This window comes from Gekko japonicus, unplaced genomic scaffold, assembly GCF_001447785.1.
Source record: "Gekko japonicus isolate JY-2015 unplaced genomic scaffold, Gekko_japonicus_V1.1 scaffold339, whole genome shotgun sequence".
Taxonomy (NCBI): domain Eukaryota; kingdom Metazoa; phylum Chordata; class Lepidosauria; order Squamata; family Gekkonidae; genus Gekko; species Gekko japonicus.
In genome coordinates this window covers 92,817-164,905 of record NW_015169182.1, presented here as the reverse complement: position 1 = coordinate 164,905, position 72,089 = coordinate 92,817, and the positions used below count along the sequence as shown (strand labels likewise).

Here is a 72,089-nt window from a genome sequence, read left to right as displayed (position 1 = left end):
TAGACCCTATGACATTATACCTGCTGAGTCCTTCCGCCCCCCCCGCCCAATGCTGCCCTCTACAGAATCCACCCCCCAAATCTCCAGGAGGAACTTTACCTCCTTCCAGCCTATGCATTCATTACAAATCACATCTTTCTAGATCTCGTTGTATTGCTTTCACAACGGGCTTTACTGCTAGTTCAATAATAAAGGCAACTTCCTGCTAGGGATGCCAGCCTCCAGGTGGGACCTGGGGATCCCCTGGAATTACAGCTCATCTCCAGACTACACAGATCAGTTCCCCTGGAGGAAATGACTGGTTTGGAGAGTGGACCGTATGGCATTGTACTCAGCTGAGGTCCCCTGTCCTTCCCGGGCTCCTTCCCCAAATCTCTAGCCGTTTCCCAGCCTGGATCCCACAACCTGACCCCCACATCTCCTGCCCGTGGCCAGGGGGGACCTGGCAACCCTAGACTGGACTGTTCCATTCCGCTACATAAAAATCCCTCCTGAACATGACTGTTCTGCATCTTTTAACTGCAGCTAGGTTGGTATTCACTAAGATGTGAAAAAGGATGCCTTTTCAAAGAAACAAGACTAGCTTAATTAGGCTAAAGATGTACATATATTTGAACCAACTGCTTTTCAAAAACTTAGGATACATAAAGAATAGACAAGCTATGATCTGTCGCTCTTCGTTGGATTGAGTCAATTAAGACAGACAACAAAACAGGTTACTTCAGAGTATCAGTCTTTGGAGGTGAAATTGCTTGTCTTATCTGTGAGACTTCATACCATATTCAGTAATATTTTGATTGACTTAATGATTCAAATATGTGATGAAAATGTATGTATATTTGAGTGTTGGTTGAGATCTATATATGTAAGCATTAAGTTATTTTTTCTTGATTTCTGTAGCTATTTAAAGAACAATAATAATTTAAAACAGTTAAAAAGTAAACCTAGCCCTTTTCTTTGCAGATATACAACTCTCCCCTTATATTTCTGAAGCTTAATCATGACAAGATGGAAGCGCTACTGGTGGGCGAAAGGCCTGACCTGGGATTTAAGGTGTCACCCATTCTGGGGGGTTGAAGTCACCTGGAAGGGACAGGTCAGTAATCTGGGGGTGCTCTTGGACCCAGGCTTACTGCTGAGTAAGCAGGTGGCAGCTGTGGCCAGGAGTGCCAACTTTGACTGGTTAGCCAGCTACAGCCTTTCCAGGGTAGAAAAGATCTGGCCAGTGTGGGCCATGCCCTTATTACATCTAGATTAGATTACTGCAATGCACTCTATAAAGAGCTGCCCTTGAAAAGTGTTCAGAAACTTGAACTGGTCCAGAATGCTGCAACCAATGAGTGCTGAAAGATGGTCATATACAGCTCATCCTTGCCATCTGGTGGGCAAAGAAAAAAATCCCATTCTATATCAAAGCAAACAACGGTGTATTTTCCTACTTCCATCTAGCTCATTGCAACTCTATCCTAATCCTTGTATATCTAACCCTTGTGCCTGATCCTGTGGGCAGCAACAGAATATCAGGCTCAAAGGTTCTGGTAGTTACAAGGCAGTCAGCCATTCCTTGTTCACAAGCCTGAACTACAATTTACAAACAAGGCTTTTAGTGAAATACAGGAAAGAGGACAATAACGGATTTAGATTGGGGTGGGGACAAAGACTATGACACACAAGGGTAACAGTTATCCCAATACCCATTTCCCAAAGTCACAGGGAGAGATACTTCCCAAGGTTAAAGTATGAGGAAGAAAAAGGTATCTCCAATCCTACTCCCAATTTCATGAGGGGTCAGAATACATTGGGGTGCCTCAGTGGCTCAGAGGTTAAGACGCTGAACTGCAGGCTGGAAGGTCGCTAGTTCAGCAGTTCGAGACCCTAGTGCTGCATGACAGCGTGAGCTTCCGTCTCTGGCCCTCAGCCTCTTGCTTCATAATGGAACACTTCCTGGAAGCTTGCCTGGTGGCAGCCTGTATAGAGACGGCAGCATCAGCTGTGTTTGCCTCTGCAGATGCTGGTTTGAATCCCTGCTAGGCTCCCCCTGCACAATGGGCAGCTGTGCCACTAACTTTTGGGAACAGAAATGTGCATTGATCTTCCTTGTTTCTTAATGCCTGGTATGGCTTTATTTATCTATTAATATATTATCCCCACCTTTCCCCCTGGCTTAAGATAGCATAGAAATCACAGTTTAAAATATTTGCTTTGCAATACCACCTTTTTGCAGACTGAAGAACCAGGTGAACAAAAAAGTCCAACAAGACCTATTTACAGTTTCATGGGGCTCATGAACTCCCCCAAAAGATAGGAAGGTTACCTAGCAGAGGATGGTTTCAATCCATCGACCTTTGGGTTATGGCCCCACCACACTCCCATTGCGCCACTCTGCTGCCTGTATAGCTTTCTGACGACTTCTCTCATTCTCTTCATTGTTCTGCTCTTTGCCCAACTTTTTTCTAATGTGTCTTTGTAGGTGGCAAAAGACAGCAGATGACAGAAGGCAGCCCATGGTTCATCTGGTCTCTGTGGCGCAACTGGCCAGCGCATTCGGCTGTTAACCGAAAGGTAGGTGGTTCAAGCCCACCCAGGGATGTAAGGAGTGTGTCTAGATGTCTCTCACCTTTGATTTTTGAAATCAATAAGCCATACTGCCCTGATAGTGTTGTCTGACACCTCAGGGAAAAACTTCCGCTCCTACCCTTCAGCATAAGCTATGCGCCAGCCAGGACTCAAAGCCGGCTCACGAGAATGGGAATCTTCTATGATACCTCTACACCACTGGCACAGATGCTAGTCATGTGGCAAGAAATCCCATTGAATGTCAGATCCTGATTTCTGGGTTCAAAGTCTGGCACAATTGGCTGCTGTTTCAGAATGGGCATGGAGCTTAGGGGGAAAGGCCTTTGGGCCTCTGAGATATTAAATATCCCTGCAGAGTTTAAAACATTTTATTAAAATTTTCCATGCATACCAGAAAGGGATAGGTGTGATAGTCGCTGTTGATTTGTAGAAAAGTAGTTCAATAGCAATAGAAAGTTTGTATAAAAGATCAGGGCAAAAATGATTGGAGCTTGCCCAAAAGTTAGTGCAAGGCAATGGGAAGTTCTGTTTCAGAGCAGGGCACAGAGTTGATGATTGGCCTCTACATTAACCAGCTGTTCCTGGGCTTAAATTTAAAATGTGCATGTGCTTAGCCAAAGAAAAACAATAGGGTTGGCTGAGCCAAAACATGTGAAAGGACTAGTATAAGGTGAAATAAACAGAATTCCCTAAATCTGGGGTAGGAAGGAAGAAAAGGATTAATATCTCTTCAAGAAGAGGCAGAGGAGAGGAGATTGGATTTATACCCCGCCTTGTCGTGGCGAGGGGGCTTGCGTGGTTCAATGAGGCTGCAGGCTATGCTGTGGAGGGCCACCGAGGACGGACAGGCCACAGCAGAGAACTCAGACCAAGTGTGATCCACTGGAGAAGGAAATAGCAACTCACTCCAGTATCTTTGCCATGGACAGTAACAAAAGGCTAAAAGATATGACACCGGAAGATGAGCCCCTCAGGTCGGAAGGTGTCCAATACGCTACTGGGGAAGAGCAGAGGGCAAGTACAAGTAACCCCAGAAAGAGTGAAGCGGCTGGGTCAAAGCCAAAAGCACGCCCAGCTGTGGATGTGTCTGATGGTGAAAGGAAAGTCCAATGCTGCAAAGAACAATACTGCATAGGAACCTGGAATGTAAGATCTATGAATCAAGGTAAGTTGGATATGGTAAAAAATGAGATGGCAAGACTGAATATCGACATCTTGGGAATCAGTGAACTAAAGTGGACAGGAATGGGTGAATTTAACTCAGAAGACCATTATATCTACTACTGTGGCCAGGAATCTCGTAGAAAAAATGGTGTGGCCTTTATAGTCAACAAGAGAGTGCAAAAGGCAGTACTGGGATACAATCTCAAAAATGACAGAATGATTTCTGTCCGATTCCAAGGCAAACCATTCAACATCACAGTAATCCAAGTCTATGCCCCAACCACTGATGCAGAAGAGGCTGAAGTGGACCGGTTCTATGAAGACCTACAACACCTCCTAGAACTAACACCAAAAAATGATGTCCTCATCATCATAGGGGACTGGAATGCTAAAGTAGGAAGTCAAAAGGTAACTGGAATAACAGACAAGTTTGGCCTTGGAAAGCAAAATGAAGCAGGGCAAAGGTTAACAGAGTTTTGTCAAGAGAACACACTGGTCATAGCGAACACCCTTTTCCAACAACCTAAGAGGCGACTCTACACATGGACATCACCAGATGGGCAACACCGAAATCAGATTGACTATATAATTTGCAGTCAAAGATGGAGAAGCTCTATCCAGTCAGTAAAAACAAGACCTGGAGCTGACTGTGGTTCAGATCATGAGCTACTCATTGCAAAATTCAGACTTAAACTGAAGAAAATTGGGAAAACCACGAGGCCATTCAGGTTTGACCTAGATCGCATCCCTGATGAATATACAGTAGAGGTGAAGAATAGATTCAAGGGTCTGGATTTGATAGATAGAGTGCCTGAAGAACTATGGACAGAGGTTCGTGACATCGTACAGGAGGCAGCAATCACCACCATCCCAAAGAAAAAGAAATGTAAGAAAGCAAAGTGGCTTTCTGATGAGGCTTTACAAATAGCAGAGGAAAGAAGGAAAGCGAAAGGCAAAGGCGAAAAGGAAAGATTTACCCAACTGAACGCAGATTTCCAGAGAACAGCAAGGAGAGATAAGGAGGCCTTCCTGAATGAACAGTGCAAAGTAATAGAGGAAAACAATAGAATGGGAAGGACTAGAGATCTCTTCAAGAAAGTTGGAGAAATCAAGGGAGCGTTCCATGCAAAGCTGGCCATGATAAAGGACAAAAACGGTAGGGACCTAACAGAAGCAGAAGAGATTAGGAAAAGATGGCAAGAATACACAGAAGAACTATACAAGAAAGACCTCAATGTCCTTGACAAACACGACGGTATAATCACTGACCTTGAGCCAGACATCCTGGAATGTGAAGTTAAATGGGCCTTAGAAAGCATTGCTAACAACAAAGCTAGTGGAGGTGATGGTATTCCAGTTGAGCTATTCAAAGTCTTAGAAGATGATGCTGTTAAAGTTCTGCACTCCATTTGCCAGCAAATTTGGATAACGCAACAGTGGCCACAGGATTGGAAAAGGTCAGTATACATTCCAATCCCAAAGAAGGGCAATGCCAAGGAATGTTCAAACTATCGCACAATTGCACTCATATCACACGCTAGCAAGGTCATGCTCAAGATCCTACAAGCTAGGCTTCAACAGTACGTGGATAGAGAACTGCCAGAAGTACAAGCTGGGTTTCGAAGAGGTAGAGGAACTAGAGATCAAATTGCCAACATTCGCTGGATTATGGAGAAAGCAAGAGAGTACAAGAAAAACATCTACTTTTGCTTCATTGACTATGCTAACGCCTTTGACTGTGTGGATCACAACAAACTATGGCAGGGCCTTAAAGAGATGGGAGGACCAGACCACCTCACATGTCGGAAGACAGGAAGGCCTGGCGTGATCTGGTCCATGGGGTCGCGAAGGGTCGGACTCGACTGTGTGACTGAACAACTTCACTCAGAGCGGCTTACAAACTCCTTTCCCTTCCCCTCCCCACAACGGGCACCCTGTGAGGTAGGTGGGACAGAGAGCTCTGAGAGAACAGTTATTTCAAGAACAGCTCTTGTCAGAACTGTCGCTTGCCCAAGGTCATCCAGCAGTTACAAGTGGAGGAGTGGGGAATCAAACCCAGTTCTCTCAGATTAGAGTCCACGCACTTAACCACTACACCAAGAGTAAGAGAAATTTTCTATTAATTACACAGCTCATTTGGCCATGAACTGGATGTCAGCACAGATGTTCTGATTCTATAGGAAGCTGAGTTCCAGAAGGGAAAGGCATAGGAAGTGGGGGGATGCACCAAAAAATAGGAGAAATCACAATGAATTAAAATGGGATTCATAACATTGCAAGATTCATTACAAAGGCTTTGGTTGTCATGCCCTGCTTGTTCACAGCTCTGTGAACTGTTAAAAAAGAATACTGGACTAGATATACCCTTCTTATGTTGTTAGAGCACTTGTGGGGGGGGGGAGGCTGCAGATACTTTCACAAAGTGGACGAACTTAACAGTGTCCAACATGTGCTATTCATTTAAGCACACACACTTTAAAGTACAGGACCATAGACAAATGATCTCGGGCAAAGTTTAGACAGCACTTGCTTCAGTTGGAAAGCCCCTGCAGTGATGTCATCAGCCGATACAGTAAGAGACACTTGGCAAGAGCAGATTGTCGTCATTGTAATCTAATCTGATGACATAATGCCTTTTGACCGCTTTTGGCCCCAGCACAGCAGGCAGTTCATTCAGGTGGAGAGGACTTGACTGGATGCCAGTTTGGTGTAGTGGTTAAGTGCGCGGACTCTAATCTGGGAGAACCGGGTTTGATTCCCCACTCCTCCACTTGCACCTGGCTGGATGACCTTGGGCAAGCCATAACTCTGGCACAGCTGTTCTTGAAAAAAAGAGCAGTTTCTGTCAAGAGTTCTCTCAGCCCCACCTACCTCACAGGGTGTCTGTTGTGGGGAGGAGAAGGGAAAGGAGTGTGTAAGCCGCTCTGAGACACCTTTGGGTAGTGAAGGGCAGGGTATAAATCCAATCTCTTCTCTTCTCTATGTCATAAAGGCTCTCGCATTCAACATCTGTGTACTTGACACAGAATGGCTTAGACCCATGTACAGGGGTGGCCCTGACAGGCGTTGCTAAGTCAAGGGGAGAGTGTGACAGCCCAGGCAAGCTTGATCTCTTCAGATCTCAGAAGCTAAGCGGGGCCGACCCTGGCAAATATTTGGATAGGAGACCTCCAAAGAAGGTCTCCAGGAGGCAGAGGCAAGCTATCAAACCACTTCTTGAATTTCCTCCATGGCCCAGTAGGAGTCACCAGAGGTCGCCATGACTTCCAGACACATGCATGTGCACAAATGCAAAAATACAAAAAAAAAAACCCAATCCAAACACTTAGACAATGACATGGTGACCACAAATCATGCCATTTGTGGTACAGACTGTGACCATTGACTGGGTGCAATGGGATACATTTGTAGACCAGTCCAGAGAGGCAGCACATTTCCATCTATGTTACAGGTTCCTGCCGGCTGGGGGGACCTGTATCACAGCAAGGTCATAAAAGGGCCATACGATACTCCTAAAACAATTCAAAAAAAGACAGACATGTGACACCATTCCCATCAGTACCACAGGCCCGCAACCTATGCTTACTGGTCAGCAGCATAGAGCCAGTTTGGTGTAGTGGTTAAGTGCGTGGACTCTAATCTGGGAGAACCGGGTTTGATTCCCCACTCCTCCACTTGCACCTGCTGATGTGACCTTGGGTCAGTCACAAGCTCTGGCACAGCTGTCCTTGAAAAAGAGCAGTTTGTGTTAGAGTTCTCTCAGCCCCACCCACCTCACAGGGTGTCTGTTGTGGGGAGGGGAAGGGAAAGGAGTTTGTAAGCCGCTCTGAGACTCTGAGTGAAGGGCGGGGTATAAATCCAATCTCCTTCTCCTCCTCCTCCTCCAGCCTCAGGGTGAATTCTTAAAGGGGTCACATGACTTCCCTAAATGAGTAGACATGAAACCCATTTCCAGTCACATTGTAGGTGCCAATTGCTCAGGACATCCTGGGGCATGTGCCTCATCCACATAACTTTCTTCAAGATGGATGCAAAGTAATGCAGTCATAAATCATTTGTGTCTCCCTAAGCGCAGGGATAGATATGCAGATGATACCACTCTAATAGCAGAAAGTGAAGAGGACCTAAAGAGCCTCTTGCTCAGGGTAAAAGAGGAGAGTGCAAAAGTGGGCTTGAAGCTCAACATCAAAAAAACTAAGATCATGGCATCCGGCCCCATCACTCCTTGGCAAATAGAAGGGGAAGTCGTCGAAGTAGTGACAGACTTCACGTTCCTGGGATCCCAGATCACCGCAGACTTTGACTGCAGCCATGAAATTATAAGACGCCTGCTCCTTGGGAGGAAAGGGATGGTGAACCTAAACAGCATGATAAAAAGTAGAGACAGCACCCTGCCAACAAAAGTCTGCATGGTCAAAGCCATGGTATTCCCAGTAGTCATGTATGGCTGCGAGAGTTGGACTATAAGGAAGGCCGAGCGCCGAAGAATAGATTCTTTTGAACTATGGTGCTGGAGAAGACTCTTGAGAGTCCCTTGGACTGCAAGAAGATCAAATCAGTCAATCCTAAAAGAAATCAACCCTGACTGTTCCCTGGAAGGTCAGATAATGAAACTGAAGCTCAAATACTTTGGCCACCAAATGAGAAGGGAGCACTCACTGGAGAAGACCCTGATGCTGGGAAAGATTGAAGGTCAAAGAAGACGGGGACGGCAAAGGATTAGATGGTTAGACAGTGTCATCAATGCAACAAACATGAAGTTGAGCCAACTTCAGAGGACGGCGGAAGACAGGAGGGCCTGGCGGGAGCTGGTCCATGGGGTCGCGAAGAGTCGGACTCGACTGTGCGACTGAACAACGACAACAAAGCGCAGGGACAGGAAAGAAGCAGAATACCAGTCACATTTGCTTACCCCACTTTGCAAGGGTCATCCCCCTTATCTCACAGGACTCCCTGAGTGCAAGGTTATCCTCTGGTAAAGTTTTAAAAAATGTTTTTCACTTAAAAGTCCAACTGCCAGATCTGGCCCTTTCTGCCTGGCCTCTGACATTGTTCATCTATTGTTGCGCTTGATGCAAAAAACCCTCTGGGGTGTATTAGTTTGTTCTAATGTTTCGGCTGCCATCGGATATTGATATTAGACACTGTTCTTAATGTTAATTTATATTTATTGTTTTAAATGTTTTTATTGTTATCGTCCTTTTTGTTACCCGCCCTGAGCCTGCTTGCAGGGGTGGGCAGGCTATAAATCAAATCAAATCCATCTCCTGTATTCAGCTGGATGCCTCCTTGGGGTTACTTTTGTTGCATTTCATTTTTGTTGCTCTAGCCATGCCCTTTGAAATAGTAATCTCAGCTGCTAGGTGGGGCTGTGGCAAATATGTACTTTCCCCCAAGTAAATCCTTTCCAGTTGTATTGCATGTGGTTTATTTGCGTCAAAAATACCTGTTATCTACTGTCTATAACATTCCCGAATAGCATAATAGCTTCTGCTTTGGCACCATTTTGTGCACTATTAAATGTAATTTTAGATGTATTATATTTTAAGAACCTCAGTGATTTCCTGCTTGCCTACTAAACTATAAAGATACTTCCGTCAGGGAACTGAACCCTCTTTTCAGTGCTCTATTATCTCTACATATGTCAGAGGTCAGCTAGTAGTGATGGGGGGAAAGCAAGATGTGTGGCGAAGTCTATAGAGGATTTCTTCATTGTGGTCCCCTTTATCATAACCTTCCAAGGTGTTTGGGATTATTCAAATTCTATCCTTTCATCAACCTCTTGAGGTCAGATGGGGATAGCAGGTGCAGCTTACTCAAGGCGACACAGTAAGGTTGATGGCTGAGCAGGGATTTGAACCCAGCTATCACTCCAACCAGCGCATCCCACCAGATCTGCACAGAAATTAAATAAACATTTGCATTGGAGCTGCTGCTCCTTAATTTCTAAACAAAACAAATCAGTATGCCAGCTGTTCCTTACCCCCCTGAATCAGTCCTTTCATTCAGGTTGAGCTTCACATAGGGTTGCTAACTGACCAGAGAAATAAGGGTCCTGTCTCCTTTACTGGAGGTTTATTGGGGTGTTAATGAAAAGCTTCAGCTGTCTATTGCCACATATTAAACCGCTGTTAACAAGACAGGACAATTTCGTCCAGGATGGTTGGCACCCATTGTTCTACATGCCCTAGCCAGTGGACTGGAATCAACTGCAAGGGACCCTTCAGTCCAATTTGGCCCATTTCATATTGGTTACTCAAACAATAGGATTTAACAAAAAATGTAAGTGAATCAGGGTGTAAAAAGAGTGACAGTGTGGCTAAGATAGATGCAGGTGGGTAGCCATGTTGGTCTGAAGCAACAGAACAAAGTTTGAGTCCAGCGGCACCTTTATGACTGACAAAGTTTAATTCTGGGTATAAGCTTCTGTGTGAATGCAAACTTCATCAGATCTGATGAATTGTGCATGCACACAAAAGCTTATACCCAAAATTAAACAGCATAGCTAAGACTTATTAATAACTGCTGCAAGTTTTCAGAATGCAAAGGCCAGCTTCCTTGAAATCATGTCTTCTCCTTATAGGGCTACAGAACCTCACCATGGCTTTCCCCTTCAGGAAGGGGGGGTGGGGTTTCCTCACAGGGTTATTTATATAAATGTTGAAAGTGAAAAGTAGTAGATACACATGAGAAATGTACTTAAGTATCTCCCAAAGTTCCAGTCTGTGTTTTGTTAGAGCCGCAGCCTCCTTTAAAAACATTGTTTTGGAAATGTTTCCCTAATTATATTTTATAGATATTCTTATGCCCAGGTAACTTGTACCGCATGGGGGGTTGTAAGTTAGTTTGATGTCAGTCCCTGTCCCATTTTCAGTAGGTTGACTGAGTTTCACTTAGAATCACTGCATTGAAAAGGGACCTCCAGGGTCATCTAGTCCAACCCGCTGCACAAAGCAGGAAATTCACAAATACCTCCCCTCCACACACACCCGTTGACCCCTGTTCTATGCCCAGATGACAAAAAACCTCCAGGATCCTGAAGAAAAATCGGCGATCCGCATTTCCCTGGGTATGTAAGAAAGGGCCACAAGAACTAAGCAGTGATGCAGCCGTCCCTGCTCTCCCTGCCTAAATTCACAGAATCAGCATTGCAGTCAGATGGCCATCTAGCGTCTGCTTAAAAACCTCCAAAGAAGGATGGCCCACCACCTCCCAAGGAAGCCTGTTCCACTGAGGAACTGGTCTAACAGAAGGTTCTTCCTAATGTTTACCCGAAAACTCTTCTGATTTAATTTAAACTCTTGGTTCTGGTCCGATCTTCTGCTTGAACCGCTGCCAGAGATTAAAGCAAATGGAGACTATACAAAACAAAAAAGATCCTTGATTTTCCGTCTGTTGTTGTTCAGTCGCACAGTCGAGTCCGACTCTTCGCGTCTTCTTTACAAGACAAGACACCCCTGCGGCCCTCCCACCACCTTTAGGCTTCTCTAAGGGAGAAAGAGGTACTGCCTCTTACGTCATTTTTTGCTTTAAAAAAAATCGAGGAAGAGCACACGCGTCTGTTAGAATGTGCAGATTGGCAAGAAGCGCGTCCAATAGCCGCCCTCTCCCCAATCTCAATTCTTGCGATGCGGACCAATGAGGGGAAGGTTAAGGTTGCGGGCTGCGAACAGCTCGGCAAGAAGAGCGCGCTCTCAACGCCGTCTCGGTCACGGCGACCCGGGAGGCGCCAGAGAGAAGTTGCTCTCCTTCTTGCTCTGCGCTTGTGTGCGACGCCAGCCCGCCGCCATTTTGTGAGCGTGTTCGGCCCCTCCTCCCCCACCCACCCCAGTCCTCCATCCCGCGCGCCATTTCTGTCTTTCTGTATCGGGCGCCATGTTTGTAAGGAAGAAATAACCAGAGCAGCGCCTCATCCGCGGCCACCAACAACTCCCGTTCCCCCCGCCCCGCCTGTGTTCGCCCTTCCTTATTTTATTTTATTTTTTAAACTGTGCGTGTGCATTGGCTGTTGTAACTCCCCGGGCCGGGATTCTTCCTCCGAAGCCGCCTTCAACTCTCACTCTTCTTATTTTGCTGAGGCTCTGGCGCAGCCTCATGCCTAGGGCGACCGTTAAAGTGTCCCTCTGTGTTCCCCACTCAGTAAACCGTGAGTGAAACCGTCGTTCGTCGCCTGAGGGGGATCCTACCGCCTTCTTCCCTCAGCAGAAACAGCGGCGTCGCCGTGCGTGTCTTTTGAGTGTATGGTGTGTGTGTGCGCGCCTCCTCCCTCTTCTCCCAACGCCCCACCACGGGCAGCAGCGGCAGCAGCAGTGTCCTGCCTTCCTCCTCCTCCTCCTCCTCCTCCCTGCACACACAGCCAGAACCAGCACAATGGCCTTTGAAAGCCTGTTCTCCAAGCCCCCAAACCCAGTTCTTGACCAAAACATGCCCGACTCTGACAGGCAACATGCAGGGGATGAAAGGTCGAGTAACGTTCTTCTCTCTCTCTCTATCTCTCTCTCTCTTTCCTCTTCTCAATGGCGATAATTAACAGTGATAACTAAGAATGACGGTATAATGTGGGATGATGATGGTAGTGATAATGATGTGTGTTAAAAATGTGCCTGGTTGGGTTAAAAGAAAAGAAAATGGGAAAATATTTCTGTAGCATTGTATGGGTAAAGTCACCTTCAGGCTGGTGGGAGAGCATTTTTAGCTATGTTGGGGGGGTGATCTCTTAGAGGCGCATTTTGCATGCATTTTTACATCTCATTTTTTACAAATCCATCTCTTCATAAAATGCACTTTCCTTCAGGTATCTATGTTACATCACCGTTGTTCTTATCCTCCCTGACCCCACTCCCATTTGAAATCAAATAGTGTTTTCCCCTATATATACATAGAAGTACTTGTTATTTTTACACCTTACACATTTAACAGAATCTTTTTTTGTGCAGGTGAAGTTCTCTCTGATATTTTTGTCACTTTCCCATCCCATTGAGCTAACAAACCAGAGGCATTTTTTCTGGTTGGAGGTCCTAAGTCTTGCTCTCTTTCCTGCAGATACTTCTTTTTATGCAGATTTTTCTTATTTTTTTTTTTAAAAAACCTTTGAAATTATTTACCTGTCATTCAATAACATGTATGCAAATATTACTCTTTAGGTCAAGGGTTACAGTGGTGTTCCCAATAACAGACAAGTCTGCTTGTGCTTCCCCCAGCTTCCATCACCATAAACAACACTGTTTATCAAAGTGGTACAAAACATTACATAGTCCCTTTTCATGCAGCAACACTGTACGTTATGTTCTGTTTCCTTGCTTGCTTTTAGAAAGAAGAATATAGAGGTACATTAAAATCATTTGCTTAAAGTTACAGTGAATCAGATCTGGGCCTTGTAACTGATCTACATATTAGCAGTCCTTCAATGACTGCTTTGTAGCATGTCAAAATGTGAATACAACCTGAACTTCAAAATGATACTAAGTGCAATATTATTACTTTTAGCATAATTTGTCATGAAATGTAACTTTAGTAGATCAGCAAACACTGCTTAAAGAAAAAATTGTTTAATTAAGTTGCAACCTGCCAAGTTGTTAATAGACATATAGTTTCTTATTCCTTTGTAGCTGTGGGTCTTGGAGACCATCAGCCAAAATGGGAAAGAGTCCAAGATATCACTACTATGCTAGCACAGAATTTTTTTCTTTCCAGACAGACAGCTAACAACAGTTTTCTGTAGTGTAAACAGAACTTTTTAAAAGTTACTATAATAATGTTGAGCAGATGACCCTCAAAGTATAAGGTCAGTTGAAATATTTTGGACTTGCACAGAATGGTTAGAGGAGCACAGCCAACGTTTTTCAATGTATATTGCTTTGCAACTTCTTAATGGACAAATTCCACTGGTAGCATCATATCTTGGAACATTTCCTTACACTGTTATTTTACTCCAAAGTGTCCCGATAGTTCAATGAATGCTTTTATAGGCAGATAACTTTAAAACTGGACCCCCTGAATTAATAGGATTTAGCAAAATGTGTTCCTCATCTACTAACAGCAATAAAAAGAAAGACCAGAGGTGTACTTCCTTCTTTCTTTTGCAGTGGTTAGCAGAGGTTTGTTTTTATTTTTTTATTTTCCTGCCAAGGTTTCAATCACAAAATGAGAAAAGGTTCACATCGAGCCCTTTCTAGTGCAGCACAAGCTTAGTTTTCCTTCACTCCCCTGTGTTATATTTTGGAGTGAATACAAATGGGCTGTCATTTTTTTACTTGGAGAGTTCTCCTGTTTTGTTGGGATGTAAAGATATGCAAGTATATACAGATCCTAATAATCAATATTCTTGCTGTCCATCCTGTCCTACTTACTGCAGTGGGTAGAACTAAGTATCTTCACAAAAGGTAGATGAGTATTGTTAATAACAAAGAAAAGTTTTCATTTATTAATTACAGTGTTGAAAAGGAACAATGAAGAAATTTGAATCTTATTTTCAAAAACTGCATCCCAGTCTTCAGAGAGTGAGAGTAAGGCACTTTTCCACTGTTCATTAAATCATTAATGCTGCTTGGGAAACAGACATAATGCTGCCTGTGTTACAAAAATAGAACCTTCAGATTTCAGTTCAGCTCTTACAAAGTGTGTATATGGCAAAAATGCACTTGTCCTTTATATATATATACACATTTCCTTCATTCCTAAGATGACTGAATGTTATAGTTACAGTACCAAAATTACACCATCTAAATTCCAGAACTGAGTCCTCTGATAAACATTTGACTATTACATTACAGGTATATTTATAGTCTTGGGTATATATGTGTGTGCCTGTGCATGTGAATGGCAGGTGCTATCGTGTAGACCTTAGACCATATTCCATGAAATATCTATTGAAGTAAAGGTGGAATGCTCCAAAAGTTAATGCTTGGAGCCATGCTTGGAGCCATGCAGCCAGAATTCATTTGGCCTGTTTAGCATAATTTCTTTATAGTCTTCACTTCTTTTAAAAATGAATAATGAAATGACTTGAATGCATCTGCATAGGCCTATTAAATTATTAAAGATTCACTTTTCCATTGCATAATTATAGGAAGATGTTCCACTGGTCATCTATTCTAATTCTTTGTACTGAGTCAGAATATTAAGTACCCCTTACTCTGAAAATTTCCAAATAGAGATTTCATCTATAGGCAGTTTGACTGATGTAGATCAACTTTCTAGCCACTTTTTTGACCATTTCTCTTTTATACCTAAATATTTAGGACTATTTCCCAATATGTAAAATCTTTTATACTGAATTTCATTTTTTCCCTGTCAACCTTGTTTTTCTATTTAACAAGTTCCTTTTCTCCTCTGAAAGTACATTAAACCCCTCCCAGCTGTGTATGTTTGCTTTAGACAAATGTTTAATAACAAAAAGAAAACTTGAGTACAAAGTTAAGACGTGCAGCATTGAACAATTGCAACTCTGAGAGACCAGCACATTAGCCTTAACTGGTTAGAACAGTGCAAGATGCCTTGGGGAACAGTAGAAGGATCATATTGCATTGCACATTTGTATTGAGCATCATGTTGGCTTTTGCTAAAGCCTACCCAGCATTTGCCCGTTGAGACATAGTCTTTGTATGTGGCAGTAGCAAGTGAGGTAGTGAACCTGTCTGTGGACGTTGTACCACTTGAGATTGCGAGGTTCAAGATTATTTGATAGAATGCTTTAACATGGAAAATCAAATCCCTGCATGTAGGCAGTATCAGAGAGAAGGACAGGCTACAGCTCTTCTCCCTGATATCTAGTTGTCTATGTGCATGGAATTTCTTTGGAAGGAATTCCACCATGATCACTATCTCATTTGATGTGAGCCAGACCTCACCTAACCCCTTGGTTAATATTCTGAGGCTTGGGGAAGCTCAGTCCCAGCTAACAGTTGGAACAAGTGGCCTCCCTCTTTAAGTTATATTGTCATCGTTTACCTATTGTTTTTATTATATGTGTACAATAAGTACATGTATATAACTGATCTTGGTTGCTGTCCACAGAACTGTAAATCTTGTCCTTTGAGATTTCACTAGAGCTCAAGCGAAAAATTTTTTGTCAGTGTTATAATATCTCTTTATCAATTGCTGACAGTCTTGCACACAAGCAAATGTCAGACAGGGAAAGCAGAGTCAGGCAATCATTAAATCTAGGTTAAATCCACCCACACCCACCCTGTATTTCTCTCACTGAACTGTCTGTTGGGATGCAAGATTCTTACCAGAAGGGGGAGCAACAGCCTTTCTCTTTAAGGATAGTACCCTTTTAAAAAACTTAAATAGCATATACAATTTGTGAAATCAGTTTGTTTTAGTTATATTGGGCCTCCAAAAAGAACTACATTAAAAATAGCTTCTAACTAGTCATTAATGAAAGTTACTCTAAATATATGTGTGCCGTTCTTAGACATGTAGGTTCTATGATACAATTGTCACAGAGTAAATTTTCCCTTTCTTAATTACTAGTGTTTTTTTTTGGGGGGGGGGTTGGTTTCTAGTAGAGGCATTCTTGAGAAAACCCTTTAACTGATGCCCCATACCGTATACAAAAGATCCATTTTTATTATTATTTAACAATTTATCAAATTTATACCCCACCCGCCCTGCCAAAGCAGGCTCAGAGCAGCCTGCTTTTGTATGGTTGTTGCAATTTCTATTATATAGTATATAAAGTGCTTTTTAATATCATCCTGACATAACCCCTATGGCATAAATTAACCAGAGAAATAATTATTTCTGCAAAGCCATAGGTTCAGAGATGCATACCTGTACTAAGTTAGTAAAGAGGATAGTTACTATATGCCTAGCTTGTCTTAGGCACATTTGAGATGTATTCTTCTCTACCAATTATATTTTTCACAATAAAAAATGACTTTTTATATGGTTAGTAGTATAATCTATATATTTTCATATCATAAATATTTCTGGTTTTTTCCTCTATGTTCTTGCCTGTGGAATTGCTATATTTGTTTATTATTTTGATATTATCAATTACATATATTAATAGTACTTACAATTTTGAGATAGTACTCTTCACTGAAATGCAAATAAAAACTATATTATACCCCACCCTGTATTTCTCTCACTGAACTGTCTGTTGGGATGCAAGATTCTTACCAGAAGGGGGAGCAACAGCCTTTCTCTTTAAGGATAGTACCCTTTTAAAAAACTTAAATAGCATATACAATTTGTGAAATCAGTTTGTTTTAGTTATATTGGGCCTCCAAAAAGAACTACATTAAAAATAGCTTCTAACTAGTCATTAATGAAAGTTACTCTAAATATATGTGTGCCGTTCTTAGACATGTAGGTTCTATGATACAATTGTCACAGAGTAAATTTTCCCTTTCTTAATTACTAGTGTTTTTTTTTGGGGGGGGGTTTTCTAGTTCAGGCATTCTTTAGAAAACCCTTCTCTTTAACTGATGCCCCATACCGTATACAAAAGATCCATTTTTATTATTATTTAACAATTTATCAAATTTATACCCCACCCGCCCTGCCAAAGCAGGCTCAGAGCGGCCTGCTTTTGTATGGTTGTTGCCATTTCTATTATATAGTATATAAAGTGCTTTTTAATATCATCCTGACATAACCCCTATGGCATAAATTAACCAGAGAAATAATTATTTCTGCAAAGCCATAGGTTCAGAGATGCATACCTGTACTAAGTTAGTAAAGAGGATAGTTACTATATGCCTAGCTTGTCTTAGGCACATTTGAGATGTATTCTTCTCTACCAATTATATTTTTCACAATAAAAAATGACTTTTTATATGGTTAGTAGTATAATCTATATATTTTCATATCATAAATATTTCTGTTTTTTTCCTCTATGTTCTTGCCAGTGGAATTGCCATATTTGTTTATTATTTTGATAATATCAATAAAATGTATTAATAGTACTTGCAATTTTAAGATAGTACTCTTCACTGAAATGCAGATAAAAACTATATTATGTGACTGCATAAATATGTATAGTTTTGATTGAAACAAATGTGAAACAATTTTTTTGCATTACATTTCCTACATTCTTATAGAAAAGCATTGCCCTTTCAAAAATTATATTTATATTAAATCTAGACTTTATGTTTCTGAAACAGAGAAGATGGTGAACTTGAGGATGGTGAAATAGACGATGCTGGTTTTGAAGAAGATAAGGAAGAACAAGATGCAAAAGTGGAAGATAAACAGAAAAATGAAAAAGCACACAGAAAATCTCGGAAAAAACGCAAAAAAGAAAAAGAAAAGAAAAAATCAAAAAGGAGAAGACGAGATAAACACAAGGTTAGAATTGTTAATCAAAATTCTTTGTAGTTTATGCAAGGAATAGCACTACTAACGTTTCCCCTAACTTCAGGAAATTTGGGCAATACTTATATTGACTGAGGAGGTAAATTAGGCTATCTCCAATTGTGTGATTTTGTATGGTTAGGGCCATATCAATACAGTTACAGTGAGTGGTTATCGAAATCACTTTAGTTTGCTTAAAGTTAAACCTTAATACGTTTAGATTTTTTCAAGTGGTCTTAGTCTGAGAAATGTGAACAAAGCAGATATATTGGTTTTTTGAAGTTTAACATTTGAAGTCTTGACTGTATCAACCTAGTTGAATTTTGTTTTGCTGAAATACTGCCTTTTGAACATGGTCACAAATTTACTTCCACCTAAGTTCTTAATGATGTTCCATACTGTTCACATTGAGAGAGGACAGGAAACAAAAATGGAACAGAAGGACAGACCCTTTAAACAGGATTAATACCTTCATTTCTTAACTGTTAGTGTGGACACTTCAAAGTTAGGGCTTATTCTTCACTTCCCCAGATTTCCGTCCTATAACACAGAACAGAATGGTAGAGCCAGGAGGAACTCTGGGGTAACTGCATAACTTCATTGAACAGAATCTTTCTGGGGTGGAATTTACCAAGGACTGCAAAGTGGCCAAGAGGATCAGTCTCCAGGGTAGTCACATGCTGCTTTCAGCATTGCTGGCACCACATGTGAGCTGAGAAGTGTACTCAAAATGCACTGTGATATCTTAGGAGACACTGTAGTTTGCTACTGGATTCATTTGGCGTTACAGTATAACATAATATTTGTGAATAAGGTGATGTACAGTACAATAAAATGGTATTTAAAATAGCCCAGTGATCGAGTCCCATAAAAAGTCAGCAACGATATAAAATCAAACAAAAAACAGCAACAGCCAACAATGATATAACACCAAGCTATCTGTAGTCCATCCTATGTAGGAGTTTTGCTGCTAAATTCTAGATGAATTGAAATTTCTAAACTATTTTTGAGGACAATGCTACATGAAGATAATTTCCGTAATCTTATCTGGAGGTAACATGAGCATAGATCACTGCAGGGCTTTTGTTGTGGTGATACTTACTGGCACCTTTTCTCAGGCTCACCCAGGTCTTTATCCTCATGCATTGGCCTGCCCCGCTGAGCCAGTGAATGAGAGAGTATACGCTCTGAAACAGGCTGTCTCCCTGTTCCATGATTAGCACCAATACCACACACAGTAGTACCTTCTTATCTGGCTCAAACATTTTGCCCCATACAGGAATATTAGAAGCCAGCCTATAGTTATTTAAATCCTCTAAATTCAAACAGGAGTTTTTTCAAGAGGCCATATGCCACCTCTTTAAGTGTAGTTTGCAAAATCCCCTGCTTCAAAAAAGCTGTTAAATCCAAAAAGGGTAGGTCACATCTCTCCAAGCAGCTTGCCAGTGTCTTCAAGCTACAATAGCTGGATGTCATCCAACAACCAATGATCACTTTGCTCTAGGTACCTACTGAGATTGAACTATAACAGTGGAGTGTAGGCGGAAACAGAAGTGATTTTTACCTGCAGAATGCCTTGTAAATTTGTCACAGTGAACTGTTGAAAATTCTAAGGAAGTATCAGGGCTGATTTCAGACCCCCCAGTTGATCATAATGGTTGGGTAGGTAGTCCTTAAAGTATGCTGGTCCCACATCATGTAAGGTCCAGAAGGAAATTTGGAAGCCAGTGTAGATGGAACAGTACGGGAGTGATACTGTCCCTGCAACCTGCTCCAGTCATCATTCCTGCCCACAGCCTTCTGTACCAGTTGTACTTTCTGGACACTCTTCAAGAGTAGTCCCATGTAGACCGCATTGCAGTAATCTATACTACATGTTACCAGGGTGTGCAGTGTGGTGGCAAGATCTTTATTACCCAGGAAAGGCCACAACTGACTTTCTATCTGAAGCTGCTGAAAGGTGTGCTTGGCCACCACTGCCACTTGCTTATCTGACATGAGGCCTGGGTGCCACAGAACTCCCAAGCTGTGAACCTTCTCCTTTAGGGGGAATTGCAACCCTATCCAGAACACCAAACAGCTTTCTACTAGGCCAGTCCTTCCACCCACCAGTAGCACTTCTGTCTTGTTGGGATTAAGCTTCAGTTTCCTCATCCATCCCATGGGATGAAGATGGAACTTTGCAGGACCCCAGGAGCCAAGGGGCTGAGCAGAATCCCCCAACGCCACCTTTGAAACCTGACTTCCAGTCAGGACTGGAACCACTGCAAAATGGTGCCTCGCAGTCCCAACTCCAAAGGCAATCCAGAAGGATACCACGATTGATGGTATTGAAAATCACTGAGAGGCCCAGGAGATTCAGCAAGGTTGCTCTCCCTCTATCCATCTCCCAGCAGAGGTTATCTGCTAGGGATAACCCATAAGCATGCCTGAAACTAGATTGGTTGGATTCATTCTGAGTGAGTTTCTACTTGGCATCCTAGCCATCACCCTCAGCTTCACAGGCTACATGGGTTCTTCAGATGCTCAGGAGTTGTGAGTACCACTGTGGTTTAGTGACTAGAGTATTGGACTAGGACTGGGAGACCTGAGTGGGTGCCCTTGGGTCAGTCACTCATTCTCAGCCTAACCTGTCTTCCAGGATTGTTGTGAGAATAAAATGGAAGTGGAGAAAACTATATGCGCTACCTTGAGCCCTTCAAAGGAAAAATGCAGGATAAAATGACAGATAGGAATGATTGTATATATGCAGTATAGCTAAGGTACAATCTGTCTTTCTTATTGATTAATTACTGTGGTAGATTGAGTTATGAACCCCTGGTTGAGGCTCTTACTTTGCTTCTAATCCATATATTGTATTTTTAAAATGTATGCAATTTTTTGCATGCACACATTTATACAAATGAAATGGGTTTTGTTTTTCAGCATAATTCCCCCTCTAGTGATGATAGCTCTGACTATAGCATTGAGTCTGATGCTGAACGTTCAGAAAGACCCCATAAGAAAGGAGGTGGTTTCTACAGAGATTATGAGTCTTCATTTCTCCAGGTACAGTGTTTAAGGTGGATCTACTTCCTTTCATGTTCACAACTTTATAGTCTTCGTGTTCAGTCCTATTTCAGACCACAACTTTCATCCTTTCTTAAAAGATACATGCTTTCACACTGGAATTGTATTGATGTAATGTAGGCATTTAATGTATTTATTTCACTGAAAATAATACTTGGCTTTGATTTTATAACTTACTGCCATTTTTGCAATGTTAATTCTAGGCAAGTCAGTAAAAGTTCAAGCAGTGTTTATTCCCACTCTTTTCTTGCTTGGTACAAAAGCTTTCCATTCTAGTTTTGTGCAAAGAAAATGGATCTTGTCTCAGGTTTTACTGGTGCCTTGGCTCTGTTGTTGCCTTTGCCGTATTTGTTCACAGTAGAAATTATTGCAGATTCAGGTAGTATATGCTCTCACCTTGACTGCAGTCAAGATCTTTGTAATTTTGTCCTGACCTGGATAGCCCAGGCAAGCCTGATCTCATCAGATCTCGGAAGCTAAGCAGGGCCGACTCTGGCAAGTACTTGGAAGGGTGACCTTCAAGGAATACCACAGCCGGGACACAGAGGCAGATAATATCAAGCCACCTCTCTGAAAAACATCCAAGCCCCCGTAGGGGTCTCCAGAAGTTACCATGACTTGCAGGCGAGCACACAAAAACACACACCCACGCACCACACACATATAAAAATATCTGTAACTTCATTGCGTGAGTTTTTACTGTTTGGTGTCCCAGTACCTGAGAAAAATCTTCACAAGATCATTAACAGAGAATGCTCTTTACTGGAGAATGATTCAGTTCTCCTTAGAGAAGACTTTCATATTAATGTGAAAAAAACTAGATATGGGTGACTTGGATTAGTGTCCCAGGAAAAAAAAGGGACCGTTCCAAGAAACCCGTTACTCTTCATAGTAATTGAATCCAGTGTGCCTCCTGTAATTTGCATAAAATGGCTTCATGATTTCCTGACATTTAGTTTCTCATGACCAATTGCTTTGTGAGAACAGCAGTGCTTGGAATTGGATGTTCCAATTATAGCTGTGGTGCACAATCACTAGCTATTTTATTAATGCTTGTTGTGTAAGGTCAATAGTAACTTCATATTAGCTGCAGTTTATTTAAAGGTAGCTTTAATATCCACTGCATCCTTGTGTGTTTGTTTAATATCAGTTAATAGTGCCATCTGAGTAAAACCTGAGTTCACAAAGCCACTTTCAATTACTTACAGAAATAACCAAAGTTTAATATGGCTTGCAGCCACATTCAGATAACATTTTTAAAATATCCTAAGGAGGAAGGCAGAGTATGAGGAGGCAAATTCTCAAGACTTAATTGAGATCAAAACCTCTTCTAGTAGCGTGTTACTAATCTACATTTATTGACATCTCTGGAAGTCATCAGACTGAATATTCTGCATATGGAAATGGGGTGGGACTGTGCATAAGCATTGCTTCATTCTGACTGTTTCTGAATATGATGCAGTTGTTTGTGTATGCCACATGTGATCTTTATGCTACAGAAAATAGAAATTTTTTAACTTGAATGTAGCTACTTAGTTAAAAATAATGTTGAATGTGTCTGTGTGTTTATATTTTTGGCATATCTTTATAGATTTTCCTGCTGGCCTTGAGGACATTTGACCTTTCAAGTGTTTACTCCCTCATGCCCTAATTACTTTGCTGCCAACTGTGACGATCAAATTGCTGATTTCCATAATTTATGTATGCTTTACTGCAGCTTAATTCGGGTTACCTTGGTATAGATCGTAGATTTTGAATTGGGTCTGTGTCTGTTAAGAAACGAGTGCCAGGGAAGGTTACTTGGGTACTGTTTTCCATTTTCTTTCATCACAGATTTAGTGAAGATTATTGGCGGGCAGATGCTAAAAATGACTAACATTCTCCTTTAATGGTGCTTCTGCAGGTAGAAATTTGGAATACCTTTGTTGCCCTATGAACACGTCTGGAAATTTGAGAAAGAGTAGTGGGCAGGAGGTGATAACGCATGTATGAGGGCTCATCCCACTTCCCCTCCCCCCTTCCCACCAGGTATTCCAGGAATACCACCACCCAAGCAGATTCATGCTTTCCCTCATTCACCAGTGGCTTAGGACACTGGTTGGGCTCCACGTGCATGAATGAGGTGTGAATGCTTCTAGCTCCCACCCCACTTTCTCCTGTTTGCTATCCAACCCAGCCTAGCCAGGCGATTTTAGCTTTTGCATGGAAGAAACAGTCAGATGCATAGCTGAGTAGACCCTCTGAACACAGTCTGAGTTCTTAAGGAGAAAGATTTTTGTCATGATCTCCGTCATGGTGTGAGGCAAGACTAGACATTGTTTTGCCCACCTTTTCATGGTCACTACCATCACCTCTAGGTAAAATCCAGCCCCTCTGTGTCACATGGGTTGGACCAAGGATGCTAAAAAGGATGGGATCTAGGTACACTAAATAAGGTACTTAACAATCCATGGTATATCTGATATTTGGGAGTTGCAGAAAGCCCCTGTCTGTGGGGCATCTACAGCCCCTTTTAGTATCATTCTCCTCTGTCATTCTTCGTGGTAAACTGACACCGAATGCGTGCGCAAGCTCTCCCAGTACAGGCTCAAAAGAGCTCTCCAAACAAAGGAACAGCTCTTCTTTTCAGACTGCACTCCACACATGCCTATCACCATAAATGTTACAGCATCTCTTGCCCCTCATTTCATCACAGTCTTTATTCACTATAAGACAGCTTTAGACTCTGGAGCCCAAGTCCATAGGGAAAAGTATATCACAGCACTAAAGGACTACTGCAGAACTAAGAAAGAAAAATAAAACATTTAAAGCTAGTCTAAGCTTTAGAGACACAGAAATTACCTTGACCTCCCCTCCTTGGAATGGACACGAGCCAGCTGGAGTTTAAGAAATGGAGTTTATTCAGGGCAGACATCACTCTGTTCCCTCCCTGGTTCGGCTTGAGTGCTGGTAACAGGGTGTCTGCATCTTTTAACCCTTCCTGCCCTAGCTGGGTGGGTCTCCCTTCACCCAATCCTGAGTTTGGGGAGTGATGCCCCTCATGGGTTACTTGGCACTCTTTTCTGCAATCAGCTTGGTGTCACATCTCCATCCTTAATTGCTCCATTCAAGTCATCCAAGTAGAAATCCCATCTTGTCCCTTCCGGGCAGTTGGGCAAATGGGTATCTCCTTGCAGGAAACCCATCTCCACTCAGTTGGCAGTTTATGAAGTTTATTACTCCCTTCCCTGAGAAATAGTGTCTTTCCATGAGATTTGGATCCCCTGGGTGTACGCTGTTCTGTCACAACAGGCAGCTCCACAGAATGGCTGCCAAAATGGTGGGGACCAGTTATAAAATGGCTGCCGGGGGGGGTAGGCAAATCATAAAAACTGTAAGGTTCCAGAAAATGTTGGGAGGGTCTAAGTCAAGCATTGTCCCATGATGAAGGTAGTTGCTTCTGAATGTGCAATCATTGCAAATGCAAAGATGATGCCTCCTTTGCTGTTTTGAAACACATGCTAAACTGATGAGGCAGAGAAAAGCCAGGATCAGATCTTTGTTATGCTTCAGCTTACAAACAAAGGGGAGGGTTTGCTTCCTGTGTAGCCACAGGACGAGGCTGCCAGGCTTAGAGACATAAGAATCTCAAAAGAAGTACATGTTCAGAAACATGATGTGTCAATTAATGGCCAGTAAATAATTAATTTAAAAGTTGAGTCATAATGAAATTGACATATTTAAGTTACAATTAAAGTGGTAAAATGAGGTATGCTGTTTGAGGAGAAATGTGCATAAATTTAGTTCACACTGTCTAAAAATATGAATAGTAGTAATCCTGCAAGATTACTGTTATATATATTTTAGGAATATTGAAAATAATTTAACCAATTTGTGAACCCAGTTAGTGGGATACTTAGGTTATACTAGAGATGATTTAAATATGAGGTAATCTTTTGATAATATATAAATATATGCAGGGGATGCTTGTGAGAGAGGAATCTCATTTTCCCCTGTATCCTCACCTCCACTATTTCCGCCTTCTCTAGCCTGTCAGCTGTCATAGCCCCTCCTCTTTTATTGCTTCCTTCTCTCCTTCCCACCCACCAGCCAACCAGCCTTTATGTTTTCCCGCCCTGTCTTCAGCTGTCCCTGTTTCCTTTCCCATAGCAGCCTCTCCCTGGGAAAGGTCTGACCCATTTGCACAGCAGCCGCTGCTGCTGGGTTTAGTGTCACAGCTGTCACCAGGCCAGGTCCAGTTGCACGTGAGACTCTTCACTGTCAGGCCTGTCCCCAGTGAGTCCTCCTCCAGGTTTTTCTTCAAACCTGGGACTTTCTTCAGGTTTGTAGAGAAATTTCCCCCAGCTCCATTTTGCCTGTCTGATAATCATATGCTCTGTGGTGTGACTCAGAATTAAACGTATGATGATAACTTTGGAATCAAAGGCAGCTTCTTGTGGGTACGAAATTGGAATCAGGTTAGCAAATGCTGTCTTTTATGTAGTAATAACTGTTGGTACTCTTACATTATTTTAAGTTAGTCAAGATTGTGGGCATTATGTATAAATGTGAATAAAAGGAAAATGGATAAAATATTTTAGTAGTATTTATTTTGTTGTAATATACCTGTGGTGAATTTAGAATTGTTTTGAAGGTGTACCTGTTGCCTGGAGATTAATAGTCAGGTATCAGGAAGTTAAATAGAGATCTGTGACTTCTCAAGTGCAAACCTTTATACTGATTAGTCTGACGAAAGTTTCCAGAACACTTAGCATTAAGACAGAAATAAGTCTTCGTTGAAAAGATTTCTTTTTCCTGTTGCTGTTCTCATGTGACTGGCAGACTGGGAAGGAAGAATGAGATAGTGATCCAGTTCTAGCTCAGATTTGTTGTCATCTGTAAATGTTGAATTTCTAGAGGCACCTTTATACTTTATTTGCAACACTAAAACCATATCTGTGTATTTTTACATGGATTTGTTTTTATTTCAGTTATTTCCATGCAAGTATTACTGAAACAGCGAAGCATGTATCTGGTACAGAATAGAAAAGTTCAAAGGAATGGCATTGAATCCATTGTGCTTTCTTTTTCTTTTTATGTGTCAGGTCCTATGGTTTAACCTTGATACCTGAGATTAAGCTGTCTTGACAAATTTGGGAAAGACTTCTGCTGGAGACTCTGGAAAGTTCTGTCTGTTTATAGTAGATGGTATGTTCTTCTAATTGTCATTCTCTTTGATTTAGCATGGACATATTTCAGGAAAATACACATCTTCACAGAAGACTCAGCATAATAAAAAGGCAAAAAGCAAGGACTATGAGGATTATAGCACGTACAGCGATGATAACTTTGGCTACAATGAAGATGAAAAAGAGGATTTTGCTGACCAGTTGAAACAATATAGACAAGCTAAAGAAACATCAAATGCTGATTTAGAACCTCCAGTTTTAAAAGAACCAGTGAAAAAGCAAGGAATGAAAGGGATTCATAAAGGTAAATTAGAAGACTGGTTTAATTTTGAAACGCATTCATGTAAGATAATGTTGCAGAATTAATAATACTGTGAGGTTTCATTGACTTTCCTGTCTGATGGTTTGGATTGGAACTTTTTAGTGGTTGAGGCTGCACATTCACTTGTTAGTCTCTCAGCAAAAGGTATATTATGGCAGTCCTCCTGGAATTTTTATGCTTTTGGCCCACTCATTCTTTCTACAAATACGTGCAGTGTCTTTATTATTTGCTACTTTTCTCCAAGATGAGTGCTTTCCTATTGTTCGGTCAACTGTGGTGAGTGCCCTTGGGAAATGTTAGGCACTGAAATACAGGAATTCTGTTGTTAAGGGGGAAACAAGTGTTCAGAAACCCTTGAATGCTTGTTCAAGAGACTTTTCTGCTTGCTTTTCCATTGTGAAATTGTTCTGATAAAACAAGGGAAGTGATACTGTCTTACTCTATATAGTCCCTTTGATGTAATATCTGATAGAATCATAGAGTTGGAAGGGATCTCCAGGGTCATCTAGTCCAACCCCCTGCACGATGCAGGAAATTCATAAGTACCTCCCCCTCAGTTGTCTCCTCTCCAGGCTAAACATACCCAGTTCCTTCAACCTTTTCTTATAGGACTTGTTCTCCAGACCCCTCCCCATCTTCATTGCCCTTCTCTGGACACGTTCTAGCTTGTCTATATCCTTCTTGAATTGTGGTGCCCAAAACTGAACACAGTACTCTAGGTGAGGTCTAACCAGAGCAGAATAAAGCGATACTATCACTTTGCGTGATGTGGACACTATAATTCTGTTGATACAGCCCAAAATAGCATTTGCCTTTTTAGCTACTGCATCACACTGCTGACTCATGTTCAGTGTATGGTTTACTAAGACCCTTAGATCCGTTTTACACATACTACTGCCAAGACAAGTCTCCCTCATACTATAATTATGTATTTGATTTTTCCTACCTAAATGCCGAACTTTACATTTATCCCCATTGAAATTCATTTTATTTGTTTTAGCCCTAAGTATTTTATGTGTTGTGTGTCAAGATAGTTGAGTAAAGGTGGACAGCAAAGGGACCAGAAGAATGCTGTGATTTGAGGATTTCTGGATCCGGGCTCAACGACAGAGGGAGCGTGTAGAGTTCACTCCTCTGTTCCTACAACTTTCTCAGGATATTTCATCACCTCAAATTCTCTCCCGTAGAGAGAGGTTTGGCAGGGGACTTTATAACATATGGCTTTGAGGGGTGGTGACCCCACAGTCACAGCTAGCTGTCCCGAAGCAGGAAGGTTATTTCTAGGAGCCCAGACGAGACTCTAAGATAAGATTAATAGAATAACACTTGATCAAGTAACTATAATGTTCATAATTGAAATAAAAATACAATAAAAGTGAACAAAAACAAAAGAACCTACAAGTACAAAGCATTCTGATTAGGAATTAAAAACAAAGCAATAATAATTAAATAACAATAATATTAATAAAAATAAAATAAATAAAAATAAAATATAAAAGTACGTGACCTATATTCGTATAGCGACAGTAAGAAGGCATCAGTATCCTCGCCAGGGCAAATAGGAGGAACAAGCCAAATTAAGCTTGGCAATATGAGTATAGCGCAGATGACAATGAAGGACTTAAATAAAATGATTCTGGAAAGTGTATCACAAGCTGTATCCCAAGCTGTAAAATTGACTGTGGAAACTACTATCCCCACTTTAATAAAGAAAGAAATGGAACCCATATGGGAAAAAATGGAGGAAATAACTACGCAAATTAAAACTGAAACTGAGGAAATTAAAAAACATATTAGCTAACAATCAAGAAATCTTGAAATTGTCTTCTACGCACGTAAAATTTAAAGAAAAGTTATGTGATATAGATCTGGACGTACAAGAATTAAAAAGCAAAAATGAAAAAATTGAGGAAACCCTCATCAATTTAGAAATGGACAAAGCGGCACTAATTATAAGATGCCAAAACATCCCAGAAAGTATAGAAAAAAATCTCAAAGAGGAAGTGATTCAAAGCTTAGCAGAGCAACTTAAAATAGGTACGAAAGAAGAAATAGCAAACGAAATTGAAGCACTATATAGGAGAAACTCAGCTTATGCGAGGAGATATAAAAAACCCAGGGAGGTGCATATGAAATTTTATAGGAAGGAAATGAAAGGAAAAAAATACTCAGAGCTTCTTATGAAAACAAAGTGCGGATACAAGGCGAAGAAATTATATTCTTAAAAGAAATTCCGTGGAGAGTAAGGGAGAGAAGGGCACCTTACTCAATATTGACAAATTTACTAAAAAAATAACTGAATTATGTTCAGGTGGTTGATACCAGAGTACTATTTACGCACAACAGTAAAAGGCATAGAATAGATTCTACATTTAAAATCGAACATTTTCTGGAAAAATATGGCGAGGAATTGGGAATGCAAAAAGAAGAAGCAGAGGAGGAAGACAGAGAAGAAGTTGACACTGAGGAGGATACGACGGAACAAGAAGTGGTCAAAAGAAAGGAGGCCACACCAAAAAAAGGAAAAAGCAAACCAAGCAAGACAACATACCAGATGTTAACTAGATTTAAGTATAGGAGTAGAGGAAAAAGCAACAAAAAATAAACATGCCAGACAAAAAACCTCAAACTTTTATCGGTAAATATTAATGGTTTGAATAGTCCTCAAAAAAGGAGAAAGACATTTCATCAATTAAGTAAAGCCCAGGTAGACATGGTTTGTTTGCAAGAGACTGATATAAGGAAAATAGATGTTAAATATTTGCTATGTAAAAAATTGGATAATGCTTTCATTGCTTCAGGCGAAGAAGAAAAAAGAGGGGTGGTGATTTAAGCGAAAGAAAATTTAATCCCAAAATTAATGTATACTTTTGATGATGGAAGGTTAGTGGCAATTGCTATTACAAGAAGTGGTAAAGAAACATTAATAGTGAATATATATGCCTCTAATCAAAGACAAGAATCTTTTTCCAAGAAGTATATACAGCATTAAACCTCCAAAAAGTGGATAATATTTGTATTTTAGGGGATTACAATGCAGTTTTGAACCCAATAATGGACAGGAAAAGCTATAGAAAAGGGAACAAAATAGGCAAAGTACTACCTAAAAGTTTTCTTCAAATAGCGGAAGAATATAGCCTTATTGATGCATGGAGAACTAGAAATTTAAAGAAGTTGGACTATACATATTACTCTCCAAAGCATAACTCCTGGTCGAGGATAGATATGGCATGGATATCTTTCAGATTGATTACTGATTTGATAGAGTGTGAAATTTTGCCAAGTACTTTCGCGGACCATAGCCCTCTATTACTAATTCTAAAAGAAGAAAAAAAGAAAAATAGATGGTCCATGAATATAGGACTTCTTAGAGACCAGGAGTTTGTCAAAAAAAAACTAAGTAAGAAATTTTAGATTTCTTTAAAAGAAATAGCCAACCGGAAACACTGATTGAAGTAGTATGGGATGCATTTAAAGCTTACATGAGAGGATGGCTGATTAGTCAGAATGCATGGAAGAAAAAACAGGCAAATAAGAAATATGAGTCGCTAGTAGAACAAATCAAGATTGTGGAAAATAAAATGAAAAATGCTCGTGAAGTTAAGGATTAAAAAATTAAACTAAATTTTCTCCACCATAAAATGAACTTACTTTTCAATCATGAAATAGCAAAAATAAATTGAATACACCAAGCAATATTATTTTGAAAATTTAAATAAAACTAATAGATGGCATAAGCTTAAGAAAGAAAGAGAAAAACGTCTTATTAAACTAAGAAGGAGAGAATCTGAAGCAATGGCTGAGCGAAGCAATTGCCCCAATGACAGATTTGACAGCGGATTATCTATATAGCAAGATAGATGTGGTCTATAGGTCCTACTCCTCATATATCAAGAAAAATAATCTGCCTGGGGAAATAGTGGTCAGATTCTTGAAGAGACATGTGAGAGATTCTATTTTGAAAGCAACTACTGGAATACCCTTGAAAATTGGGGACAACAACATCAGGATTTTAAAAGACATCCCATTTGACATAAGACAGAAGAGAAAGAAATATAAAGAACTAATCCTTTTTCTACAAACAAATGGCATCAGTTACAGATGGCTAATTCCAGAATGCATCATTTTCAAACTCCACGACAAAAAAGAAAAGATTGACTCTGTTCTTAAAGCACAGGATTTCCTGCGAACACAGCTGGGGGAACCAGTTGAGGACAAGAAGGATGAAGAAGAAAGCAAATCGGATGGCGAGTTAGGCTCGGTGTCTTCTGACGAGGACTCACTCTCTGGAAAGGGGACGGCTGCCCCCAGAAGTCCATATAAATTGAGGATAAGAAAAGACAAGAATAAATAATGGCTGAAGGACTCTGATTTGTGCCTGAAAATTCTGAAATAACTTTGGGAGGCTCTGGGATTTTCTTTAAACAATTAAATGGATGGTTAAAAGATAATTAACTTAGCATAACCAACTATGTTCAATGTATTATTAGCATTTTAGAATAACATTGAGATAAGCTTATGTATTGATCTCCTACTCTTGGGTTTTTAGTTATTAGTGGGTCTTTATTCTTTCTCCTTAGATGTAGTTCCCTTCCCTATTTTTCTGTTTAGTTTGTAGTGTATGAAAAAACCAATAAAAATTTCCCATCAGGGGGATTTAAACAAAGAGAATAATGAAGAGAAACATAGCCCACAAGAAATTAAAAACATAGTGGAAAAATACTATAAAGAACTTTACTATCAAAATAGACAAGATAAACAGCAAATTAAGGATTACTTAGAAAAAGGGAATTACACTACATTTAATGACCAACATAAGATTTTAAACAAGCCAATTACAATGTGTGAGATGGTAGAAGCAATTAAGAGACAAAAAAAGAAAAAAGCACCTGGACCGGATGGATTACCGGTGGAACTATATAAAATCTTTGAGGAACAGATAGCAAGCCCACTAAAAGAACTGTTTCAAAAGATAGGAAAAGCAGAAAAAACACCCGAGTCTTGGAAACAGGCATTAATCACTTTAATACATAAACCTAATTCAGACGCAAGTGAAATTAAAAACTACAGACCAATATCCCTATTAAATGCCGATTACAAAATATTTGCTAGTATTTTAGCTTTGAGACTTAAAAAGATATTTTCTCAAACCATCCATCAAGATCAGATGGGCTTTCTTCCGAAAAGACAAATGAAGAATAATTGGTGCACAGTTATTGATATCTTAGAATATTATGAATTACATTCTGAAAAAGAACTAGTTCTAATGTTTCTTGATGCAGAGAAAGCTTTTGATAATTTATCGTGGGAATTTCTACTGCGAAAATTAGATAGAGCAGGATGTGGTCAGTATTTTTCGACTATGATCAAAGCGATATACAAAAAGCAATATGCTAAAATACTTATTAAGATGATACGACAAATAATATAGAAATCCAAAAAGGCTCGAGACAAGGTTGTCCCCTATCGCCACTATTGTTTATTTTTGCGTTAGAATCTTTGAACGAAGGTGTACAAAATAATGATCATATAAAAGGCTTAAAAATAAAAGGAGAAGAATTAAATTGTTGGCTTTTGCGGATGACCTGGTATTTATATTAGAGAATCTGAAAACATCTATTACTTCTCTGTTGGAGGCTATAAAAACTTACGGTCATGTAGCAGGTCTTAAAATAAATTATAAAAAAATGAAACTTTCATCGAAAAACTGTCAACTAGATACTATACAGGAAATCCAAAAAACAACTTTGATGGAATTTGTTAAAAAAGTCAAATATCTAGGTATTAATTTGACTAATAGATGTAGTTCTTTGATAGAGGATAACTATTATAAACTGTTAGATGAAATTAGAAACAACTTGGAAAGATGGAAAATAATTATCTATTATGGGCAAAATAGCAGCAGTAAAAATTAATATACTGCCAAGATTTCTATTCTTAGCACAAAACATTCTTATATTAAAGAATCAGAAATTTTTTGAGGAGCTGGACAAAATTACAAAAAAATTCATATGACACCGCAAAAGAACAAGAATAAGATGGAAAATACTACAGGATAGAAAGGAAAAAGGGGGGATGAATGTACCTAATTAGTCTCTGTATTATAAAGCGGAGGCCCTTGTTTGGATAAAAGAATGGCTTTTGTTGGATAATACCAGGACTTTAGCATTAGAAGGACACGATTTGTTTATGGGCTGGCACGCTTACGTATGGTATGATAAAGAGAAAATACACTCTAACTTTAAGAGCCACATATTAAGAGGTGCATTGAGTAAAATATGGAATGAAATAAAGAGGAGATTCTATAGGGTTTCCCCGCTTGAGGCATTTACAAAACCATCAATTTCGCCATTGAGTAAAAAAAGGAATCACCAGGCTTTTCTTAAAAAATAATAATAAATTAAAAACAGAAGAGAAACTGCTACATGATAATAATTTATCTTGCTGGAAATATGTAATAATTCGAGATAGATATAGTAAAGATATGGTAAGAGGTTTTGAAGATGAAAATAATGAATTAGACAAGATATGGTTGTCCTCGAATGACAAATTAATTCAGAAGCTTTATGGTTTCTTATTGGATGACTTTGAATATGATGAAAATATTAAAGAAGTGATGATATCTTGGATGAAAGATTTGGGTAAAAATATAGAGGTAGAACAATGGTCTAGAGCATGGAAATCTGTAAAGTATATGAGAGCTGTATCGTATAAAGATAATGTATACAAAATGTTCCACAGATGGTATTGGTCACCGGATAAAATAGCTAAGTGTTTCCGTAATACATCCATTCCAACCAATGTTGGAAATGTAAATCCAATGTGGAGACATTCTATCATATATGGTAGAAATGTAAAAAGGTACAAAATTATTGGAAAACGATACATAAATGGATTCAAGAAATTTTAGACTTGGATTTAGCTCTAATACCAGAAAATTATCTATTAAATACGGTACCAACTGGATACAACTCCAAAGATGTATAACCTATATAATAGCCGCGGCAAGAATGTTATTGGCAAAGAATTGGAAATTAGATATATTGCCCTCAAAGGAAGACCTAATGGTAAAACTGTTAGATCTTGCACAAATGGATGATCTGAGTTTAATACTTCAAAATAGGAACAATAATGTACAAAACAATAGATGGAAAAGGGTGTATAACTGGGTAAAAATGGATGTATAATAGACTCTGAAAATATATGTAATCTAAGAGGATGTAATGTCTTATGAAAACCAAAATAAAAGTTAAAAAAAGATAGTTGAGTAAAAAAAGACTAGCTTCGCTGCTGCTCCAGGAGAATATTAATTTTAGTTGGTTTTAACACAAACACTCCCTGTGAGCATTGTCTATGGCTAAAATTGTCTAGTTCAGTCAAGTTAACAATTGTAGTAAGAACATAGAACAAAGTTTGAGTCCAGTGGCACCTTTAAGACCAATGAAGTTTAATTCTGGGTATAAGCTTTTCGTGTGCGTGCACACTTGAAGTTTGTTCTGCTGCTTTAGACCAACATGGCTACCCACCTGAATCTATCTATCTGAATCTATCTTCATGGCAAGAACATAGTTATCAAAAAGGGTGTCTGAGTCATTGTTCCCCATTGAAATGAAAGGGAGTATGTCCATTGAGCATTGGTCCAACTAGACGGTGGGGACCCAAGTGTGTTGTATGCCAACTTAAAGTGGCTCCCTCCATAGGCACTACCCCAATTTTTTGCTTGGGAAGTATGTCCCTTTCATAAAAGGAGAAAAAAAGAAATATATTGAAAGTTGCAGAATTGAAGTTGTAAATATATTGAAAGTTGTTATCATGCAGGTTAAAGATGGGCCCTGGGCATGCAAATGTTGAAGACTACTGAGTTAAAAGGGCAAGTGTGACACCTCCAGTGTCATCAGCTAAACTTTGTTTTAAAGTTCCCTGGGCTAAGTCAAATCTTGAAATACCAGATCAGACTCTCTCCTCTTGCCTGTATTAGCTCAAACATACAAGAACAGATATCCAGTAAACTGTCCTGCTAATCTTAAACAAGTACCTAGTTTGGGTGCTCATCCTATATTTTAACCTGTTGAAGTTGTCAGTATTTTAAATTGGTGGTGGCCAGCTTCTGTGTTGTGAGGGATCACTTTCTTGCATAGAGAGTAGCTCAGGAGCCAGAAGTTTATTTAAGTCACACTACATGATCTCTTCACAGATCTGTAACAGCTGTATAATAACATTTTATAATATGGTAGGTGTCACGTAACAGCAAGACTTCATAGTTACTGAGCACTGAAAATCCAGAGGATATGATATTTAAATCTGTCTTCCCTTTAGACATGCAATTGTGGGCAAAACTTTTAGCATACATTGATTAAAAATTGTTAGAGCTCTTGGAGGCTGATAAAGTTGCTTTGTGAGATCAACCTGTTCCACAGGCAGATTTGTTTTTTAAAGAGGTTGGCCATTTCTGCTTTTTCTTTGCTGCACCACCTGAGAATGTGGCTTGCTATTCCCTGAGATATGAGCCTGATGGATTTCAGAGGAATAGGTGTGTGTCAGGATGAGTCCGTAGAAATCCTGAATTGATCACATGGTAGATGATACGTAAGACAGGTATTCAGTCAGTGTGTTACTGCTGCCACTAGCCAAAGGAGTACCAAACAAAGTGAGATACACAGTGGAACAAACTGCAAATAACAGACATACTGTATATAGCCAAAGAAACTTCCCAATACTGCTACTACTCCTAAACTCTTATTTCATGGCTTTTATTTAAGCACATCTAGCTTTGTGGCAAGCTAGAATGTTACTACTCCTAAACTCTTATTTCATGGCACATCTAGCTTTGTGGCAAGCTAGAATTAAAATTGCTTGAGCCACTTAACTCCTGTAATTCTGAAATGACAACAGTTTTCACTGCTTGTGTTTTACGTTATATGTACTTTGGACTCAAAGCAGGAACACATAATAAAGTTTCAACAGGAATATATTGATACCTTAAAGACTAAGATTTTTTTCTAGCATATGTTTTCATGGACTAGAACCCATTTTGTCAAATGCAATCCAGTGGATCATCACTAGGTGAAATAAAACAGTCCAGGGGCACTTTAGAGACTAACAGAATTTATTCCAGCATGACCTTTCATGAGTCAGAGCTCACTTCTTCAGATTCTTATGGGAGGGGAAAATAGGTATCCAAAGAAGGGAGCTCTGACACATGAAAGCTCATGCTGGAGTTCCATTTTATTCTGCTACAGTAGACTTAACACAGCTACCCCTCTTAAAATATCACACTTTTATAAGAAACTGTGTGCAAATTTACAATATCAGAAATCACCTTGGCATTGTAGCACTGACTTGGCATGTAGGACCTTATGTGGTACATTCATCATTACCTGAGACAAAAAACGAAGTGATGTTTATGTAAGTCACATATCTATCCTGTCCCTTTTCCTGTTCTCTTCTGGAACATTATGTCCTAAGTGGGTTGACTTTTCCCCAGGTTCTACACAAACTGGCAATAGCTATGGTATGGGCCGAGGCCGTGGCATTCAAAAGAAGTTGAAACGTAAAGATCGTGGAAGGGGAAGAGGTGCAAATAAAGGACCTGAAGAGGTAAGTGGCATATGTTATATTAAAATACTGGAATTTTATGTACTGAGAAAACTCAGTACTATGGCTGCCATTGGTGTGGTTGTAATATGATTGTAGAATTTTATTGGTGCTTTTATAAATGATAATTATTCTATTAAACAGTGTTATAGTAAAAGAATACATGCATCCAGGGGTCATTTCCCGCAGGAGCGGAGCTCCGGCAGTAACGAGCACAGGGGGCGGGCACATGCAACAATCCCACCCCCTGCTCCCAGTAGCCCTCAGTCAAAGCAAGAAGCAGCCAGGTAAGTTGCAGAGTTCCCCCTGGCTCCCCGGTCCGAAACAGTCCAGTGGCACCTTTAAGACCAACCTTTATTCAGGTACAAGCGCTCCCTCCTCTGCGAGGACAGATCTGCACGTTCCCCCCCCCCCCAATAGCTAGCAATCCAAAACACTCCAGTGGAGCCCGAGCGGTGGGTGTTGCCTTCTGTCACACTTCCAGTGATGTCAGGGGGTGTGGCATATGCAAATAAGTTATGCTAATTAGCTCCTGCACCTCTTTTTCTACGAAATGACCCCTGCATGCATTGATCAACTTTTGATGAACTGTCAATTTTGTAACATGAAATAGTAACAAGATAAAGATCACTGGTCAGTAGATAGCTGCATTTACAAAAATAACAAGGTAAGTTCTGATGAAGTCCCATCAGTCAATAGCAGTAAGATGGCTGGTGGCTAAGTCAGCACAGCCTACCACCACTGAACAGAATGGCCAGTGTCTTTACACTGTCACACAGAATAACCAGTATTTTTACAGCCTTTATTGTGTTAACATGTCAGGCTATCCTCTAGAGTGGGATGACTATAATTTTTCTTTAAAAGATGTGGGGCTAAGGCTGTAAGGCCTCACAGCAAGCCTGCAACAGAGGTTAGGTTTAAGCTGTGTCTTCCACATCTTGGTCCAAAGAAGAACCATACTGACTAAGTTACTGTATTTTTAGACATCAGCGCTGAGAAACCTATGCCTGATTTTCATGCTGTATGAATGTACTACTGTACTCCTTGTTACAGACACAGGAAGCTCTTGTATAAACATTGTCAAACACTCATAAAGTTTATCTTAACTAATCTTAACTATAATATTGATGGCTGAGTAAACTCTTGTTTGACCTTAAGAAGCTCAGCAAATTATAGTATCTCCTTTAAAAAATTGAACTTAATAGTTATTTTAATTTGGAATGATACTTAAGGAGGAAAAACAACTAAAAAATAAATTTGTTTTTGCAGGAAATAAAGCCAGTGAAGAAGTGGCCAACTATGAGTCAGGCATTCATAAACCAGCATACTGTAGAACACAAAGGAAAACAAATTTGTAAATATTTCTTAGAGGCACGATGCATTAAGGTAGGTATATAACTATACTGTCTCTTTCTGGAGTGTATAAATTTGATTCCAGTTTGTTCAATAGTAAGATAGAAGTCATTGAAGCATTTTAGGGATATTGCATTTTTATGTATTAAGTAATTTTCTCTAGTACCTTTTTGTATTGATCTCAGAATTTCAAGAAAATTAAGGCAGAAGGACAGGTTATTTTGTCTGTACATAGCATTTTAAATGTTCCTGTTAACTGTTTTACACTCTGAAGATGTTCAGTATAAGCACTTCCAAAGAGAATTCCTCTTTGGAAAAATAAATTGTTCTGATGATAATTATAAAGTTAGCATACACATTCTTGCAACACAGTGTTTCATCATTGTGAAAAGAAGACCTTAAGCAATTCTGATAATGCCAAAACTGGCAATACATTCTGAATGCAAATAGTATCTGCATTGTCATAAAACAGTTTCATTTTTTGTATAAACCCAGAATTTGGATGCACTTTTATGACTTGCTTTATTTTATTTTTGTAAAATTAATATAGAAATTCATTTCAACTTTTTCAGCTCAGCTAGTGAAAAAATAATTGAAGAAGGCTTGCTAAAGTTTACCACATTACCATTGTAAACTCAACCTGAAATATAAGTATTATATACTTGTAACTAATAACCTCTTTCTTTATGTACACAGGGAGACCAGTGTAAATTTGATCATGATGCAGAGATAGAGAAGAAAAAGGAAATCTGCAAATTTTATATACAGGGTTATTGTTCCAAAGGAGAGAACTGTATTTACATGCATAATATCCTTTGACAGAAATATTCAGATAATATAATTTGAGCAATATATTTGAAAACTTGTACTAGAATATAGATGTTCTATAAAAATATTGGCTTGAAATGCAATGTAAAGAGATACTTGCAAAACACTGGGGGATGAGCTTTAGATCCATGCTTGTTAGGAAGTAATTATATTTAAAGTTAATTGTTAGTGGTAGTATATTGTTAAACTATTTAAAATGCTGTGCTCTCTGTTGTCAGTGCTTGTTTCCATACAATGAAAATAATAGAAGAGGGGAATCTTTTGAGACAATGTAATTTCAGAATATTCCATATAAAATATTCCCTCACTATGAACTCATCCATATAGAGAATCTGTTGCCCCCTGACATGGAATAGTCCAGCTCACACTGATAGGAATCCTGCTTACTTTAAGGGGCTTCTTACAGGCCTAATTTCAGTACTCTCTGCCTAACAAAATGCTAAGCAATTTACTAGAGATGTTAGCCTTGTTAGAGTTCTTAATATTGGTTTACATGAATTTCCTTGCAAGTTCTATCATACAGGAGCAAAGTGCTACCATGGTGATCAATGCAAATTTTCTCATGATCCGCTAACTAAAGAAACAAAAGAACTACTTGATAAAGTGAGTAATGCCTGTTATCAGGATATTCAACTTCATACAGGAATCTGAAAAGTTTGTCAGTTTTCAAAAATAAAAAGTCAGTGATTAACCTGGCTTTAACTTGGTTTTCCAAGGCTTCTAAGCAAATTTAATGTTTTGTATTCTAACATAAGAAATGAGATAAAAGTGAAAAATATTTTCAGGGGTTGGAGGTGCTTTCATGGTGACATTGTGGATGCCAGCAAGTTGTACAGAGCCACGACCTTGTAAAACTTTTTTTCATAGGTCAAGCCCAGAGAAGAAATGTCTGATTTGAGACTAAGGATGTTTCCAAATTGGCCCCAATAATGGGAATATGTTACATCTGTCTCTGTTCTGCTTTCTTTCAGTCTGTTATCTTTTCCAATGAATCTTCCAGTTTTGTGTAGTTTTTCCTCTGGATTTTTTAAAAAACACTTGTATCCTACAATGAACAGATGCTCAAGGCAGCCTACAAAAACTAGTATTCACGAGTATGATAGCAATTTTAAAAACAAGCATAAAAAGCAACCAGATAAAACTCGATACACCTCCTGCCTCAACAGCAACAAATGACACCAGAGATTGCCTGACATCAAACACTCTTTGGGCCAAATAGAATATAAGAGGTGAGACAGTTTTCACCCAAAATGCAGTTGAAAGAATAATGTCCTTACAGCTGCATTGATCTGATTTACAATCAGGGAAGTGGGGTTTACAAACAGAATTTAAAGTTCAATGCCATTCCACCTAAAGTTGTCAGAACAATCCCCAGAGCCAGTTTGGTGTAGTGGCTAAGGGTGCGTTCAGACGGCTCTTTAGATACACGCGAGGCACAAGTGCCTCATGGATTTAAATGTAATGTCCAGACATCAACATCTGGGAAATGTCCGTCTTCCATGAGCATCCCGTTTTGCTGTGCTTCGGAGCCGTACTAAAAAGGTACTAGTTAAGATCTGGGGTTTTCAGTTTCGACGGGCCAATTGCAGACTTGCACCTGTCTGATCGTTCCAGCGCAGAATTAAAAAATGGCGTCAGACCATCCCGAACGGACACCATTTTAAAAAAATCTTGATTCTGCGCATGCGCGGATAAACAAGGCTGCGATATCACGCCTATGCGCATGCACAAAAAGGGGTTTTTTAAAAAAAAAAACAACCCACTGTGCGTGCCTCCTTCAGTGGACGCCGTCTAGACAATCCACAGTGGAAGCAACACGCGGTAAGGTGATTCGACGGAACATCGCTCAAATTTGAGCCAGCATAATGGTGGGATTAGCTGCCCGTCTGAACGCACCCTAAGAGTGGAAGACTCTAATCTGGAGAATTGGGTTTGATTCCCCACTCTTCCACATGCAGTTGCTGGGTGACCTTGGGTCACTCAAAGTTCTCTGAGAGCTGTTCTATTAAGAGCAGTTCTCTCACTCAGCCCCACCTACTTCATAGGGTGTCTGTTGTGGGGAGAGGAAGAGAAGGAGATCGTAAGCCGCTCTGAGACTCCAAGTGAAGGGCAGGGTATAAATCCAATATCATCGTCTTCTCCAGAAATAAGAACATCAGAGACGCCAATGTTGGATCAGGCCAAAGGCCCATCCACCCAACACTCTGTCACACAGTGGCCAAAAATACCAGGTGCCATCAGGATTCTATCTTCCAGGATTCTACCTTCATCTTGATTCAGTTGTCGTCTGTTACTCTTCAGGCACTTGACCATGTTGTTAAGGTAGTGGCCCAGGACACAGAACAGTGTTTCTGGTGAATTCCAAGTTATCAATTATGGCTTTCTGGGCATGCCTGGACAAAGGAGACTGCGACCAGTTTAACGTAACTGCCTTTCAAGTTTCTGGTTTCAAGTTTCAAAGCATCTTAACAAAATCAAGTCTCTACTATGTCATAAGCAGCAAAATCCAGTAAGATCATAACAGATGCAGTTCATTTTTATAAGTGAGATTCTGATAAGCTCACTGAAATGGGAAGAACGCATCTCGCAGAGGAAACCTGAGCTTGTAGGATCCAGAATGTTCTAGGAAGGGCTTGTTGCCCATTTGCACTGCCAGGCAGGGTTCAGCTCTTGATCCAGTATTTAATTTCCTAATCGTTGTTCTTTCTTCCCCAAGTAACAAAATAATTGGATTTCATTGTTTGCCTTTAAGGAAACAGACAGTCCCTTATTTTGGATCCCAGTCTGCCCCAAAAGCCGAATGCTAATATCAGTGGACCAGCGTAAAACTTCATGTTTGGATGATGGGCTGTGTCATCCACTTGATCTTACAAGACTGCCTAACTTGGTGCTAGATTTAAGCTTAGGAGAGATTTTGCTAGGTGGTTCCAAATAATTTTGTTTAATATTAGACCTATACTATATGATGGTATTTTAATCCCATTTGTATTCTATGAATTTTTATCATTATGTACTTTGTTTTGAAAATGTTGTAACCTATTGTTTGAGATACAGAACCAAGTAAGAAGTATGGTAGGATTCTGTAGTGCTATTTAGAAAATGCACCAGAAACATTTATGACTTTTGTTACATTGTATGTTTCTTTTAGGTACTGAATACTGAAGAAGAGCCAGAAAATGATGATGAGAAAGAACTGGAAGAACTTAGGAAGAGAGGCATAGTTCCTCTTCCTAAACCACCACCAGGAGTTGGGCTTTTGCCAACCCCACCAGAACCGTTTTCATTTACTGAAGAAGACACAGAAAGCTTTCAAGATCCCTCTGGCGAATTCAAGAAAATACCATCTCTCTTTGAGATAGTTGTGAAGCCTACTGTAGATTTAGCACACAAGATTGGAAAAACGTAGGTATTAGAATGGGATTTTAATGAGACTATTAAAGGGTTCAGGAAATCAGTAACATTACTGTAAGCTTGCAGAAAATGTCCTTAGAAATAGAGAGGAGATGGCACACACACTCTCTGCTTGCTCACTGGGTGCAGCACTTCCCTTATCTACCCCCTATTGTTTTTTCCTCCTCCCTGCCCAGCAATATCACAGTATGACATTACCCTACTGGAGAAATTGTTTAGTACCAGTTAAAGGAACACATCCATGCTACAGCTAAACTGTACATCCTCTAGAAGACACAGCCACACAATGCTGAAATTGTGACATTTGTAGCTCTCAGTCTTTTCTCCTGAAAGGTCTACTGGGCCTTTTCTAAGTTGGTGGAAAGAGAGTAAACTGCTAGCATGATTGCTGCAGGACTGCATTGTGTTTCCTCTGTGATAAATGTAGCAACATGCTGTAACCTTGGTGAGTAGATGCAGTTTGCCACACTCAGCTGCAAAGCCACAGTAAAGTTTTTAAAAAGTTAAAAATTGTATTTACAACAGAAATAGGCCATAATTGTTTAAATGTCTGGCTTGTTCAGCTGATATCTTAGTGAGGAAAAATGTAATTCAGAACTTTATTTAATTCTGATTGAAATCCTTTTAGAGAAACTTTGTGTAGAGCAATCAGTTGTGCAAGTCTGGTTTCTTAAGTATTTCTAATCGGAATTTTATGGTTTCCTTACATGATTGGTGAGAGCTTTCCTTAGCATTTAGCCTATTGTCATTTTCTTGCAGCTTCTGCCAGTCACCTTGTCTTGTAGGAGAGAAGAGTTCCTTTTCATCTTTTAATAGACTTCTTCAGTATTTGAATATTATGTTCATGCTCCTTCATAATCTATACATATAAGAATCTTGACTTGTAATTAGTGTAGGCCAACAGCAATAGAAACTATGTTATAGTCTCTGGAGATAAAGTGATTTTGAAATATGTGGGCATCTGTTTTTAGATTCTTGTATAGAATATTGGTATTTCTAAAATATTTGTAGAAAATGTTTGTAACCTGTTGACTCTGTTTTACAGCCCACCAGCTTTCTATAATAGCACATCACCACCAGGACCAGAGTTTGAGGGGAATGATGCGCATATGTACAGTGCAGAATCAAGCCCAGGACATCATGTACCATCTGGATTACCAGGTTCTCCTGGGCATCCCTGTACAGGTCCAGCAGTGCCACAGAGTCCACCTTTACAGCCAGTTACTCCAGGTTTCTTAGGCCCACAGTGTCAGGCTGGTGGACCTATGCATGGACAGCAGGGTGGTCCTCCTTTAACACCACCTGGTGCATCATACAGCTGTGCAGCTGCTCAAGAGCATATGGCTAACATGCCAAGAGACAATCATTGCCCACCTGGGCCACCGTATCAGCAAATACCTAGTGAAAGGCAGCCAAATATCGGTTATGAAAATTCAGCCAATTTCTATGACAATTATTATTCACACCAGGCTGTGCATAACTTCCAGACAAATAACAACACCGGTGGTAAGTTTTTGTATATAACATTTATTGCTTGCTTAGAAGTAATAGCTAATGTAAACTATTGTGGCTGTGAGGAGGAGTATAATGAGGTGTGTGTGTGTGTGGAAGGTGGGCTTGTAGGTTGCACAGACTCCTGGAGATGCAGTATGTTTCCCTCTCTTCCTGGACCCAGTAAGTTATAAATCATAGATTTTGTTCTCACTCGTAAGTATCCCTGTACTTTTACTTTCTCCTATTCAGTTTTAAAGGAAAACTAAAGGATACTTTTCAGGAAAATAATTGGGATTTGGGTAACCCTCTCTAAACCCGGGTTTTTGAAGTCTCACCTTGCTGCAGTCTATATAGCTCCACCCTGAGTTGTGTTGGCTGGTCGTGCTAGAGAATGGTGGAATATGGAAAGGGGGCATTGTTGTAAAGGGAAATATCAAGTGTAATTTATGTTGCTCAGTATTTATTTTTACTTATGTCCCAGCATAAATACTGATTATTTGTAATACTGAATGCAGATGGTACATGGCACGGAGAATTTACGGATCATCAACCACACCACATTTCCTCAGATTCACACAACAGTGGGAATGAATATGAGTCAGACTGTGCCCCTGCAGCAGGACATAATTCAACAATTACTGTACCGGATTTTCTTCCTGCAATGCAGAAAGCCCTTTTTGTGAGACTTAGTCAAAAACAGCAAAATGATGGAGAAAGGATGAGCAGTCAATGTCAAAGGACACTGAGTAGAGAAGAAGGTATTGTCAGATTTTGCACTTTAAACACACTGTAATATTATGCTTAAATGCAGGTGCTCTTATTTCAAACCTTGTGAACATTTTTAGTTTCTCCTTGTTTTGCTTTTCCTTCTAATTTTCTACAGTACGCTTTCACATACTGCAAAATTAGCCGCAGATGGGCCAGAGCAGGAAGGCTTCTGTGATCTATTCCATTGTGAAGATTATGTAATCTCCCTCCTCCCCTCTTTTCTCCACAGAAAAATCACTCTTGCAATCTAACAGTTTTTATTTCTTCATTGCAGTCCCTAAGAATTCAGAGAAAGGGGATTGTGTTTCAAATATTTAACTTAATTCCTCTTTCCAACAACTTGTGAATGTAATGATACTTATTGTAGATTCAGCAGCCAAGATAGTTGATCGTTCTTTTTAATAGTCACTGTTTACATAAAGTGTGTATTGTTAGAATTGCCTCTCATTCAAAGGAGATGAGTATGATGCTAAACAAACTCTCCCCCAGATGAGCTGCTGGTGATTTTGCTGATTCTACAGTATGGAAATTTTGAATACCTCAGTGGGTCAAGTCACAAATATGAATATGATATAAATGAAAGTACTGATCTTCCCCCCCACCCCCAAACTCAAGACCAAGCTAGACTCCATTGTTCACAAATCCAGGCATTCTTCCTATTCAGGCAGTATTATACTGAGTTAAACTTTGGGCTCAAAAAATATGTATCAAGAGCCTGCCTTAATATTTGACTGTTGGAAGAAAAGGAAGTTCCAAAATAGTAGGTCAAGATGGACAGCCGTGTTAGTCTGTAGCAGTAGAAAAGAGCACATTGTTAGTCTTTAAGGTGCTACTGGACTCTTGCTCTTTTCTGCTGAAATAGTAGGGTGAGAGAGAGGAATTGAGAGAAAGCATTTTGACTCAAAACTGATGTGTTTGGTATAGAAATATCCTAGTCACCTTTTTCTCATTTTGCTGATTTTTGCATAGCTTAAAGAAGGTAAGAGAGAAACTTGGTGAGCAACAGTTAGATCTTCATCATGGTCACTGTGCAGTCCCACACTTGGGTTTTGGGCCTGCCCACGAACCCGACCTTGGAGATCTGGAAGAGCTAGCCTCAGACATTTTTGGCAGGCTTTTTCCTCTGCTCAGGGGAGCAGGCAGCTACTGTGCATGCCTAGAGCTGAGGAGAAGGCTACACCCCCGCTCAGTTTCTTCTTTTCCGCCACTTTGTCCGGACCTCGTTGTGTTTTCTCCTCAATTTATTACCTCAGACCAACTTCTTCAGCTTCATTTCTTAAATTTTTTCTCTTAAATTTCTCTACGTCTTTGTCATTGTCATCTACAAAAAAAATTATTCAGCTAAGTGTGTGGACTTTTCTCCCTTTTCTTCTATCTTCCCCTCCCCGCCCCATCCTGGTGGAGTATTAAGGGGAAAACCACCTTTTTAAAAAGGTGTTGAAACTGTGGAGCTAAGTTACTGTTGACTGACGGACACTCCCTCTGCCTATTTTGTTTGGGAGAGAGCCATCAGGTTGATTCCTGTGCGCACTGCAGTAACTTCAGCAATCAGGCCTGTAAAAATTGGGCGGCCCATCTACGGAGCTTTCTCTTAGAGGCCTCACTTAGCCCTCAGATGTCTCATTCCTTGACAGCTCACATCTTGCTGCCTCCCTCACAACTGAAAGGAGATTCGGCTCCATCGGCAGCTACTCCAAAGTTGAAGCATAAGCCCGACAAAAAAGGGAAATCGTCACTGAAATTGACGGTATTGGCCATTTCTGACAAATGTCACCCCGAGAAGTTGAAGAAACATTCTTCGGAATCATCCTCTGATCCTTCAAAACCAAAGAAGTCGAAGCCATCTTTGACCATCGAGGAGTCGGACCTGATAGTGCCCTCGGTTTCGACTGCAATACCACCAGTACCTTTGAATTCGACTGTTCTCCAATCCGACATGGCTCGATCCCAACAGTTGGAAGATGACGACGCGCGCCAGACTCAAGTTGTCATGATCTTGTCACATTCGCCGTCAATTTATAGTCAGCCCCCATTTGATCTACTCGAATCTGATGATCCTCGGGACTGAATCCTTCGGGACCATGAGCACTGGTTTTCGACTATTCTGCCTTTATTACCCCGTCAACATTCTCGTAGTCGTTCGCAGGGCCTTCAGCACCAGTCTGCATCTCCGTCCTGTTATCGGGGAACATCCTACTGTCCACATTGCCACTCCTTGGATTCGAGGTCCCCCTCTCTGTGGACATATGAGAGGCGTTACTATGCTAGCATGCTCTGCTCTCTCATGTTCTCAGTCTCCTGGGTCTTACTACCAGAGCACCGGAGTGTTCCTCTTCCTTCAACACAGACTTCATCTCGCCCTTCCCAGGCTGTCCCTGACTTGGCTCCTGTGGAACAACCTCTGGATCCCCCTGTATATATGCCAGATGACCTCTCCAAACATGTACATTCCTCATCGGATTCGTCCAATCATGACTCCGGACCATAGGATTCGGAGCATGAGGACCCCTTACTGACTCCCCCAGATTCGGCCTTGGGATATTCAGGCTTTCTTTCACCCTCAGAGGGTCCCAGAACGTATTTAGAGCTCATAGCTCATATGTGCCAGGTGCTGAATATACAACTGAATATACAACTGACTAGTGAGGCACCCAAAGTCATGGACCTGGTTCACAAGTTGGTCCAAGCAAATCTACCCTTGGGAGCACTGTTGCCTATGCTTCTGGTTCACCTGGAATCTTTAAAAGAGGCTTGGTATATCCCTGCAACTATCCCTCAAGCTCCAAGATGCTTCGATACTCTTTACAAGATCCAACTGTGCGATGCAAAATTTCTTTTTTCTCATCCACCAACAAACTCTCTTATAGTCTAAGGCCAAACAAGCCAGACACCCAGCACCACCTGACCATGAGGGTCAAAAAATCAACACTCTGGCTAGGAAGTTTTACTCTAACTGTGACCAAATTACATAACTATCTAGCCTATTTTTCAGCTTACTCATATCATTTAACAAGCCAGTTCAGACTGCTGCTTTCGGAACTGCCTGATCTATCTCAAAAGGTAGCTTCATCTGTGGTTGAAGAGTTGTCATTGGCTCGTCAGCAGATCAGTACAGTCCGTCATGCCATCACATGTTCCTCCAGAGTTATTGCTACCTCTGTTGCCCTTCGTTGCCATGCGTGGCTCCGGATGGCTTCCCTCCAGGATGATGTCAAGACAAAAACTGAAGACCTTCCATTTGATGGAGAAGGACTATTCTCCCCTGAGGCGGAGGCCATCTTGTGGGTGATTCCCATCCTTCATCAGAGAGGCAGGACTAAGTTGAAACTTCTTCCTGTTTCCTTTGGTGGGAGTCACCCTGGCTCAGTTCTTTTCCTGCCTCAGTAGGGAGAGCAGCTTAGGATTAGCTCTGCTAATATCCTTCACTATTTTCAGCCTAAAAATCCTCAAGATCTTCTCTTTTAAACCTTTCTTCTACTTCCCTATCTGTTACTTCTCTGTATAAAAAAACAACTCTCCTCTACCCTCCCTGCCCCCCGCTGGGCAATAATTTACGCTTTGGCCTTTAACCGGAGGCTCTTAATTTCGGAGCACGATATGGCTCATATGGGAGAGAAAGACGGCTTCCTATCGGCCCCGGAAAACGAAACCGACGGGCTTTCTACTGACAGTCACGGCACCAGAAAGAGGATCGTGTCGCCGGAGACAGAACGCTCAGACGGTGCCGAGGCAAAGCGCGCCAAAATCACTGTGCGCGCATGCAACGAGCCCGCGTCGGTGGCGTCGGCCATTTTAACGACCGATAGCCGCATTTACTCACAAGACGGGGATGACCGACAGTGCCCAAACCCGCAGACCGAGCACCCCGGGTCATATACCCATGGCGGGGCTACATACTCCTCTCCACAATACAACGATCTGCTGATGCTAGATGCCGGGACGTCAGCCTGCAGGAGTGGTAATGTTACGGGCCTCCCCCCCCCCCCATTTCCCCAGATGCGATGGTTTTTTTCAGGAGGGCAATGAGGGAGGAAATTGCTAATTTTTATGGAAGGGATGGCCCCATCCACTCTTATAGCCTTCCCAGATCTGACTCTCCTTCACCTCGTCGGGAGCAAAAAAACCCGGTGACATGCCCCCCCCAAGGCCTCTAAGAAAAGGTTCCCTCAGGGTCCTAAAGATAAAAGAGTTTGTTTGGAGAGAGAGCCAAGCTTGAGGGGAGAGGAAGAGGAGAAGGATGCGATCATGACATCTCAACCTGAGAGCGAGAAGGAGGAGGGGGAATTTTCCTCAAATTCCGATACTGAAGGGGATCATTCATCAAAGACCCCTACCCCCAAGGAAAAATCCTTTCGTTACTTCAAACCAGAAGATCTGCAGTACCTGCTGACTAAGACTTTGTCAGCCCTTAAAATCCAGTCCCTCCTAAAAACAGGGAGTGATGCACAAAAATCTCAGGAGCAGAATGAAACCTCAGAGATTACAGATGAGATGTTTCCTCCTGAGGATTACTCAGAAACAGCCTTTCCCTTTCCAGATTTTTATATGAGAAAGATAAAGGCAGAATGGTCTAACCCCCTGTCTAACAAACCAGTCCCTGGGGCCATTAAGAGACTTTATCCAATAACTCCTTCAGTCTCAGATTTATTGCAGATTCCGGCGATAGACGCTCCTGTAGCAGCCCTACAATCCTCGGGACTACTGGCAGAAGACAAAAGAGCAGACCACGCTCTTAAGAGGGCCCATGAGGCAAATGCATTGGTAATCAAGGCCTCAGCGGCCGCATCTACTGTTTCCAGGGCATCCATAGTCTGGATGAGGAAACTTATTCAACTCCTGCCAGAAAATAACCACAGGTTATTAGAAGGTGCAAATAGGGTGCTTCAAGCTCTATCCTATACAGCAGATGCCACTGTGGGCGCCATGGTTTTTAGCTCAAAAGCTATGGCATCTTCTGTTGTAGCCAGACGCACAATCTGGTTAAGGTCATGGTCGGCTGACTACCATTCAAAATCAATAGTTTCGGCCTATCCCTTTCAAGGAAACAAATTATTTGGGGACTCCTTAGAAAAAATCCTGGTGGAGATCCGGGACAAAAAGAAGGCAATGCCTAAATCAATTTAGCAAGGAGACAGGAGACAGCAAACGTCTTCTGCTCTTTCCTTTCGTCCCTACTCTTACACCCCGAGATTTAGACCCGACAATCGCCGTCAACCCTGGTCTAATAATAGGCAGCCCTTTCGGAGAGGCGGAACCAACACAAACAGGTTCCCCATGATTTCCGGAGGCCGACCAGAAAAAGGGGGAGGCTCCCAAGCCAACAAGGCATGACTCTATGGCTCCGCCAGTAGGAGGGAGACTCTGTTATTTCAAAGACACTTGGCTGAGCTCCCAACCAGATGCCTGCCGGACTCAGGAAATCATTTCAGAGGGATACAAAAATAGAATTCCGGGCAATACCTCCCGCACGCTTCCTGGCTTCACCGGCCCACAAAAACCAGGAAAAGCTATTGAGAACCAGGGAAGCGATAAACCACCTGCTTCTGATTCAAGCAATAGAACCAGTCCCTATGTCAGATCAGGGAAGAGGGGTCTACTCCATATTCTTCACAGTCCCCAAAAAGAACGGGGACTGGAGGGCTATCCTAGACTTGAAATATCTGAACAAATTTGTGGAATTAAAACACTTCCGCATGGAAACCCTCAGATCCATCCTGGAAGCCCTGAGACCTGGAGAATACCTCTTTTCCATAGAGCTGACGGAAGCATATCTACACGTCCCGATTGCACTCATCCATCGACAGTTTCTCCTTTTCACTGTAGAGAACCGTCATTTTCAGTTCAAGGCTCTGCCTTTTGGTCTTTCCTCGGCCCCGCGAGTTTTCTCCAAAATTCTTGTGCACCCTATTGTACACCTGCGAGAGAAGGGCATTCACGTCCATCCGTATCTAGACGATATTTTGATCAGATCTCCAACCAAGAATCAATCACAAAAGGATACGACCGAGACCATTCAGTTACTTCAACAATTCGGATTCGTGATCAACTTCGCCAAGAGCTCCTTGGTGCCGACCCAAAAGCTTCTACATTTGGGGATGATTTTGGACACCACTGCTGCAAAGATTTACCTTCCCAGGGAAAAGGCCAAGAAAATCAGATCTCTAGCATCACAAGTCATCCAAGCCAAGACTTCTTCTCTTTCAACCCTGACAACACTAGGGGGACTGTTGGTGTCGGCCTTCGAAGCCCTTCAATGGGGCAGATTCCACTCCAGGCCACTGCAACAGTTTCTTCGCCCTTATCAACACTCTGTGGCATTGCGGATAGAATTCTCCCTGAAAATACCACTTCAGGTAAAAACAAGCTTGAGATGGTGGACCAAGATATCCAACACAACTCTTGGAAACCGAAACAGATCCAAGTCTTCACGGACGCCAGTCTGACGGGATGGGGAGCAACTCTCCATCAACATCCAATACAGGGTTCCTGGTCCACCACAGAGACTCAACTTCCAATCAACCTCCTAGAACTTCGGGCCATCCGTCTGTCTCTACAACACTTTTCCCCTCAACTATTGGGACAACACGTATTAGTGAGGACAGACAATATGTCAGCCATGTCCTACTTGAACAAACAAGGAGGATTCACCTCGACGTCCCTGAGACGGGAAGCCACACTACTCCTGACCTGGGCGGAACACGAGCTACTATCTCTCCAAGCAGAACACATCAGCGGAGTGACCAACACACAAGCGGATTGGCTGAGTCGCCAAACGATTCAAGAAGGGGAATGGTCGTTGAACAGTTCCCTATTCTCCCTGATTACGATGAAACTAGGAGTTCCAAAGGTAGACCTCTTCGCGTCAGCAACGAACCACCAACTGGACAGGTTCTACACCAGGTACTTCCATCCAGCGGCGGAAGTCATCGACGCACTGCTGTCACCGTGGCCAGCGGTACTACTTTATGCCTTTCCTCCATTACCAGTTATTCCAAGACTACTAAGACGGATCCAACTACTCCGGGCGGAGGTGATCGTAGTAGCACCCTATTGGCCATGACGGCCGTGGTTCACATCTCTAAAGCAACTGGCAGTTTCGCCTCCTCTGTTTCTTCCGATATCCGAAGACATGCTGACTCAAGGTCCAATCAGACACCCCAATACAGCTTGGTACTCCTTGACCGCATGGAGGTTGAGCGGGTCAAACTCCAACGAATGGGATACAGCGCGCCTGTAGTGAAAGCGATGTTAGACTCACAAAAACAGTCTACCTCCCGTATATACAACGTCACATGGAAGGCATTCGTACGCTGGGCTTGGAGGAAGAAGATTGACCCTCTTCATCCCAAGGTTAAGTCAGTCCTAGATTTTCTCCGAGACGGTCGTTCCTCAGGCTTAAAGGCGGCGACTCTCAGGAGACGGACGGCAGCACTTGCTACGGTTTTACCTAGATTTAGTGGACTACCTGTGTCACAACATCCCCACGTTCTTCGTTTCCTCAGAGGAGCGACATTACAAGACCCACCTCAGACGCACAGGTTCCCCACGTGGAAGTTAAACACCGTCCTTTCAGCACTGACAAAACATCCGTTTTAACCAATTAAGGACATTTCCATGAAGTTCCTGAGACTCAAGGTTCTCTTTCTGGTGGCCATCACCTCGGCCAGGAGAATCTCCAAACTGGGAGCCCTATCAATCAGGAAAGATTTGTGTATCTTCCACAAAGACAAAGTGGTGCTACGGATGGATCCATCCTTTCGTCCCAAAGTTAATTCTACTTTCCATTGTTCTCAAGACATCTGTCTACCTTCTTTTGCACCAAATCCAAAACATCCAAAAGAAAAAGCCTGGCACAAGTTGGATGTCAGACGTACCCTTAAATGCTATATTTCAAGGACAGCACCAATAAGACTGACAGAGGCCCTATTCGTTAACATTTCTCCCCCTCGCACCGGACAAAAGATGTCTACTTCCTCCATCGGCTCCACTCTAAGAGCATGCATTGTGGAAGCTTATAAGAGCCTCAGGCTAACGGTACCAGAGGGGATAACTGTGCACTCGCTGTGCAGTGCAGCAACGAATGCTGCACTCTGTAACAGAGCCTCAGTGGAAGAGATATGTAAGGCGGCCACTTGGTCATCTCTTTCCACTTTTATTAAACATTACAAAATCAATATATATGATTCGGCTGATGCGGCCTTTGGTCGTCGCGTTTTGCAGTCTGTTCTTACGGCAGATGACGACCTCCCACCCAAAAATTAAATACTGCTCTGGGAGACCCCACAAGATGGCCTCCGCCTCAGGGGAGAACGACCATTGGTACTTACCCGTGAAGGGTCCTTCTCCTCTGAGGCTTGGAGGCCATCTTGGCCCTCCCAAGTCGTTATACTGATTCGTCTCAAAATTACCTTAGAATTCCTTGCCTTGGGCAATGGGGAGGAAGAGCGAGAGAGGGAACTGGAAACAGATTCTTTCTTATGACTTCTGAGTTCAAAGTTATACCGTTATGTATTGTTTCTTCCTGTTATTACTGACTTTATTACTGTTAAGAGTAGTGTTATTTAGCTTACTGCTTGCGGAGCACCGAACTGAGCCAGGGTGACTCCCACCAAAGGAAACAGGAAGAAGTTTCAGCTTATTCCTGCCTCCCTGATGAAGGATGGGAATCACCCACAAGATGGCCTCCAAGCCTCAGAGGAGAAGGAACCTTCACGGGTAAGTACCAATGGTCGTTCCATTCCACCACTAATCAGTACCTATCAACGGTAGATGACAGTAGGAAGCGAGCCAAGCGTCTTGGTGTTACTCATGCCACACTTCGCCTAAGTTTAAACCTCGGACTTGGACTCAGAGTTCTAACCGTCGACAGCAGTCTTCACGTTCCACCGCTTCTTGGAGGCGGAAGAAACCTTACTCAGGATCTTCCTTCCAGTCCAAAGGCGAGACCCAACAACCTAAGAGGCCTGATTCCAACACCAAGCAGTCTCTTTGACTTCGCTGGACATCCGAACGTTCCCCTGTCCTCTACCACCACTCCTCAATGGGGCACCAGGCTTCTCCATTTTCTCCCCATATGGGAAAGTATCACCACGAACACTTGGGTCCTCACCATTGTGCGCATGGGCTACACCATAGAATTTCTGCAGCTACCCCACCTGCTTCATTTCCATTCCACTCCTCCAAAAACCCCTTCTCAGAGCAGAAGTCGCGGAGCTCCTTTCCAAAGGCGCAGTGGAACCAGTGCCCCCATCTCAACACCGTTTGGGGTTCTACTCCTGTTACTTCCTAGTTCCCAAATGGAATGGGGGAAAGTGTCCCATCATGGATCTGAGATGCCTAAATAGTTTAATCAGACACAGGAAATTCCGCATGATTATCCTGCAGCCCATTCTCCCACTCCTACAAAAAGGCAATTGGTTGGCATCCCTGGATCTCCAGGATGCCTATTTTCATCTGACCATCCGTCCACGCTTTCACCAGTACCTCCACTTCACTGTAGGGCCTGAACATTTCCAATACAGGGTCCTTACCTTCGGACTTTCAACCACTTCAAGGGTCATTATGAGACAGCAGGCCATTAGGATCTTCCCATACATAGACGATTGGCTGCTGGTGGCTCTTTCTCCACGGAATCTTCGACGGAACATCGCTCAAATTCAAAAACTGCTTGCTGCACTAGGTCTCTCGGTAAACCTTACCAAGTCTCATCTTCAACCAACTCAGACTTTGTCATTTATTGGGGCCCGACATCGACACAGTGAGGCAACGTGCATTTTTGCCTCAGGAAAGGGCTGCCACCCTTCACTCCCTGATCTACAATTGTATTTCCTCCCCGGAACAGACAGCGGAGTCTCTTCAATGTCTCTTGGGACATATGGCGTTGACAACGTTTGTAGTCCTCTATGCACATCTCCACATGCGCCCCCTCCAACTGTGGTTCCTGCGCCATTTTCGACCTCACATAGATCCACAAATGATGACTCTCTCGATCCCGACTCCCATTCTCGCCTCCTTGCAGTGGTGGATCAACGACACCAATCTGTTCACGGGAATGCCGTTCCAATTTCCGCCTCCCACCAAAATCCTGACAATGGATGTGTCACTGTAGGGTTGGGGAGCCCACTGCGACAACCTAGTAACTCAAGGCACATGGTCTGCTTCCAACAGGACCTTGCTTCAAACTCCTAGCTGTTCATTGGGCATTGAAGTCTTTCCTGCCCAGTCTGTGGGGCCGTCATTTACAAGTCGCAACGAACAATATGGCCACAATTTATTACATAAACAAACAGGGAGGCACTGTCTCGATCAATCTCTGCAAGCGTGCTCTAGCCCTGTGGTCTTGGTGCCTATTCCAGGATGTCCACCTTACAGCGGTACATGTCCCGGGCACGACCAACATGCAAGCGGATGCTCTCAGCGGATCTCACTCCAACGACCACAAATGGTCATTGAATACTGCTTACCTCGATCGGGTTTTCGATATGTTCGGCCGCAACACAATATAAAATGCTGGTCTTTCTACAGTCGGGGCGCTCCAACACACGGCTCCTGAGGAGATGCCTTCTTGCCCAAATGGGCAGGGAAGCTATTTTTTATGTTCCCTCCGTTTCCCCTGATTTCTCGGACTCTGAAGAAAATCGCCATGGATCGCACCTCGTGTATCCTAGTAACCCCCTGGTGGCCTCGGCAACCATGGCTTGCAACACTTCTTCAACTGTCTCAGGGGACCTATGTTCACCTTCCAGACGTCACGCAATGCAATGGAAAAATTCTCCACCACAACCCGTCTGACAGCTTGGAGGATCAATCACTGATGTTTTCCCCTCGAGTCCAGCACGTGCTTCTTAAGGCATTCGTACCAAGCTAAGTGGACTCATTTCTCCAACTACGCTACCAGTCATAATCTGGATCCTAAGTCTGCGCCCATCTCCTCAGTGTTGTCATACCTCCTCTCCCTCAGTGACTCTGGTTTGTGCTACTCTTCGTTGAAAGTTCACCTTTCAGCTATTTCAGCCTTTCATGACCCGATTGAGGGTGTTAACTGTTTTTTCCCATTGTGCGTCTAAGTCGTTTTTGAAAGGAATGTTGTGGTTTCATCCACCTGTTAAACCACTGGTTCCTGCTTGGAGTCTCTCCTTAGTTCTTTCGAAGTTGATGGGGAAGCCCCTTTGAACCCTTGGGGACAGTGCCTCTCCACCTCCTGCCTTGGAAGACGGCCTTCTTGGTCGCGATTACTTCTGGGAAACGGACCAGTGATATTTTTGCATTTCGATCTGATCCGCCCTATACTATTTTTCGGAAAGAGAAAGTGGTACTTTGACCAGACCCTGCTTTTTTACCCAAAGTAGTTTCTGCTTTCCACCTCTCTCAACCAACATCTCTGCCGACCTTTTGTGCAAACCCCTCAGATGACGGTCAACAGGCCCTTCATGCCCTGGACGTTCATCAGGCTCTGTCCTACTTAGACAGAACTCACCCGTTTCGCATGGATCTTCAATTGTTCATAGCCGGGCTGCAAGATCTCTTCCCAATGCTTTGCAAAGTGGGTGACTTTGGCTATCAAGCTCTGCTATGAAATCACCCATGAGCCCGTGCCTGAGATGGACCGAGCCCATTCCACGAGAGCTGTAGCTACCTCTTCAGCTTTCCTTAGTTGCCTACCTTTAGAGGACGTTTGCAGTGCAGCTACGTGGTCAACTCCGTCCACCTTTGTGACGCATTATGCACTTGATGTTCGTGCTCGAAGAGATGCGTCCTTTGGCTGCTCGGTGCTGAAATCGATCTTCCATTGAACTGTCCATCGTGGAATCACAGGTAACTCTGTACAGGTACCAGTGTACTCTTGTTTCTCTTACCTGTCCCATATTTGGGTGTTGCCTTTGGGTGTTCTTTTTACACCAGCACCCTCCTTCCAACTAATTTAGCTTGTTAATCACCCAAGTGTGGGACTGCACAGGGACCACAATGAAGATAAACAGGTTGCTTACCTGTAACTGATGATCTTCGAGTGGTCACCTGTGCAGTCACACTTGCCCGCCCAGCCTTCCCCGCTGCTGGCTTTTCCATCCATTCTCTGCATGGCCTTGCTAGTGGCAGCTGGAAGAAACTGAACGGGGGCAGAGCCTTCTCCTCAGCTCCATGCATGTGCAGTAGCTGCCTGCTCCCCAGACCAGAGGAAAAAGCCTGCCCAAAATGTCTGAGGCTAGCTCTTCCAGATCTCAGAGGTCGGGTTTGTGGGCAGGCCCAAAACCCAAGTGCGCGACTGCACAGGTGACCACACAGGTGATCAGTTACAGGTAAGCAACCTGTTTTTTTCATAGCTTGCTTTTGATTCTTCTAAAACATTTTACATGTTGATGTACTGTAATATCTTTTTGTGTTTAAAGTGGTTTGCATTTGGACACAACGCTTCAACTTAGGCTCACAGGACTAAATAGAAATGAGCTATTGCTGTTTGTATCTTGTATGCTGTGTTTCTGTTGATAGATGGCAAAAGGTACTTGCTTGTTTGTCTCGCTTTGTCACAGTGTGTAATTCACCTGTCCTGTTGTCTGGCTGTTTGTATGTTTTATGTTTTTAAAAACCCCAAATATTTTAGCCTTTCCTAATAGGGAAGATGTTAGGTCTGCTCAGGCAGGGCTACAGGCCAAGAGTTCTTTGGCTAATCCCAAAAGGTTTGTGCCTTTGGTCACAGCCAAGTTTTTTAACATCTTCCACAGGAAGGAAAAGCAGAAGTTCAGTTTGGATTTTGTACAGCTGGCAGAAATGTTCCCAAATTGCACTCCATGGTACCTGCTAGGATTAGACAAGTGGGGACCCACAGCAAAATGTTATTGATTGTTTCATCTTGCCTAAGATGGCTGGAAAGGTGGGAGTTTTTCCACCTTTACAGCCATCCTGGGGGGGGGTAGAGAGCACCCACTGGCACAACTCCAACAGCTGCTCTTTAACCCACACAGATGGCTGCAAATGAAAGACCCGCAGGGAGTCCTAGGGGATGGAAAGTCCAATTCCCCACTGGCCCACTGCTTCCTCCTTGTTTTACACCCTTCCCAGTTAGTTGGGATGTTATGGGGGGTGAGCTGATTGGCAAAGGAAGGCTTGGATCTGAAAGCATTTTAGCCCAAGGCCCACCCCTGTGACCACCAGCCGCCTGATTTGGAGGGGGGGCTTGGAGTTCACTTTTTTTTTTTTTTGCAAACTGGGGGATTCTCCTAAGTTTGTTGAAATATCTCCTTCCTCTTCACATGGCTCCATTCTACAGATATTTTTAAAGAAATTTTATTTTAACAAAACAGACAAACAAAACATAAAATGAGGGTATCTAAGTATTCTTACATGTTAACAAAACTCATACCTAATTTAATCGTAATTTTATCCAGTGTACCTTGTATCTTTGTATATATCTCTTGCAAATATGTAAACGTTATAGTTTATATGTCCTTGTAATGCTTTATAAGTGTGTGAATTTTATTTGTTGTATCCTTCAAGCCATTTGTAAAATCTTGACCAAGTATTTTCAAAAGTTGTCTCTGGTTGTCCTTTCAAAATTAATGTTAACTTATCAATTTCGGCAGTTTCCAACAGTTTGCTTAAAATTTCTTCTCTCGAAGGTGTTTCTTTACTTCTCCAATGTTTGGCATATAATATTCTCGCTGATGTTATTACATGTAAAATAAGATAAGAGTCAGATTTTTGATCCACACTTGCGGGGCTAAGTTCATCATTAGATAAAACAGTTTGTTTTGCTGGTATTTTAGTGGTCCAGTTACTGAAATTTACATGATGTATTTTCTTTTCTAGATGATAATGTAAACTGGTATTCCAGTAGTGAAGAAGAAGAAGGAAGCAGTGTTAAGTCAATACTAAAAACCTTAAAGAAACAAAGTGAGAAGTTTAGGAATCAGCAGTCCCCAGAACAGCAGTTGCGTATTATGCCTACTGACCCAAGACTTACTAAGGAGAGGGGTCCAGGAAGTCAGGCTGTTGATCCCAGGCTGAGATCAGCTTCAAGATCAAATGCCAGGAAGCTTTCGGAGTCAGGAACTTTGGACCCAAGGCTTGCACGAGACCCTAGAATCTTAAAAAGTAGTGAAAGCAGTCATACAAGTTCATCTGCTAGTGGAGCAAAGCTAGAGTTGCATCATGCACATCCTGGTGTCAAGGTTGTGCAGAAAGGCCTAGATGAAGATGATGAAGATGTAGAACGAGAACTGAGAGAGAGAGCCTTTCTGATACCATTGGAACCTCTACCTGGCGTAACAATACGAGATCCAAGATCACAGCTTAGACAATTCAGCCACATTAAAATGGATATTGTCCTGAGCAAACCCAACTTTGCTAAGCACATTGTATGGGCACCTGAAGACTTACTTCCAGTACCTTTGCCGAAGCAAGATCCAGTATCCTCAATCAACTTACCCCTTCCTCCACTTATAGCTGACCAGAGATTTAATCAGTTACGCAGTATCAAAAGTGATCCCATCCCATCTGACCCAAGACTAGCAACAAAAACAAAAAATAACACGAATTTAGCAAATAGAAGTAGCTCATTGGACCACTCTGCAGATTCACATCCTGGCAGCATTGCAAACAAATTAGGAGATCCTCGCTTGCAGAAAAACATTGACCCTAGACTTCACAGGCTGCCTAGTACAGACTCACACCATGGTACAATGAAAGATTCTCTGCCTCCAAAAACTGACCCCAGGTTAGCAAAATCTAACACTGGTACATCACAGCCCTCAGAAGCTACAAGTTCTAAACCTGACTCTGATGCATTGCCTCCATATGCACCTAAACTATCATCTGCTAGTGCTAGAATGGGCACCCCTAGCTCAATACTTAGTGGCATTAGTTTGTATGATCCAAGAAATCACACTTCTTCAGACCCCTCGCCACTTAATTCAGGGGAGAATGGAGAAAATCAGAAAAAGGGTATTTTGAAAAATGCTGGCCAAAGTGAAGCTACTCACTCAGAAGAACAGTTGTCTACAAAAACATCACCAAACATGGAAAAAAATCTGGAAATGTTTGGAGAAGCCAATGCAGATAAAGTGGGTAGTATCAGTAAATCTCAGGCAAAACACTCCAGTGCTGCTCCAGCAGTGCACAATCTTCCTATCCAAGCGTTATCAGGGTTAATCAGACCACAGTACAGTGATCAGAGGCAAGTGAGGCAGCCTGGGCAGATCAGTCTGACACAAGAGAGTGATCCCAGTGGGGAATCAGATGACAAATCCCTCAAGGAGGTTTTCAAGACATTTGATCCAACGGCTTCACCTTTTTGTTAGTTGTTTGTTTATTAAGACTTTTTACCATTGTGAATAATACAGAATTCTGCAGTTTTGTATCTGGTTTACCTCTATGCTTTATTTATTTTTAAATTATAACTAGAAAACACTTTTGGGCTGCTATTTTCAGAACCACATGCAGTAATACATTATGCTATAGTGTTTGCCAAGTTGGTATTTTCAATATAATTTTCCCATTTCAGGGAGACTGATCATGGATCTGTTTAAAAAAGAATAGGTATATCATGTTAGCTCTGAGAGACGCACTTTCATTGTAAATAATCATTAAGAAATCAATTTGAAAACTTGTATATGTGTAATTGTCTTTTCAAAATCAACATTTAGAGAATGTTTGCCACTTTTGTATGATTGTATAGGTTCAAGCAATATAATGTACATTACTGTGAGAGACACTATTTAAAGACAATTATCTGACCTATCAAGCCAAACTTGCTAACTGAAATTAAAATATTGTTCTTTTCTGAGCATTTGACACAAGGCATCATTTTTTATTCATGCATTCAATATTCTTAGCCTAAAAACTGTATTGCGTATTGTTAAAAAACTTTTTAAAGTATTTTATTCTATTCTGTATATAAAAGAAAATTCAAAGGACATAATTAGAACATTACTGTTAAAGCTGAAAACACAAAATTTGTCTGTATAACACTGTATTTCCTTTTTATTAATGTGTACACTCTTCTCAATTAGTGCTATGTCACATTGTGGTGTTCATGTATTCAGTGTATTTTTGTATTCAACTACTTAATTTGTATTGCTTTTTTGTATTGATGTAACTACAGTAACCTGTATTCATGTACCTATATGGCATTTTTAACAAATTAAAAAATAGTGAAAATATGTAGCCTTTCATGGACTAGACAAGACTGATACACTACTTGGTGGCTAAATGGTGGGAAATCTACTTTGGAGACCATAGTGGAGCCAATCTGAAATAGATAAGCAGTTTCTTTAAGGTCCAGATTCTGTAGTTTTTATTAGAGCAAAATTTCCTTTCACTTAATTTTTTTTGGGGGGGGGGATTTCACTGAGGACTGTAATAGCCTCACCTTTATGCTAATTGCTGTGTTTGTTTATATAAGATAATTGCAGGAAAGTGAAGACCTTTTTAAATCATTGGTTTCATCAAAAGCTTTAAAATATATTATCTAGATTTAGCTGAACACCCTGTACTGTATGGTAGGAGCATTTACTTAATCTTGACATTTAAAAGAAAAAATAGCACCACATAAGCTTTATACAGGCCAGTAGCTATAGTGGTGCTATTGGGGGCTCTGCCCCCTTTCTTAAAAACACAGCCCCCACAAGAACTTCTGTAAATGCTTTTTCCCAATCATTTTAAAACATTTTTGAAAAAGTGTGTGTTCCTTTAAGCAGAGTGGGTTGCTGTAGTTGATTTAATTCCTGAACTGAGCAAGGGGGTTGGAGTAGGTAGGTGACCTCTAGGACACCTTCTAATTCTGTGTCAAGAAACTGGTCTCCTTTAAGAGAGTTTTTCTGCCTATGTTAGCTTTCTTGACTAAAGAAGTCATCACCCCCACTTGCCAGCTTGTTATCAGAATTATTGCTTAGGCTGGCAGAAGTGATTAACTTGCAGCAGCTGAGAACTGTCATCTAAAGTGGCTGACAGCTTGCAATTTAGACATCTGTCCTGGTAACAGCTCTTTTGGCTAAATGGTTAATAGGCGATTGCTAGCACAAGAATACTTATGTAGAATAGACAGCTTGAGAAGATGAGAGAGAGTGTGGCGTAGCTGAGTCATAGTCCTCAGAATTCTAGCTTTTCTTTCTGCACTGAGAACTTCAGCCCCACCAGAAAAAAAATTGCCCCACAAGCCACAAAATTCTGGCCTGGCTTTATAAATAGCATTGCCTTGTCATTGGATAAGCCTTTTTTCTCTATTCAGTTTGGAGCTGGGTACTGCTCCTCTTGGTGGCTGGTTATACCCAGCTTAGCAAGAAAGACCGCCCTTTTATTCCCTGTTCCACCTGTTTCTTTGAAGGTGCAAAGAAGTGAGCAGCAACATGGATGCCCCCTCTCCCCAGCAGCAAGGCAGGTAGCACTTACTATTTTTGTAGCAGTGTTTATAGTGAGTCCATGTAAGGTGGAGGATAGCTTTAATACATTACTAGAGAAGTTCCAAGTTCAAAACTAAGGTTTGGATTCAGGATGTTTTTTCACTCTTACCCAATTCCTCTTGGTTACAGCCCTGTCTCATGCTGCTTTTGTACATGAAGGTCTCATGATATTCAGCTGCCTTTAGTGGTCAAAATGGTGCTCTCTTGGCAGCAGAAAAACTGGTTGAATACATCCCAGTAAGCTAAAGCATCTTTGTGGGCAGAAGCATCAGTGATTTACAGTACTACACCTGCAGCAAAGCTTTCTCTTTGCTCTGATGGGCAGAGCAAAAATTACACACCACTAGTGATGTCTTTCTACATGTTGGACCATTTAATGGTGCCAAAGCTCCAGTTTGCTTTGAGTAGAACCAGCCAACTTCCAAGTGTGGGCCTACACTTATCCCCATGAATACTTTGAAGAGCTTGCAACAGGCTCCCCCCACCCAGTCCTATATTACAGTTTGCTGTGGTAGAGCAAGAGGTCAGGCATTTTAAGCTGCTAGTTCAGGCTCTGACTACTGCTCTTTGCCACTTCCTCCTCTGCCTGTCTCCTGCTGCATTGGTGATGCAAACCACACCCTTGGAGCTGTGGAAGGAGACAGCGCTGAGGAAAGTGAAATTTGGGGTGGGGGATCAAACTGAACTTGACCACTGCGTTCCATCACTCCCTGCTCCAGCTTTGGTCTCAGTTGCAGCAAGAGAAACCAGATTTATTGTTTAATAAATGTATGTTGTTTGCACTCATGAGGATTCCGCTTCTTGCACTACAGCAACTCTTTCAAGAACCTTAATTCTTTGACGGTTGCATGTGCATATCTATGCACATATGTTCTTTGCCAGAATACACCTCAACATTTAAAAGCGGGTAGTGGGGACATAGCCCGTCAAGGCGCCTCACAACTGGCCATGTGTGATCTGTGCTAATTGTTCTTTTCCACATATGGCCTTGAGCACTATGGGAGTGATAGGCAGTTGATTGTGCTCTTAGCAGAACTACATGTGGACTGCATCTTATCCACTCTGCACTGTCCATCATGGATAGAAAGCACTGTAATTATTACTTGCCATCTGATCAACCTTAATCCTCCTCAAGAGATACTATATATAACCCTCTTTTGCGCTGTTAATTGTGTGCATTTATGCCCAGATATGTATATAAATATTTAACTTAGATAATGGTTTTCATTTATATACTGCTTTTCCCAGGCTCAAAATAGACTTAAATCCATAAAACTCCATAACACAGAGTAGCTAATAAAAATCAAATACAAGTGTTCTACGTCCAGAATATAAGACATTCATAAAGTCTTGTATAACTAAAGACAAGGTGGTTGGCGTGGATTGCTGGAGCCATTCCCAAGCACTCTACCACAATGGAGACAGCTTTTTCTGAATGAGTGTTCCCTGTGTGCCAGGATTGGGTCTTGGGGGAAGAGATGTTTTGTTGAAGAAGTAGTAAACCCACTAGTGAGTGCTGTGACACCCATAGGGGCCATGTTGGAACTCACTTATAAATTGTCTTCAGCCCATTTTTTTCAGGGAAAGGATATTCTGTAATTTTAATAGTTGCAGGAAAAATATGTGTGGAAAAGGTATTGCCTGAAAAATGAGGGGGAAGGAAAGATAATGGCCAGTGTTTAGGTAACTGCTGTAGGTAACCTGAAAGTGCCAATGCCCCTTTTTTCAGGAACTGCATTGTGGAATAGCATATTCTCTTCTCAGTCCTATTTGCATGCCTAGCATCCAAAGCACCTTGTATTAGGAAAGGATAAAAGATGCCTGGAAACAAAGCATGAAAACTGAATGTGGGCAATAACCAGCACAATTACTGTTGAAGAAAGCAGGAAGGAAGGGAGAATAAGGGTCCTGAAAGAGGGAGGAAGCAGGACCCAAGAAAAATGAGACAAAGGCAGCGTGGAAGGGACGATACTTGCTCAATCCCTTCAGTTGTAGCCCTACTGTTTGGTAGGCATTTTACCAATTGTTAATGATTTTCAAAGTATCTGGAAAGACCTTGCTAGGAACATTGAGCTGATAGTTCATGGATCGAAGTGAAGGTGGGTTCGGTCCATGCTCCTGTTTTGCGTAGTCCCAACTCATCTCGATCTGAATTGGACGCTTTTTGGACCCTGTGCCACCACAGCCTTTTTCTCCACTGGCTGCAAAAGGCAGCTACATCAGCTTCCTCTGAATTAGGGGGCAGTTGCTGCAAACCCTGCACAGAAGGAAAGAAATAAAATGGTTACATAATAGTAAAATATTGATCATTGAAACGGCATTCAGCACCAAAGACAAAACCGGTACAGAGTTGTCACACTAAGGATGGGACACAAAACGCCCCTGCTCCATTTAACATCATAAGACAAAACTTGCTGGAGTGGAACGCAAGGCAAGTGAGTGCATTCTGAATGCAAAAGAATGAGGAAAGACGGGATAATGGAAGAGCAGTTCATCATATTGTAGCGTGAGATTCCTTCCCGCATCCAATCAGAGACTCTGAACTGATAATGCTGACGGGGCTGTGCCTCTACAACTGTTCAGCAACAAGGTTCTCCAGGACTTATATTAAAGGCTGATTAATACCTTTAATTCTGATAATACAAAATAATAAGGGGGTTGAGTTCAGTCAGACAGAAACAACTACAGAAACGTTTTATCTTTTTTTGAGATAGGAAATTAGTTTCTTTAGTGAACTGGACAGAATGAAATACACACATGAAAAACCCTATAATTACAGTGAAAATAAATGCTAAAATTATCAAAGTCCCTGGCTTTGCTTAAAAAAAAAGAATTTTTAAAGCAAATCAGTTTCCAGATGTTTTACTACTTTTAGGGATAATCAAATAAATAAATCTGGATTATCCAAAAAAAATTCTTACGTATTCTTCTGAGACTTCCATCCAGAGAAATCTGATTTGCCTCTTACAGGAGTACATATTTATAGAAAAATCTCAGTTCTTATCTCTAACCTGTCTTAATCAAGTGATATTATTTTTTAAAAAGTGATTAAAGGTAAAGGTAAAGGTTTCCCTTGCTCGAAAGCCAGTCGAGTCCGACTCTAGGGTTGCAGTGCTCATCTCCGTTACAAAGCCGAAGAGCCAGCGCTGTCTGAAGACGTTTCCATGGTCATGTGGCCGGCGTGACTAAACACCAAGGCGCACGGAACGCTGTTAGCTTCCCACCGAAGTGGTACCTATTTATCTACTTGCAATTTCTTGCTTTCGAACTGCTAGGTTGGCAGGAGCTGGAACTAGAGACGGGAGCTCACTCCATCTTGCGGCACACTCGGGTCTCGAACTGCTGAACTACCAGCCTTCCACAGCCTGCAGTTCAGCGTCTTAACCACTTGAGCCACCGTTCATAACTAATAAGAGATAAGCCATATGAATACTTAGCTAGCATAGCCATGTGATACTACCTAGATAACTGATTACTTCTTAACTAGATAAGCAACATATGAGTTAATCTGCAGGTGTGTATGAGATAAGTAGTAAATAAGATAAGGAGGCCAATCTCAACCTTTAGCCTACTTTTTCTATAATTAGTTCAGCTGTTTAAGACATAGTACACTTGTATTTGATTTTTATTATCTACTTTGTGTTATGGATTCTTGTGGATTTAAGTGAAAACACTTAGAAGCAAACAAAATTAATGGACAGTTAAAAGGGCTTGACAGGAGGGCCTGGCGTGATGGGGTCGCGAAGAGTTGGATTCGACCGTGCGACTGAACAACAAAAAATGCTTTAATTCTTGAATAATTTGCAAACTCAGCAAGAAAAGCTTAGTGACATCATAGCTACTGCTACAATATTGTAATAAGCTTGCTGTCTGATCACTAAGGATGGGTCTACTTGTATATTTGGGCCTAAAAAGACATATGGTGGGAATTAGAAATGTTAATGTTCTTTCATGGATGTGGGTTTTTCTTAGCAGGCCCTAATTGTCCATAGATGGTCTCCTGAAAGCAATGTGTTATTGAGTAAGAGGTTAGAGAAGATGACCTGTCAATAGGACTGTGAACTTCAGCTTGGGAAATTCCTGGAGACTGGGAGATAGTGCCTGGGGAAAGGCAGGAAACTGTGCAAGCTTTTAAAAATAAATTAGTTTTGCTTATAATCCAATCATATACCCTCGACCATCTTTTCACAAATATACCATCATCTGCCTTGCATTTGAACATTCACTCTGTCCATCTCTGCTAATGTTAACAGTTTAGCATTTAACTCTTCTTCACTCGGAATTTTATCAGATTTCCATAATTTAGCCCATAGAATTCTAGCAGATGTTAATACCATTATTATTAGAAATTTATCATCATAGTCAATGTTTTCTGGTATCATGTTCAACAAGTAATATTCTGGTGCTAATTTTGACAGACTCGAACTGTATTATAATATATAATATGCATGTTTGTTTTAACTGTTATAAAAACCCAATTAAAAACCTGTTAAAAATAAATAAATAAATTAGTTTTTAAAAGAATACATGTACAGTATACATATGTATGTGATCCATAACTTCTGTTGAAGGACATGCAGATATGGAACAGGGGAGACATAGTCCTGCTTTGCCTGCAGAAGCCTGCCTCCACCCCCGTTTCAATCTCTGGCATCTCCATTTAAAGGTAGCATTGCTGGGGGGAAACTTGGATATCTGTTGGACCAAAGGTTTAGACGGGTTTTCTAGGAAATCTGGTCAGTCATTGAGAATCAGGATGCTAGACTAGATGGGCCATTGGTCTGATCCAGCAGGACTGTTCTTATGGTTGATAGTTAATTTGGATAAATAGAGCCAACATGGTTGGCAAACAGTTTATTTTTATGTAACAATTATTTTTGGATAACCAGTATTTGACTTACTGTGACACAAGCTGCTTCAGCCGCCTTTAATATCTGAAAAGCTGCTTGGATTAAGTTCTGGGCATTGCTCACTAGATGTTCAGCTGATAGCCTGCTTTTTCCTGTTGATGCATTTACCCTTGGGAATATAATGAGTATGCATTATGTGACCTGCCAAATAGCAAGGGATACAACAAGAATGGCCAAGAGTCCTAACATGAGCTACTCCTCCATAAGTCAGTAGAAGGCAAATGTGTAAACATCCCAGAATACCAGAACCATGCTGCCTCTTTCTGGTTCAGAGGTTAAGCAGGAAAGACCACCACAAAATAGTAACCATTCACTCTGAGATATAGCTGAGAACAAGCAACTACGGCTGTGCACTCATAGCTTTTCAGAGACTTTGAGATGTGATTGTACAGCTGTAATTGCAGTGATGCATTTTTTTGGTCCCACCATGATTCCTGATCAAGTTGATTTTCCTAAGTTTCATAATATGTCTAGTTATGGAGTTGCAACCTACAGTTAATCAAAATTAATCTCTTGTACCCCTGTAATTCCTCCTTGCGCATTCTCACACTTCTTTCACAAAGCCTTTGGAAGATCAACAGGCATCATGGCCTCATCTTTTGGTACCTTCTTAACAGGTAATTTTTTATTCTATACTCTGGCCTTTATCTAGTCTTCTACTTTCTCTTCACCATTGAGTTGTCTATCTTGCCAAGGACCAGTTCACACAGGTAAATTCTGTGTTGAATCATTCCAATGACCTTTATTTGAAAATCTTTACCATTATCTATTATGGGCTAGATCCAGTGATATTTTGTTCCGTCTTGCCCCATTCCCCTGCTCACTACAGCCCAAATTCCACATGGTGTTTGTACATATAGGTCCCATGATTCCCAATATAGCCTTTAGGATAGTCAAGGGACCCCCTTCCTCCCTTTTTCACCACCAGAAAAGCTGGCTGGATCCAACCTTAAAATTTTCATCAGTAGAATGGAACTTTCCTGCCTTCTTCTCCCACTGCAGCCCACTGATCTCCATTAAATGTTTTTTTCTGTGGGATCTGAAGAACGACATGAAGGGGGTCTGAAGCGGGAGGAGGGAATTGGTAGAAACTTGCCAATTTACTCTGGATCCAACCCTCTATTATTATTTTTCTATTTCTGCCATTAGAAAGCCAGTGCTGGGAAATTAATCCAACCTCATTTTCCAAAGTTAAACAAAAAATGTGAACAGCAACATGTTTATTCCACATCAAGGCTATTCCCTATACACCATCATCCCTCCCACTCAGTAGACACACAGACTACCCCAGCACTAGCACTAAAAAAAATGCTGCATATTTTATCACATGGAAAGATTCAGAGACCATTCTTTTAAAGATCCTATTACCTGGAAATGATGCTAAGTTGATAGCTGATTGTCTTGGTCTGCTCTATAGCATACTGCAGTTCGGTAGCACATCTTTCATCTAGGCAGTTCTTTGCAATGATGCCAGCAAATTTCAACAATGCTTCCCCTCCAGAAATGATCTGTGTAGCACAGGCAATGAGTTGTTCTTTGGTCTAAATCAAAAGCAGTTCCGGAAAAACAGAATCAGTCCTGCTCTTCATCATGCCCTTCATCTAAAGTACTTACAGCAGTGTTTTAGGGCCTGTTTATACAATCAAACACAATCAAGAGGGATTTGTTTTTTGCACTGTACCACTTCAAGGTGCAGATGGGAAAGCTGCATTATTTGAATGCTTCACTGCAAGAAAGCTCCCCATATTTAGAACCTACCAATTCAGAGAGGAGACTAAGTTCATCAATTCCCCGCAACCTGAGAATTTTCTGTCTGTAGAGACAGATGGGTAGCCATCTTGGTCTGAAGCAGGGCTATTTTTGGGCAGGAACGCACAGGAACGGAGTTCCAGCTGGCTTCAGAGTTGTCCACGCCCACTACAGCCAAAACCTCTTAGTGCGTGGCTACAAAGGGAAGGCCTGGAGAGTGACCCCCCTGGCGACTCCAAGGCGGGGGGGGTAGGGGGGCCTGGAAGGATCGGGGAGGCATTTAAATGCCTCCCCATGTCTTCCCCGGCCTGTCCAAGGGTCAGCTTGCCCGGGCAAGACAAGGGAAAGGGTGTGGCCTAATATGCTAATAAGTTTCTGCTGTTGGTTGTGGCCTAATATGCTGGGCTTTTTCTACAAAAAAAGTCCTGGCCTGAAGCAATAGAACTAAGTTTGAGTCCAGTGGCACCTTTACGACCAGCAAAGTTTAATTCTGGGTATAAGCTTTTGTGTGCATGCACACTTTTGTTGTTTTTTACCTCAACTAGGGAATATTCAAACATATGATTCCCCCCCCATCTGCAGTTAGAAAATGCAGTTCTAAACAAGCTTTAGTACTTGTTTCTGTACAACCTACCCTTCAGCTCACACAACAATCCTATGAAGCAATACAAGATCATGATTTCCACAAAGGTTTAAACATGGCTTTCCCTCCCTCCAAACCCAGCACTTTAGTCCACACCATTCCCCATAATCTTAGCAAGTTTGGGGGATTTTGCAACAGAGGATGTCCCTACCTCCAAACCCAGCACTTTAGTCCACACCATTCCCCATAATCTTAGCAAGTTTGGGGGATTTTGCAACAGAGGATGAATATGAATCCCTCCCCAGTTGGGAAAATGGAGTGCTGGGATCAGACCAAGTATCAACAGAGGCATAACATCCAAATCACAAGACGTCATAGTCCTGCTGTACACTGCATTGGTCAGGCTGCACCTGGAATATTGTGTGAAGTTCTGGAGCCCTTACTTCAAAAAGGATGTGGACTGAATGGAAAGGGTGCAGAGGAGAGTGATGAGGACGATTGGGGGGCTGGAGAGCAAGCCCTATGAGGAAAGGCTGAGGGACTTGGGAATGTTCAGCCTGGAGGAGGTTGAGAGGGGACATGATTGCTCTCTTTAAGTATGTGAATGGCTGTCACTTAGAGGAGAGCAGGGAGCTGTTCCTGTTGTCAGCAGAAGACAGGACTCGCAATAATGGGTTTAAATTAAGGGCGGGAAGGTTCTGGCTGGATAGTAGGAAAAACTTTTTTACAGTAAGAGTTGTGCAACAGTGGAATAGTGGAATCAGCTCCCCCTCACTGGCAGTCTTCAAGCAGTGTCACTTGTCAGGGATACTGTAGGCCGACTGAGCAGGGGGGTGGACTAGATGGCCTGTATGGCCTCTTCCAACTCTGATTCTAAGATTCTGGCTACCAGGGGAGTGGTCTGTTGACAACGTCTCTCTGTAGAAGAAAAGGTGTTAAGAAGGTATAGGGCCACTTCAGACATTTACCAGACCTCTTTGTGTACTGGAGAAGCAGGCATTCCTCTATTCCACCCACACACTGTTCAACATGTGAAGAGGACATGCCACATAGAACCCTGTATGCCTCATCCTTTGTTATGTGCATAGAGGAGGGGAAGGGTGTGCAAATATTCTTCTCCGACACAATGTGGATTAGCAACCTAGTAAGCCTGTGCCCCAAGCCAGAGGAATATGGGTCGGTTGCAGATCCTTGGTGCTGGATGGGAAGGGATGAGGAGAAGCCAAGTGGGAAGCTGGTTTTGGTGACAGGGTGGATCACCCTCAACCTGAAGGAAAGCTGAACATGCACAATTAAGTGGAAACAGAAATACTGTTTTGCGAAGAAATGCATTTTTTCTGGGGAGGTTTGAAATGAGCAAAACCTCCACTGTGTGTTTGAAAGTTTTTTTTAATCTGGACAGAGAACAGGCAGGGAAAGGGGAAAGTCTGCTCAATTGCTTCCCAGACCTACCTCACTTTAGGTAAAGGTTTCCCTTGCTCTAAAGCCAGTCGAATCCTACTCTAGGGTTGCGGTGCCCATCTCTTTTTCAAAGCCGAAGAGCCAGTGCTGTCCAAAGACATTTCCGTGGCCATGTGGCCGGTGTGACTAGATGCCAAGGCGCATGGAACGCTGTTACCTTCCCACTGAAGTGGTACCTATTTATCTACTTGCAATTTCTTGCTTTCAAACTGCTAGGATGGCAGGAACTGGGACCAGAGACGGGAGCTCACTCCATCATGCGGTACTCAGGTCTCAAACTGCTGAACTACTGACCTTCCGGTCTGCAGTTCAGCGTCTTAACTACTTTGCCTTCATACAAATGCTAATAAATCTGGCAGGAGAGATAATTATGTTCATGTGGGCAAGAGATGTGACATAACTTTTTAATTACTGTCCACCGGAATTTGGAATTCCTCCCAAGGGGAGTTTTGCTGGTTCCTTCCTTCCTCTCCTTTCAGAAACCAGCAGATTCCCTGTTGCCTGTCTTCCAGAGTATGAAATAGGGCTAACCTTTCTCCACATTCCTTTCCATTGTATCGTTATTCATTGCATAGTTGCCCTGTGTATTTCTGTTTCATTTAAGGCACCTTGGGCACTTTTGGTGGTGGTCAAATAGTGGAACATAATTTTTACAAATTGTTCAAAGTTAATCCAGTCAGGTCCTCAAACCACATTGCCCAAGAACATTAGCTTGAAAGAAATAATGAAGCAAAAGATGATGAACAGCAGCAAAACAAGTGAGAGCTGTGTGCAGGAACCCTGAAAGCCAGTTTGGCTTTTCCTGATGCATTGCTGACTACTACATACATCTCTCAATCCAGAGATCAAAAGTACCCTTGATGCAGTGCATCATACCAGCCCTGTCCTTTAAGGGGAAATAGCAGAAAAGGCACAGTAGGTAGGTCTGTTGAGAAGTAACAATATAGTGGCCTTTGGAGCCTTTGACATGAAATACAAACCTCAGGTTTTTTAATTTCCCCCCCCCCCATTTCAGAAGAAAGAAGAAATACCGTGATTGGCCCCTTCCTTTTTAGAAACTGGTCCATGTCAGACATCTGAGTGGTCATTTGCTTGATTATTTGTGAAATAGGGTAGCCATCATGCCAACATTTTTCAGATTCCCCTGAGGCGGCTGTAGGGCTGGCTGTCAAGTTTCGGTCGGAATTATGCAACTGGAAGCCACTTCGAAGATGACTTCTGGGCTGCTGAAATAATAAAACATCACCTTCCTGTTTCTCATCCCTTTGAAGATGATAGGTTTCTGTTTATGAAATCAATGAAATCATAAATATGTGAGATTTATTTTCACAAAACAAATTGTCAGCCTCTTCTATATGATTTCTCATTAAGCTTTGGTATACCAACCCATACAAACTTAAATTTTTGCCTGAGACAAGTTTGATCATAATCACAGTCTGTTCCGTGAACTCTAATCTGCCATTTCTTATTGGATATCATGATCAATGTTTTGCTGAGATTTCTAGAATGCTATTTTGATCCACCAGCATTGAAGACATAATTCCTTTTTATCCCCATCTGTGACTGTGAAGTTATTTTTCATCGAACAACTACTTCTGTTAAGAAGGCCAGAGGATTTGTTGATGCAAAATCCTCCATCATTTATCTGCTGGGACAATACAGAACTTTTCAGACATTTTCTCAGAACTGAAAAGGTAAAAGCTTCATATTATAGATTTGATAGAGTGCCTGAAGAACTATGGACAGAGGTTCGTGACATTGTACAGGAGGCAGCAATCACCACCATCCCAAAGAAAAAGAAATGCAAGAAAGCAAAGTGGCTGTCTGATGAGGCTTTACAAATAGCAGAGAAAAGAAGGAAAGCAAAAGGCAAAGGTGAAAAGGAAAGATTTACCCAACTGAATGCAGATTTCCAGAGAACAGCAAGAAGAGATAAGGAGT

General features: G+C 41.5%; 1 protein-coding gene and 1 non-coding gene across 2 annotated transcripts; both read left to right on the top strand.

The window, feature by feature from the left end:
* Window positions 1–2,516: 2,516 nt before the first annotated feature.
* Window positions 2,517–2,590, top strand: TRNAN-GUU. Its single transcript has one exon. It is a non-coding gene; the product is annotated as a tRNA-Asn (tRNA).
* Window positions 2,591–11,617: 9,027 nt separating this feature from the next.
* On the top strand, window positions 11,618–59,364 carry ZC3H6 (zinc finger CCCH-type containing 6). The gene is made up of 12 exons (XM_015416145.1): window positions 11,618–12,203; window positions 17,856–18,039; window positions 20,971–21,093; window positions 26,337–26,586; window positions 36,089–36,201; window positions 37,468–37,584; window positions 38,248–38,359; window positions 38,873–38,982; window positions 41,528–41,781; window positions 42,836–43,296; window positions 43,800–44,042; window positions 57,856–59,364. Exons 1-12 carry the CDS (start codon window positions 12,112–12,114, stop codon window positions 59,343–59,345), a joined length of 3,549 nt encoding a protein of 1,182 aa, XP_015271631.1. The 5' UTR covers window positions 11,618–12,111; the 3' UTR covers window positions 59,346–59,364.
* Window positions 59,365–72,089: the final 12,725 nt, after the last annotated feature.

What these genes read in the sequence shown, in the direction of transcription:
- ZC3H6 (XM_015416145.1), top strand. Translation starts at nt 12,112, where the DNA reads ATGGCCTTTGAAAGCCTGTTCTCCAAGCCCCCAAACCCAGTTCTTGAC. An exon ending in TAGAGGCACGATGCATTAAG is followed by an intron (nt 37,585 to 38,247) that starts GTAGGTATATAA and finishes TTATGTACACAG; the next exon opens with GGAGACCAGTGTAAATTTGA. An exon ending in GACAAATAACAACACCGGTG is followed by an intron (nt 43,297 to 43,799) that starts GTAAGTTTTTGT and finishes TACTGAATGCAG; the next exon opens with ATGGTACATGGCACGGAGAA.